Source organism: Erigeron canadensis, chromosome 8 (assembly GCF_010389155.1).
Source record: "Erigeron canadensis isolate Cc75 chromosome 8, C_canadensis_v1, whole genome shotgun sequence".
NCBI classification, from domain to species: Eukaryota; Viridiplantae; Streptophyta; class Magnoliopsida; order Asterales; family Asteraceae; genus Erigeron; species Erigeron canadensis.
This window is the reverse complement of record NC_057768.1, coordinates 25,148,006-25,220,094: the sequence shown is the minus strand read 5'-3', so window position 1 is coordinate 25,220,094 and position 72,089 is coordinate 25,148,006. Positions and strand designations below refer to the sequence as shown.

The following is a 72,089-nucleotide window of genomic DNA, read 5'->3' as shown; positions in this document are numbered from 1 at the left end:
GTATCCGTGTAATGTGACGGTGATTGTGGCGGTGACGTTGTGATGGTGGAGATGACGTCGCGTGTGTAGATAATTTATGCAAAAATAATTGATGTAAATGGTTAATGGAGATGTATTAAGATAAGGAATTGATAATGTCATTTAATCATTAATGTCAAGGGGTATTGTATGTGAAATTTTTTAAGAAGTGCTAAGTTAAAATATCACTCGTATATATTTTTTAACACTTTTAAAAATAAAATGTTATTCTTTTTTATAATGGGTTAATCGATTGGAAAGTACCTCAACTTGCCCTGAATATCTTTTTTAAGACCAAACTTTTAAAATGTTTATTCGTGGGATTCAAACCGGAAAAAACACTTATTTGGGGTCTATAATCAGGTAGCAAGTAATTTTTAACTTTTAATTTTATTTTGATTTTTTTTTAGTAATATTAGTGATGTGGATAATCCACCTCATTTTCTTATTTTGTATAACAAACGAATCTCTAAGCCATCATCTAAATCAAAACAAATCTCTAAAACCAAGAAATCATCTAAATCAAAAAACAGCCACAGCCCGAACTCACATACCAAAAGAGTTGCAAGAAATGGAAGTGAAGTTTGAAAATATAACACTCACAGAAACAACAAGTATAAGAGATGTTGAAATTGAAGGAACAAAAGTTCGAGTCTTGTAATGAAGAACAAAAAAAGGTTAAATTGGAGCTTGAAAAGTTGAAGAAATTGAAAGAATTCAAACCTAGTGTGACACTGCCCTTCTGCAATTTGTGAAAGACAAAGATCAAGTGACCAAGATACTAAAAATCCAGCAACTCCTTACATTATGTGGTGCAAGGAGCATTGGACTGAGGTGAAGAACGAATACCCAGATGCAAAATTCAGTGAAATAGGAAGCATTTAACGGTACAACCACCATCACCACCAAGAATCGACGATGCAACCACCATCTCCAACACCATGACTACAACCCACCAACCACAATCGCCACTTCCAACAACCACCTGTGGCCACTTCCAACAACCACCTGCGGCCTGCCTTCATCACCACCACCGTGACCACAATCCAACAACCACAGTCACCATCGTGTCCACAATCAAACTCAGAGACGGTGACTTCTAATCAAACTCAAATAATGGTTTTCAATACCATTTTCGATCACCATAGCCGGAAAAAGTTTAGACCAGTAGATCCAAACATCTAAAAAGTTATACCACCGGATCTGAAGAGGTGGCGTTTGGTGGTGTTGGGGTTCGGCGACGGGGGTGGCCTGAAGTAGAATAGGGATAAAAAGAGGAAGATGGTCGTTGGATCGATTTCTGCAACTGATTTTTTTATGCTTAACGTATACTAGTATAAATATTACTCGTATATAGATAATATAATATGTAATATAATATGATATATTATGTAATTAAATTAAATAAATAGAGAAAGTGGGTCCCAGATGGATATGTGGATGACAAGTTAGAAATGACCGGCTCCATATTATACTTTGGCCGGTAAAGACCCCAAGTGTAAGTTTTTACCGGTTTGAATCTCCCGAATAAACATTTTAAAGTTTGGTCCTAAAACAGAATTTTGTAACAAGTTGAGGTACTTTCCAATCAATTAGCCCTTTTATAATATAGTAAAGAAGTATAGATGTGTAGGTAAAATATCTTTACCATTAAGTGTCACACCCCACCTTAAGCGAAATCGTAGGATATAACGAAAAGATATAGCATAGCACATGGACTTTATAATAGAGTCATACTAAATGAAATCTAAATAAAAGTAATTCCCACAAGCGGGATAAGTCTAGGCAACACGCCTCAAATAGCAAAAGAAGTAGCAAATAGCAAATAGTGTTCAAGGTTCAAATGCAATCTAGGAGTCCATGAAGGATCCTTTTATTAGTCTTTCTAAAGTCCTTATGCTCAGTTTCCTTAAGCATTGTTATTACCTGAAAATGAATGCTCGAAAATGTCAACATAACGTTGGTGAGTTCGTAGGTTTAAAGTAATACAAATGAATTTGTTGTGCATGATTTAAGTAGTTTGGACAATAGTGTACATATAAACATGTAGTAGCATGTATGCATACCAAATACTGATCAATGCCATCATAGTTTTCCAACAACACAAACTCATCACTGCTTGTCAACAACTCAATCACATCACTACTTGCTAACAACTCAATCACACATTGTAATACCAACAAACTACTAGCTGGAGTATAAAGTTGGCTAATTGTTATCACTGTTATCCATTGCCGTAAATTGTCTTCAATAAATATCAACAGACATCTATTGCATCATTGTAATCAACACAAACAAAGCTAACATACACATTTCATGATTACATGTATTTGTCCAATAAAACAAACAAGTTTTGACACAGCTAGTAAAAGAAATGAAAAATGTTTTGAGCATCATTTCCTCCCAAAGAAATAATATAAAAAGGGGCCACGAAACTCACTTCAACAAGCAAGTAGTTGTGCAAAGTCCAACAAGATCACTAGAATCTACACAACATATATATGAACAAGTTATAATTATGGACATGGTTAATAACCGTTCATTGTAACCCGTATTTGATGAAATACACATATGGCTACTTTCAAAATATTCACAATTGATTTGTCATATATCATTAAGTTACAAGTCACATAACTTAATATGGAATATTTGTTTTAATGATTTATGATTAAATTTTACAAGCTCATATTCACTGAAATTCTTGGTAACTTTATAAATTTTTATTCTTTGTCAAACAAACTAACCAAGACCTTAAATTTTTACCACTGTAACTTTTATGTGTTAGATACTTACATGAATTTTTACATAATTTATTTTGTACTTTAACTATGTTTGTTTATAATTAAGATATATATATAATTATTATAAACCAAGAATTTAGATGGGATGGTAAATCCCCTCTAGCCGTGAATCCATTCCAACAGGTTGGGAGGATGTGATTTGGTATTTGTTATAAACTCATTTTAAAATTACTATAATTTAATATTATAATTACTATTCTACATAGATGTAATTATGAAAATTTACTTTAATGGTTTATTTATTTGTTTCATTATAATTACTATTCTACATATATATAATTATGATAATTTACTTTCATGAACATAGACTTTATTCACCACTAAGTAGTATATATAAATTTATCTATGTCTAGAAGTGAATATGACATATAACTATAGCTCTAAATATCGACGGAAATAATTATAACCGTCTAAATTTTGGAAGATAAAGTGACTAAACCCTACTAATGAAATTTAAATAATAGGAATCACTTACTGGCTTGATCACAACATGTTTATGCTTGTTATACTTTGTAAGCACATTGACTAGTCAAGAAATTAAGAATTCAAGTTAGAGACTATTATAAACTATCGATTTTGGTGACGGGTGTCACATTAAGATAATTTGTATCAAAGTATTAAAGAACATTTGTGCAACTTCGATTATTGACAAACAGAAGTGTTACGAATGTGAGGATGTCAAAGGAGTTATATGATGTGAGCAATGTTAGAGATACTAACAATTTACAAACAAAAGTTGTACTAACTCATGTGTTACCGTTAGAATAGGGAGAGAGAAACATGAAAGAGAAAAAGATTTTATTTTGATTAGTCCAACCCACTTGAAAAGTCAGATTGTAAACTTTTGTTTGTAATCTGTTTGTAGCTTTAGCATTTCTTTTAGTTTTTCAATTTTCTTGTTGAGAAATGATAAATGTTACAAACAAAAATTTACTAAACCATATTTACAAACGCAAGTGGATCAATAGAAAATTAAAGTTCCTAAGTCACGAACCACACATCGGTTAATCAAATTTTGAATTGCCACTTTAAGAAGTCATGGTGGCGATCGATGGATCATGACTATATTAGGGACACAGTTTAGAAATTACGCTATGTGGTGGGGTGCATGTGTCGATGATAGATGGCTACTATATATATAAGTGGTCAATAACTTTGGTGGTTGATTTTTTTTTTTTTTTTTTAAGGAAAAGTTAGGTAAAATATGCAGCACCTATCTTAGGTAAAGCAGAGAGAGATTATGTAAAATTCCTAGAAGGGGGGGGGGGGTTATGTAAAATTCAGGGGGTTATGTATGTTTATCAAATTCAAAGGTTTAATAGGTAACTTTTTTTTAATGCTGTAGTACCTAAGCGTAAGTAAAGTCTGCAGTATAAATCATTTTCTTTATATATATATATATATGGGTTTTGATCATTTGAAAACTAAAATTTTCGTGAAAACTAGAAAACTGTCAAACACACTGTGATCTGAATTTAACACACTGTGTTTTTAATATGTTTTTCGAAAACACATTCTGTTAAGTTCATATCACAGTGTGTTTGAACAATTTTTCGATTTACAACGCTATCAAAAATACACCGTGATTTAAAACTTAACACAATGTATTTTAGGTTACACAATAAAAACACATTGTGTTAAATTCAGATCACAGTGTGTTTTGGTCAGTTTTTTAGTTTTCACAAAAAATTTAGTTTTCAAATTAATATTATATATATATATATATGGGAAAAGGGAATATAAGGCTGTCCGACACCTAAGCTTAGGTGTGGAAATCCTCACTTACTAATATTTTATTATTTCTTGTTTAATGAATAAATGCATGGACCCCATGATTTTTATGGATTAAAAAAACAATATGTGAGTATTTCACACCTAAGCTTAAATACCCGACAACCTTATATTCCTATCCCCTATATATATATGTATATATTGAAATTTCAAACCACAATTATTTGTGGCGTGGAGTCCGTACGTGGACCAAAGATGAACCATGAATCCATGATGGCTTGGCTTGGGTTCCTTCAAAGAGCCCTCACGTCATTTAGTTAGTGTATGACCAAAATTTTTGGTATTAAGATAATCTTCCTATCCTAATTTTTATATCACGTGATACACATCAAAGTTACGATCGAGTATTATTTCAAATTTTACAATACACATTTATTTCTTTGGTTTTTTATATTATACTAATTAAAGTTTCATTCATTGTAGTGATCAAAAGACATTGACAGTTTAAAGAAGAATTATTTGATCGTAATGAAACAATATCTATAACTTTGATGTGTATTATTTAGAAAAAAGTATATATAACAAACTTTATAATTTAGATGACAAAAACGTGATATTAATTTTCTTTTTTGATTTTGCCTCATGTCTTCATGTAATAAGTATAAGAAATTTTAAGCCATTTTATTAAGAAGATCGATTATTTCCGTAAAATAAATAGTCCACGAAATAGACGAAATGGAAGACAAGACAACAAACATGATGTCAAGTTTTCAACTTTAAAGTCAACAAATTTGTACTACCCTTTAGTGTATATATAATCATATTATCATGACTTGCAGCTAGGCAAACAACTTGTAATATATTGATAAAAGTAAATCAAGCAAGCATATATGGATTCATCCTCCTCAAAAGATATAAAGACAGAGACTTTGGATCCACCTTTACATGCAATAGGCTTTCAAATCGAAGACTTGTCGCCACACAAAGTCACTGGGCGTCTTCACGTCACAGAAAAGGCTTGCCAGGTGAAATTCTTTACTAAATCTTTTAAATTGATCAAGTCGAAAACTCATCCAAACTTTGGAAATATAGCCATTCAAGGTGTTACATGGAGGAGTGTCTGCATTGATATCAGAGGCACTAGCGAGTATGGGAGCACATATGGCATCCGGATGGAAGAGAGTAGCTGGTATACAACTAAGTATTAATCACATCAAGAGTGCTAATCTTGGCGATCTTGTTTTCGCCGAGGCAACACCTCTCCAAACTGGCAGGACCATTCAGGTTTTGGTTTCTTACTATTTTTGGCTACTATATTGTATAGGTGAAAAGTGAATATAAGGCTATCCGGCACCTAACTTAGGTGCCAGATGAATGTTTGGGCCACCATAAGTTTTATGAATTAAAAAAACAGTATGTGAGTGTTTTACGCCTAAACTTAGGTACTGGACAACGTTATATATCATCCCATTGTATATATGTGAAATGAGTCAACGACCTTAATACATTTTTATTGGACAGGTATGGGAGGTGAAACTGTGGAAAAGTGATCCTTCTAACTCCGAAAAAAGATTACTTATATCATCATCAAGGGTAACTCTTATCACAAACTTGCCTGTGCCCAAGGACGCTGAGGATGCAGCTCAAAATCTAAAAAAGTACTTCATCTCAAAGTTATGAACCACATGGTGTAATGCCTCAAATTATTTCTATATGGGTTAATGGTCTAAAATAACATCTACCTTTTATTTGTCTTTTATTTAGTCATTCTACCTTTTTATGTTTTAATTAACCAACTAACTTTCAAAGTTTGTCTTCCTTTAACCTTCAATACCTAAAACCTTGTTAAGCTAAGTATATATGTCATGCTTATGTATAGTTTAAACTTGTGATGACAAGGTGAGAATCATTTAAAGAATCCAAATGAAAATCATATTGAGAACGTCCCAGTGTATTAATCATCCTATCCTACTAAAGTACTATATTATGTTACGTCGTATCTAAATTTTACCATGAATTTAGAGACACTATCGGATTATACACGGGTATCAGATGTATAGTTTGGATTAAATATTAACTATATTTTCATCTCTATGCTTGAAAATATGGTTACTAACTTACTCATTATAACGGCAATACTTTTCCTATGAATGTCTTTTTCAAGGCGGCCGGAGAGTTGTGAGTTGTGACAATGGATATATAATTTTTTAGTTGTCTTTACTTCTTATCTAGGTTTGATTACAGCATTGTTGTTAAAACTCAGTCCTTGTAACTCTAGGTCAATAAACGAGTACTTAAATATGCATGAGGGCGTGGGATCATTCACAAGTGATAGGATGTTAGTGAGAAAAATGTATGTTTTGTCGAAATTCAATGTGATTTGGAGCATCAAGAGCATCAAAGTGTTCATGGTTAATTAAGGTTCTGTTCCGGATTTAGTTTGGAAAGTACAAGTGCGGACCTATGGTCTATGGTTCATGGCTAGAGGGAAAAATTGTAGGGAAATCAGAATGGTTAATTTTTTGCTGTCAATCTAAAGAGATTGTTATGCTTTTGTTCACTGCTTGCTTGCTGGAAGTAATAATGCATACATGTCAATATCATGGTTGAAAGTTTCTCATTATTTTGATATACTGCAATTCCTGCAAAAGGTCTTCCGGTAATTATCAGATTAAATGGTAGAAGTCGTGGCCTTGGTTCACTCTTCATACATAATACACCTATCTCCAATTCCAAATGTTTCTGATAAAGCCTCTGTCTCGAACCAGGAAAGCATTTTGTGAACACCCGGTTTTGAAACCAAGAGCTTAAAGTCTCTAAATCTCCTTAAATATCAGTCCATCTATTGATGTTTGTTCTTCTTGTATGGAGGGTCCGGTCTTTATTGGCTCGTGAGATCTCCTAAAGTTGAAGTTAATTTTTACTAAAAGATTTGAATATATTGATGATTGAATTAAAATCAATGGTCAAGATTCAAAAATAAATTTTATAACTTGACTGTCGATTTTAATCAAAGGGTCAAAATGTCTCAAACTTTACTAGTCTAGTTGAAAACAACTTTAAAAATCTTTATCCCCTCTTATATGCCATTATCAAAACGTGAAGAATGAAAAGCATGATCATGTTAGCCTGGCTTTTTGCTCTGTTTAGTCACAACTAACAAGTATCGAGGTCCCACATGCATCATATGGTGCTTAATACTGTTTTGTACATTTTAGTTCATTTTCATGTTTATGAATTTTGTGTTTTGCTTAACACATTATCTGTTTATACCTTATAAAGTGATCGGTCTGGTACTTTATATTTTTGATAAAGTATGTCTTTTACCAAAAGATAATAGAGTAGTCTTCTTACTTTTTGAAAGTTCTATGAGTAATTAATATAAAAAGACTATTGACAATATTATTGACGGTTTAAAAAAACTATTTGATAATTAAAAAAGGCGTCTGGTATCCCGACCATTATTTGAATACAGCGATTACTTGAATACCAAAATGCTTGGTAAAATATTCTTTTAACATTTGTCGTTTAAAGAAAAAAAAAATATTAACTTCCATGAGTTATAATTAATATAAAAAACTATCTTCTTTTCGACAACTTAAGTTCTAATGACCCTCATGACGTGGAACAATCTTATCTTAATCTTAATCTTATTTTAATATATATTATAAGACAATTGAATTAATGATTTATTAATCAATTAAATCGTTCAATTTTATCAGACTCTCACTTATGTAATCATTTATATAAACTATAAATTAAAAATCCTAATAATAATTATCCAAATATATTATTATAATATTATTTATAATAATTTGTAGAAAAAGTCTCATTAATTAAATTTTTTTGTTTTCCATTAACAATTTACACTTTTTATCCCTCAATACTTAAATTAATTTATTTTTAACCAACAACTTGAGAGGATTTTTTTAAAATTTTCTAAGAAAAGTTAGAAAAATTATTTATATTTAATTTTTTAAAGTTACGATTGTCACTTAAATCAAGAGTCCTAATTGTTATCAAAGAAAATGAAAACAATCATAATTGTTAATCAAATTATTATAAGACGAGTGATTGAAAAAGAGGCCGCATCATGACTACATACATATACTTGAATGTCAAGTACATGATCACAAGTATATTTATATCTTAATAATAATATTAAATTATGAGTATAACTGGTTTCAAAAACTTTTATAATAAGGAAATTATTGTAGCATGTGCCTTGTGGAATGACTACGTCAAACAATTCCATCAATATGTCTCAACTAATAATTACAGGAGCATGCGATTATTGTACTACAACTTGCACATTATAACACTTAGAACCTTATATCTTCAAAATTATAAGATTTTATAAATTAAATGTTTGAATATCTAATATTAATAATATCGTAAATCCCGTGTCCAGTGTTGGATACGGTCTAAAATCTAGTATAAAACTAAACATTCGTCGTTGCCCCGGTTCTTGCTGAAGAACATCTATCTACTCGAGCCAACTTGGTTTCAAAGGACATCGGTTAACATTCGTCTCAATGTCTTTGGAAAAGTAAGAAACTACAAAACACCTCTTCATCCATTGCAAAACAAAAATCATATTTGGACTCATGGTGGATGCTACATGTCATCCCAATTCCCAACAACGACATCAAGTCAATAACCATGGTTGTTGATAAAATTGAAGCCTTTCAAATCAATGTGATTATTCAAACTGCATATTGGATGATTTGGGAAACAAATGCTTTTAAAATATAAGTGGAAACTCTTTGTAATGAAATTGTAATATTTTCTCTTAATTGAATTTTTAATAGGAGTAAATGTAATTGGTTAGAGTGGATAAAATCCATGCCTTAAACCATTAATTGTATCTTGCATTCTACCTCTAACATCTTGTTGAAGCTTTAACCAAGATATTTTGTCATTCAATATAAAAAAATATACTCATCTTAAATTCTTAACTAGTGAAGTGATTTGATTCTGACGGATCTAAAAATTAATAAGATTGGTATCAAATAACTATTATGAGAATACATAAAAACTCGAGTGCTTAATGGACCGATTAAAGTTAATTGCTTGGTGGCCCCACCACTAATTTGACTTGAACATTAATGTGATAGGGTAAGTAGGGGCGTCAATTAAATTCTGAATATTAAGCACGGTGCCCGCACGATGCGGCGGCCATGATGGTAACGGTGTGATGGTTGGGCGACTTTTGGTGGTGGAGCAATGCTGAGTTGTGTATATAATTGATATAAAAGGTTAATGGACATATTTTAAGTGATAAAAGGATTGATAGTGTAATTTAATCATTAATGTTAAAGGGATTGTGTATGTGAAAGTATTTTAAGGGGTGCTAAGTGAAAATATTACATATTTTCAACATTACCAAAAATAAAGAGACTATTCTTTTTATAATATAGTATAGATTAATTTATGGGAAATGCTAAATACAGCCCTAAGGGCTATATTTAACGTGCATAAAAAGACTTGTACCTTTCATATTAAAAGTCCGTCCCCTGATTTTCATGGTAAATGTATTAACAATTTATGCACCTTAGGGCTGTATTTAACAAACCCCTTAATTTATGTAAACTTTTTCAGGTATAAATTTATTGAATTAATTAAATTTATTTGAACATTTTTAAAAGTATAAATCTTGTTTATTTAAAGAGCAAACTAGTGAGTTGATACTTATGTATATCATTGATTTATTATTTTATTTTTTTTTACAGCAAATTATCTTACTTCAATTTGTAAACTAGACATATATCATTGAGTTAGACATATATATCATTTTTTTATAAAGCCACATTACTTTTAACCATTCTTTTTTTAAATGAAAATTGTTTGACTCCATGTTTAGACATAGACAATCTTTTGAATAGCATCAGCTTATACATAAATATTAACTAACCCGAGTTAATCCATCTTTTGACTAAACAAACTCCATAACGACAAAATTCCTATTCCGTTTATTATCAACCCGAACTCTTGAACCAAGATCACTGATATCAAAAATAACAACGGAACCTACAACCACATCTCCAACAACAATATTTTCCATAACAATTTTCTCAACAAAAATTCTTCTACCACAATAAGGTTCCAACCAACCACAATCTACACCACAATTTTGTAATCAACCAAGACCACCACGATTTTTTCAATCCAAAAGAAAAAGTCAAAGAAAAAACTCGTCTTTGAAGCATATAAAAAACCAATTTTATTTTAATGAGAAGAAAATAATTATCATCAACACACAATTAACACATAATTGGTTGGCTATTTTGGAGGATAAAAAGTTTTTCACTAATGAAAACAAAAGTTCCTTATGTATCTTATTTATATCTCCACGACACCAACTTAACGTACTACAACCCGTCACGATAGAAAGCCATGTCAACTATGGAGGCCGAGAAAGTACGTATAAACTATAAAGGACCAAAGCCCCAATTTTAAATTACACCGTTTGTAAAAAAGGAAAAAAAAAACAAAGGAAGTATGATATGATGTTACAGCATGACACGTATCCAGGGCCGACTCCAATGATATATGAGGTCAAGCAGTTACTTTGGGCCTCCAAAAGTAAAAAAAAAAAAAAAGAGAGAAAAAAAAACAAAGGAAGTATGATATGATGTGACAGGATGACAGGCATCGAGGGCCGACTCAAATGATATATGACGTTAAGCAGTTGTTTTGGGTCTCTAAAAGTACAAGACTCCTGAAATTTATATAATGGGCTTAAGGTTTATAATTTTTGGGCTAATATTATATGGAATGAAAAAGACGAACGACTACTGGAAAAAAAAAAGGGAGAAGTACTTTTGTTCCTTCTCTCTTTGTTTAATTTACTTTCTATGCTAGTAAATTTGTACCAAAATTAATCTCGTTTAAGACCACCAAATAAAATTAAGCCGACATTGCACACACCAAACCAATAGAAAGTTATCTCGTAGTCGTGCATAAAGCCATTCAATACACAAGTCCAACACTACCACGACATTTATTTATATTTTTAGAAAATATATACTTTTCGAATAGCGAGTTAATAGTTAGTATTCGAGACACCACAATAACATCCAATTAGACAGTATGTGAAATTCAAATCATGTCTAGTATGAAACACAAGACTCTCGAAAACCCCAACCCCCAATAATCTACTCATACAAATGCTGAAAATGAGATTCAAAACATGGTGAATTTCCTTAAACTTTAAGACCTTATCAGTAAGTCACCAACCCATTAAGAAAATATGTGTGTGTGTGTGTTTTTATGTTTAAGGTCTATTTATTTTACGAATTGTTAATCTAAATTATTAGTTTTTTTTAATGATACGTGTTTTCTTATAATTTGATATTTATATGTAACGTTCTTAAATGGATCGGAGGTAAATAAAATAAAAATGACTTATATCATGGGGAGTGATATATCTATATTAATTTTTAGGCATCTACAACAATTGTATATATTTTACATCACAGTGTATAACTGTTCAATGCATATATTGTTGTACCTGACAAAAAGTGATTGTAGATATATCACTTCCCTTATATCACCATTAAACAAAGAATCTAGTGTGAGTAACTTGGTTTTTAAAACCCTTGAAACAACAAAAAAAAAAGTGAGAAAATTAAAAGAAAAAAAAAAGTAAATGGAAACTGGGGACCGAGACTTGAGCGCTAAAGAACTGGATGCCCTTGAAAGAGACGCTCTTAAATACATCGCTCAACGGAAAACCGCCGCCGCCTATCCCACTACCAGCTCCGGAATCGGCACTCTTTCTCCTTCAAACTTTTATAATAATAAATTAATAATTTTAATAATAATTCCACTTAATCAAAATCACAATTTACTCCTTCTTCTTCTATATCATCCCCTGGTTTTCGGTTGTGATCGCAAGGTATCTATTTCACAATTTATAATTTTATATATAAACATACTTTAGAAAACAAAAAGAAGAAGCTGGTGTTTACGTATGCAAGGACTAGCATACCCTCATGTGGTATGTACGTGAGGGGGTTAACGGCGAGTTGCAAACGGACATTTGAGAGAGGGCACAAGCTGTTCTCTTTGAGGACCCGTGGGTCCCAGGGCCGTTTTTTCGTTTAGCAGTACTAATATATCCGTATTTCATCCAAAATAATTTAATCTATTAAGTCGGCCCCAAAGGATTATTTTTTTAAAACCTTTTGATACGTTTAAAAAATTTAATAATCCAATAAAATTTACCTTTTTAGCTTTTATAACCCACAATTAATTTAGTTCATTCATAATTCTATGTTTAGCCTACAATCCAGTTAAGTAGGTTCCTCCCTTTTATGAGTTTTAGGCTCTAGTAAAAAAATAAAGTTTACCTTTTTAGTTTTTATAACCCATAATTCACTTAGTTCATTCATACTTATGTGTTTTAGCTAACAATCCACAATCCATGTAACAAGGTATTTCGTACACAATTCACAATCCAACGCCTTTTCTCTTGGTATATTCATAAGTCTTTGTAGTTTTTTGTTGGTAATTTGAATGGAAAACTTAGATTATTAATTTTCTCTTGGTATATTCATAAGTCTTTGTATTCATAGAATTTGATTACTCGTTATTAAAAATTGGATGATACTTATAATATTAATAAAATTTTTATAGACAACCCTTGTTGATACACAGAGAATAAATCTGGTTATAAAATTAAACATAAACTTATGTAATATAATTAAATAAAATATATATTTCTTAATTCATAATAAGTCACGTATTAAACAATTATAAAAGAGAGCTAAGAATATAATCACTTATTCATTATGAAATAAATATTAACAAATTAGTATGTACGAGATTGTATACCTAAATTTAGGTACATAACATCCACACATTCATCTTTCTCATAAATTTATACTCGTAATTATTATTGTGGTGAATTGTTATTAGTAAATATAAAACTAATGAAACAATAATATGTTAAAGTTGACTGTAATAGCATAACCCTTGTTTATTTTTTAAATGTTTCAAGTAATCTAAAAATCATATTTTTGCAATATATTTATATTAAAAAATATAAGTTAAATGTAAATAAAAAAAATTATATCTCAAAAGATATTATATTAAAAAATTAAGAATCATGATTAAGAATTAAATAAAATCTTTAAAATATGAAAACTTTTATAAATTTGGAACATGTCATCAATATGTATTTATGATGAATTCTTACTAATCGACTTATGTCATAATATATATTAATATCAAATATTTTTGGTAAGAAACTATTACCATATATCTCTTTTATATATATGTTAAGTGTCATCTAACTCTATAAATAATATTTTTAATAAATTTCGTGGGATTTTAGACCGAATATCTATCATGTTTTGAAAAATATAAACAAAAATCTCATAAGATCAAATGGTTTATATTTCACATTAAAAAGATTGAGGTTGTGGATCTAATCATGCTTATGACTTTTTATTATGATATATATTTATAATAAATAAAAGCTATGTGGTTGTTGACTGGATGATGATTTGTCAAGTATACATAGGTGTCAGCTTACGTGTCAACCTACGATGGACGAAGACCGTGAGAATGCCACGTAGGAAAAAGATGATGTGACGAACTCTGAGTTATGTCACATCATCAAATTGAGATAGAGAATTATATATATATATAGAAAAAGATGTATCATGGATCTATAAATCCTTTCAATGATGCATATATTTAGAAAAAAATTTCAACTCGAAATAATATTACCGGTGTATATATATAAACAACTTAATACCTATAGATGGAAACTCACACAAGGTCTAATGTTTGCTCATGTTTGAGTTTGACTCTAAACATATTTGAAATGATCACATATATTTAATTTTCATATAAAGTGAGCATGTGAGAGTTTTTTCTTCAATTATAAGGGTTTTTCACGTAATATGTAAATTTATAATTTTTTTTATAGAAAATTTAAAAACTTCTTTTATCTTATAATTGGTCACCAGCGATCGGTTGAGCCGAACATCGTCCTCCTTAGTTTGTCTTTTCCAATACCATCTTATGGAAAAACAATTCTAATTTTGAAATTATTTAATTACTAAATTAAATATAACAAAAAATATATAATAGAAGACATATATATTTATTAATATATATGTATGTAGTATTACTATATCTAGTTTTGGGATGGAATTTTGACACCAACTAAGTTTTAGACAAGTTGGCAACTTGGCATGTATATTTTTGTTGATAGTCGAAGGTACGATGTTCGACTCATGGCTCCACATTGTTTCAATATATTTTTACGTATTTCTTCAAAACGAATGCACAAGTGGCAGCTTACGTGTGAACGTTTAAGAGACTAACAACGTGAGATCGTCACGTAAGAAAAAGATGATGTGGCTAGCAAAAAACCATATCACGTATGCATTTTGAGATAGAGAGTTATATATAGAGAGAGATTACGAAAGGGGAAATTTGGGTATATATATATATATACAAGGATTTTTACCCCGCACGATGCGCGGCTCTTGGATTATATTTTCAAAACTTTTATTATTGAATCAATAAAATCTCTAATTAGCAACGTTTCGATAAAAATTTATATAAAATAATTGAAAATATTTAAAAATCAAATATTCAAAATTTTCTTAATAAATCTACTGCATAAATGAGTGGACAAACAAAATATTAGAATACATACAAACAATTAGCAACAACAATTTTGTGGAATAAACTTGTTGTATTGATTTAGTATAAAACACATATTGATATAGACGCTTCTATATGATAGTAATTAACAAACTTATATATTAAAAAAAAGGTGCTAGCAATTATTTATTTAGAAACAAATTAAAAGTTGATTATTTTATTCATAATATATTGTGATTTTATTTTATTGATATTGTAACAAAAAAGGAATGTAGTATATATTAAATGGGAAAATTTCATAAAGATGACACATTGGAAATATCTTATGTGGCAAAATCTAAAGATAGTTTTAAGTTGAGTTGATGACTTTAAAAAGTTAGGATAACTATTGTTTTATTAGATATCTAGCAATAGCAATTATTTATTTAGAAATAAATTAAAAGTTGATTATTTTATTCATAATATGTTGTGATTTTATTTTATTGATATTATAACAAAAAAGGAATGTTGTATATATTAAATGGGAAAATTTCATAAAGATGACATATAGGAAATATCTTATGTAACAAAATTTAAAGATAGTTTTAAGTTGAATTGGATGACTTTAAAAAGCTAGGATAACTATTATTTTATTAGATATATAGATATAGATATATGTCTTTATGTGCTATTTTGAATGCATCATACTCAAAAGCAGGGTCATTTTTAAGGATTTATTAACACAATAAAACATACATAGTTATTTTCTTTAAAATAACCAAAAATATTATATTGATTAACATAACAAAAGGTATTGTCCAAATTTATTTTTTTAAAATATTCTACTATTAGTTTATTTTTAATTAAGGATATAAAGATGTTGCGGATCTAATATAAAATTATATCTCATGTAAAAGAATATTGTTTCTTATTACTTTGAGTTAAACGACAAACTAAATATTCAATATACAAGACTATCATAATGATAACTATTCGCTTTTTCACATGTAATTTATTTAACTATAAATATACATTACTATAAAAATTATCAGGACCAACAAGGAATTAGCCTAATGGTAAGACAAATACCTGATGAACTTAAGGTCTCAGGTTCGATCCCTGCTTGAGGCAAAAAATAATTCCTTTAAGGTACCCGTTACCAATGAAGCCTAGACTCATATGTGAAGTTTAAGTACGCGGGTTCGATCCTTCGGGGTGCCTAAATCATGTGGGGATTATGATGGAGGTATTTTAACGCCATCATATATATCTCATACGGGGTGGGTCGATGGGTATCTAATTGTGATATCGGGGCTAAAGTTCCCCCATAACCCTAAAAATTATCAGCGTAATGAACTAAGCTCGCGTATTACGCGGGATCATGATCTAGTTCATAATAAAAAGAAAGAAAAGAAAAACATTGTTAAATTAAAAAAAATAATTTTGTAATATGACATCATCTATTTTAAAATCTAAGATATATAGAATATTTTTAGTTTGACACATAACTTTTTTTTAAAATACCTTTTAAATTTAATCCTCTTTATTTATCTCTCCTTAATAAAACAAAAAGAACTTCTTTTAAAAAGTTTGACATGTGACAACCTCTCCCTATATTTATAAAAAAATCTGTCAAAATGTTAAATTAAACAAGAAATAAACAAGAAAAGCAATTAATCAAAAAACTAACTTTTCAACTTCAGCCAAAACACATTCTACATCAAATCCTCCATTTTCTGATTTCCCATGATTAAATTATAATTTTTCTCATTTACATCTTTTTCATCACCAAAAACATCATTGATTTTGTTGTTTCAAAGATTAGGGTTTGATTTAGATAATGGCAAGAACGAAGATCGGATAGCGATTCTAGTTTATCAAATCTGCGCATGTATATATTATTACTATTAGATTCATTCCAAATATGTTCTTCTGATATTCGCGATTGAGATTATCATGGATCCATGATTGAACTGCAATACAGTAATTTCTTATATGATGAAATAATCGAGATGCAAAACATTACAATGTCTTGGCTATCATCAATTTCACTTTAGGGAGGCTTGGTTAATTTCTTATATGATGAAAAACTTACCTTAATCCAAAAAATTTCCCACAAATTCGAGCCCCTCTATGGCTTGGTTATATCGACTTGGCAGAAATCTTCTCCAATAGGCATAATATGTCACTTAGTTCCCACTTCTCCACCACCATCTATGGCCGGAAACTTCCAATTCGATTTGACCTGGTTAACCAGTCAACTTATAGAAAATTTTATGTCTCATGTTCTGATATCCATCTATCCAACAAAGTCAGTTACACATATCTTTTAGAGAGGCAAACTCTGTTGGTGCTCCCATTGGTGATTACGTTGGCGATGCTTTAATTGTTGCTTGAACACTAGCTTTGGTTGTGGATTGCCTTATACCTGATCCCTGTTGGGGAAATTCGTGAATAACGAACAGATAACCGGATATAAACAAACTCTGAAAGGCGTGTAATCACTTTCAGATTGAATTAATTTGGCGGTTCACCCAAACTATTCAATCAGATACAATTCAGAGAATTAAGAATTTTCTGTGTGTTGATATTTGAGAGAAGAACCAAGAAAAAGAAAGAAGAGAATGATCAGAATTGATTACGGGATGTATTTATCCAAATATTAACTGTCTAAACGACAGTTATTTGGGGTTTCACGAATTGCCAACTTTGGTCCCTTAAGTTCCGAAAATTAAAATTTCGGAGGGATTTTTACCATAGCGATTTTTACCAGCTCGACCCCAGCCAGGGGCTCTGCCCCTTGGACTCCGCTCCTAGGGGTGCTGCCCCCAGACCCCCGTACCTTAGGGGCTTCGCCCCTAAGGTCATAATAAATTCAAATAGGCGTGCACTCCGCACCACCAATCCTATATGATGTATTATTATGACGTTATTGATCAAACAAGTTAACCCAATTACACTAAAATATCCAACAATCCCAACGTTGATATCAATTATAACTTATATATACGTATGTGTGTGTGTGTTCATTACGTATATTGTGAAAATTCGTTCCATTTTGGTGCAAAAATGCAATAACTAAAGAAACGTTGATCGCGGGATGAATAAAATATGGCATTACTTGATAATTCTGTTAATGTGAGTAGAATTGAAGCAACAATTGACAATTCGCAGGTTCTTAATGGAGCAATGTTGTATTGGACAGCCTAATGTAATGTATGTAAAAGGTTATGCTCTTGATAGATTTGCTGAAGGTCTATGGGCGCTATATCAGATTCATCATAACAAGGTTTTGGATAAAACTTAAAAGCTATAGACTTATTCCTAAGTGTGTCATGATATATTGTTACATTGTAATGATATTTTCTTGATTTAAGCATTTAATGATCTTTTCTTGATTTGGGCATGTTTAGCTTATTCGACACTTTTTATGTGATGTAAACAAGTGGGATGGTTCTTGATGCATTAATAGAGGAAGATCTAAGAATTCACCAACTACAAGTTGTTAATGCTACACAAGCTTCTTCTAGTTTGTCGGTTCTCGAGTATGTTGTCATCGACAGCCTCTAGACGTAATGATGTTTCTCAACATATGGAGTATTATCATGAAGTATAGTTTAGACATAGAGAAAAGTGTGAATAAATCTAAATGTGAAAAGTTCCAACTTATGTAGAGAGGAGTCAAGAGTCTATTCACATCTTATGTTTGAAACCGTGCTGGTGGAAAAATTTCTCGATCCAAAGAGCAAGCAAGCAATAGGGAGGATAAAGCATCCACATCCTCTGTTAAGAGCTGTACCATCTTTGTCTGATTGGTCTATGGTAAATGTTGTTGCTGTCGTGGCCCGTTTTCCAAATGATGATATCGATTATTTAGATGACTATAGGCAAGATTTGGATGTGCTTAAACTGATTATGTGATATAATAGTTTGAACCAAGTTATCAGCTGTAGCGAAAGGGAAAATAGGATGTGTTTCTGCTTTTTGAGCCAAGTCATATTAAGATAATAGGATGTTTGAGTGTTTGGCGTTTCTTATAATTTTTGATCATGGAAAATATAGACACTTTGTTGAACAAGAGTTTGAAGTGCAATGTTAAGGTAATAGATAAATTTATGTTGAATAGTTGGTCTACAATATCAAGCTACAAAGAAACTTCAGGACTACAACTTCATGGGACAAAAACAAAGATATGTTAAAAATATCAAAGCAATTCTATGGCAATGGCAACTCTTAAACAAATATATGTAGTTTCCTCTTAGTTAATTTATTCAGTGAATCAATGTCCATGCCATGCATATGAAATAACTTTTTTCTCTTTTGTGTCTTTTCTGCTGCAATGTTTCCTTTCTACATTATGCACGTGTATTTGAAATTATGGATTACTCTTTTCTTGATCCAAAATTCCAAATAAATCTTCTGCTTGATTTAGTTTTAAAGGGGCGAACATGTTCAACATCTAATACCTTTTATCAACATCCATTTTAGAAGCAATGATAACCCTACTGAAATAACTTCGTTGGACATCTTATGATATCTAGTCGTGCAAGCTGCATCACTTTGGTCGACTTAAAGCTACTTTTGGTGAGTGAGTACCCAAGCTAAAGATACGTTGGATGACTTTATCTATATAATTTCTAACTTATAAATTTGGGTTATTAAATGTTTCATGATGATACCTGGGTTGATTAGCTTGTAGTAGAATATAGTAGAGATTTGTATTCGTTAGTCATCCAAGATAGACCAAAAGGGAAGACAAGGAGATGATGTCAACTTTTCAACTTTTAAGTCAACAAAGCAGTACCCTTTTGTGTATATATACATCATGAACATGAATGAACTTGGAAGCTAGGAGCTAGGAAAAGAACTTGTGATATACTAATAAAAGTGACTCAAGCATATATGGATTTACCTCTACATGCAATAGGCTTTCAAGTCGACGACTTGTCACCGCGCAAAGTCACTGGGCATCTTCACCTCACTGAAAAGGCTTGTCAGGTGAAGTTTTTCTTCTATATTATCATATAATATCTTTTATAACGATCAAGTCAAAAATTGACAGAAACTTGGAATTGTATCCATAACAGCCATTGAGTGGAGGATCTTGGCAAGTGCTATATAGGTTAGCGCATCAGGTCCCGACCTTAAGACGACGCCCCCCCCCCCCCCCCCCCCACCCACCCACCCCCACAATTTTTACAATTCTTAGTTATATATTAGTATTAACATTCCTTTTTTGTTTAACAAACTCTTATAAGCAATTATTACACCATATTTTTGAACACTTTTAGCTATTATCGTTATATATATATATACACATCGTTATACGGGCCCCTTTTTTATATTTTTTTATCTTGCACACGTACCGTGAAATTCACTTTTCTGCCCTGCAGCCATTTAAGGTGTTACATGGAGGAGTGTCTGCATTGATATCAGAGGCACTAGCGAGTATGGGAGCACATATGGCATCTGGATGGAGTAGAGTAGCAGGTTTACAACTAAGTATCAATCACATCAAGAGTGCTAACCTGGGTGATCTTGTTTTCGCTGAGGCAACACCTCTCCAAACTGGGAGGACCATTCAGGTTTTGGTTTCTTACTACTTTTGGGTTTTTGGCTACTATATTGTATATGGGGATGAGAATATAAGGCTGTTAGGTACCTAAGTTTAGGTGTAAAACACTCACATATTCTTTTTTTAATCCATAAAATTCATGGGGCCATGTGATTTATTTAAAATTCAACAAATTTTAAAAAATTAATGTGAGGAGTTTCATACCTAAGTTTAGGTGTCAGACAACCTTATATTTACTTTTTCCATTGTATATATGTGAAATGAGTCAAAAAGATTATTTATACATTTTATTTGGACAGGTATGGGAGGTGATACTGTGGAAGATGGATCCTTCTAATTCAGAAAAGAGATTACTTATATCATCATCAAGGGTAACTCTTATCACAAACTTGCATGTGCCCAAGGACGCCGAGGATGCAGCTCAAAATCTAAAGAAGTACTATTCAAAATTTTCAAAATTATGAACCACATGGTGTTACCTCAAATACTTATTTTTATAATAACAACCTACCATTTATTTGTCTTTTCTAAACCATTTTACATTTTTATGTTTTAATTAACCAACTAGCTTTCAAAGTTTGTCTTCTTTTAACATCTTGTATGTCGTCAACTCGAATACCAGATCTGAACAAAAATTTATATGTCTGAATTAACTTCAATTAATTCAATAATCAACCAGAATTTAATCAATCTAAATTGATTAAACAACACAAACAAACCACTTCTTCTAAACAGGCGTGAATCACTCAACTATATAGTTGAAATTATTATTACAATCTCAATTGTAATCTTTCGAATCTAATCAAACTTATGAGAGAAAGAGATACACAATTATACAGACAAATATGAGAGTTTTGTGTTATGAACCTTAATCGGGTCATAACGATCTATTTATACATGGGAACTTCCAACCAATGTCATAAACCACCCCTGTACTTCTCTTCTTTCCTTCTTGTACATCTTTAGTCCTCCAGAAATCAATATGTTGTACTCTTAGTCCAGCAGATGTAGTCTTGAAGTTCAAACCATAATCCATGCTTAATTGATCTTCTTATAACCTGAAAATAGGCTAATCATACAATAAGTAACAATCTTATTTGAGAATAGAATTATATTTCTCAACAAGTTAAGCTAAGCTCTCGTTTGTGTAGATCTTAATGGACTAAATAAAAAACTATTTAACCCATTAAATCAGTCAAAAAGAATTTTTCTTTACTTACTTAAATTAAAAACTGTATTGACTTAATACGTATAAATATTATTTAACCATTTAGTCACTTAATGGTTAAAAAGCAAGTATGATATGTCATGTTTTAGTTTGTAAAGGTGATATGTGAGAATAATTTAAAGAATCCAGATGCAAATCATATTGAAAACCCAGATTGTATTGATCATCCTAGTAATTAACTAGAATTATGTCATGTCATTTCTAACTTAACCATAAAATTAGAGTAAATTTCATTAGGGAATTGAATTGCAGGAAAGTCAGCAGATGAGGTAGTCCTTAGGTCGTTGAGTGAAACTCTTGGCATCCTTCTCTTATGAGGGGATAGGAGTGAAATAATTATTATAAAATTACGAGGTTGCCCCCATTTTATAAAGCTCTCTTGCTACCTTATAATGGGTTCCTTAGACTATAGGCAAAAAGGCCGAGGCAGAGCCACCAATTCTCTAAAAGTAAGGACGATTATACCGAGACATTAACTTCAATATATGAACCACTACCCCAAGTTTCTAGACACTATTAGATAACATAGGTATGGGATGTATAGTTTGGAGTAAATGTAAATATAGTTCATCTCTAGCTTGAAAATAACCATTCATTAGCAGTAAAAAACGGGAATGCTTTTTTTATAAGCATCTTTTTCGAGGGGGGAATTTTGTTAAGTAAAGGGTTTTGGAATTGAACGATTTGGTTTATTGATACTGATCGATTACAATTGTAGAGGATATATCCTCTATTTATACAAAAGCAATTATCTAAATATGGTAATAATGTCTTGGTTAAGAAACCGACCCTAATTCTAATTCCTTAATCGACTCACGCTCTGTGTCTTGATCTAATTTAGGGAAGTGATGATCTTTTCTTCTGATCCCATTGTCTAACAAATTTATGGTGTAACAATGGATATTTACTCGTAGTCCTCTGACTCCTTATCTGGGATCAATCAAAGCATTATGTATATAGTATTAAAAGCGGTCATTGTAACTCTAGGTCTGATGATACGTCGATCAACATATACAGTTTGTGAGTATGCAATCCAATATCATTAAATAATACTAAAAGGTTATGGGGGTCCCATGCCACCTAGCACGGGGGAGTGTGAGAAAGTTTAGGATATTTGGGTGGCGAATCCCTGCTGGTAACCGTATTATATATACGGTTTTACGCCGTCCAATCCTGTGAGGGTAAGTTGTTTTGTAATGTTGGAATAAGAGGAATTCTTGCGAAGTCTTAGAGTGTATTCCTAAGAAAATCCTCTGTCCTTCCTTCGTTCTTCAAATCAATTTATAGGGATTAAATAGATTCCATGTCATTATTAATATTCTTTTGGATAGATTTTATTCTGGATATTATCCGATATAATCGATATTATTCGATTATTATTATTCTTTTGGATAGATATTATTCTTGGATAGATTTTATTCTGGATATTATCTGATATAATCGATATTATTGGATAGATATTATTATAGATATTATTCCTGAATAGATTTTATTCTGGATATTATCGAATAATAATCGATCTTATTCGATTATTATTCTTTTGGATACATATATTTTTCCAGATATTATTCATGAATAGATTTTATTCTATATATTATCCGATATAATATGGTATTATTCTTTTTAAATAAGTTTTGTTTCTTTGGTGTCGTATGTATACTATATTATCATATGTATACTATAAAGTCCCCCAATTCATGTGTGTAATGAATCCATATATTTTTTTGACATATGAATTCTAAGTTGATCAAGAGTGATATTCAATAAATACTATTAATAGGTTACCCAATAGAAATTGTGGATAATTCAAGAGTAACTTTACTCGTAGAATAGAATTGGATTATTTGCTTTATTGAATAAAGCAAATTCTTGAATTGAACTATAGAACGAGTAATGTCAGTACTTTTTTGGCATTCATATTGCTAGGTATTTTCTCGTAAAAAATTTCTCATCTTCTTTAATGAGTGGTAGTTAATACATCATTCGTGTATAACTTACTTTTATGCGTATAACGACTTTTTCACAACATTTTTCGTTTGTACACTATCTGTGTACAATTTGCTTTTTCGCGTAGATACATCTTTCATGTATTCCACAATATTTTCTGTTTATACACTATCCATGTATAAATTTCATGTATTCCGTGTATTTTCACGATACTTCATGTTTGTACACTATCCGTGTGTAATTTCCTTTTTTCGCGTTAATACATCTTTCGTGTATTTTCACGATATTTCAGGTTTATACACTATCCGTGTATAATATACTTTTCTCGCGTTAATACATCTTTCGTGTATTTTCACGATTTTTTATGTTTATACACTATCCATGTATAATTTAAGTTTTCACGTTTGTACATCTTTCGTGTATTTCCACGATATTTCATGTTTATATGCTATCCGTGTATAATTTCCTTTTTTCGCATTAATACATCTTTCGTGTATTTTCACGATATTTTATTTTTTACACTATCCGTGTATAATTAACTATTTTTGCATTAATACATCCTTCGTGTATTTTCGCGATATTTCTTGTTTATACACTATTCGTGTATAATTTCCTTTTTTTCGCGTTAATATATCCTTCGTGTACTTTCACGATATTTCAGGTTTATACACTATCCGTGTATAATATAATTTTCTCGCGTTAATACATCTATTGTGTATTTTCACGATATTTTATGTTTATACACTATCCGTGTATAATTAACTATTTTCGCATTAAGGTATCCTTCGTGTATTTTCACGATATTTCATCCCTCTAATGGCGGGATATTTGCATGCATTGTCGACGTATAATAATATATTCCTAAGGATATATTATAAAAGCAATAAATTATATTGCAGAAGCGTTTCCTTTAGTATGTAATTTCACTCTCTTATTTATTTGGGCAAGTACAGTAATGCCCTAAGAGCAGTTATCAATGATGATTGTCTCTTAGATATGTTATTACCTCGTGTCTTGAAATTCAAGGATCACGAAGTCGTTTTTCGTTATTGGCATCTTCAGCTTGTATGAAGTTGTGGGTTTGAGTAAACAAATCTTCTAAGGATGTTGGTGGTCGTGAAATGAGGTCTTTGAATAGTCTTTTAGGGTGTAAACCACTAATAAAAGCTCCACATACCACAACATCCGGTGGATCCACCATGTGTAATGTTCATGTGCTTAACCAATCTACGCAGTCTTTTAGCGACCCATCTGGTTGTTGTCTTATACCAAGGATTTCTGCTTGAGTTTTATGAAATCTTCGTTGTTGTAGAAAGTTTGCCTTAAGTTTGTCTCTTAATTGGTGGAAACCATCGATGCCCTGGTGCGAGGTTATCCTACCAGAATCTCGTTGTCCCGCATAGTGTGATGTGAAAGAACCTACACCATGTTGGCTTTGGTAGCATGTGCACGTCCATTGTTCCTATGAAAACCATGAGATGATCATCGGGATCTGTTGTCCCATCATATGCTCGTAGATTGGTTGGAACCTGTAGCCCCTCGTGCATGTTATAGTCACGAATTCGGTTAGTGAAAGGTGAAGCTACCAAGTCTTGCACATCCCTATCCCGTTCCCTAAACGTGAAGGCTTGTGATAAAAGTCGGTATTTAATGCTAGTTTTTCTCTTGTGGGTATTGCGACTCTAGTTGTGGTACGAGCTCTGACTTATTCGATACTGTCACTTTCAATAACCAAGCTATCTTTTTTTTCCTAGAACCATGTCATTTATGCCAGAGTTCCATGGTTCTATGACTATTGGATCGACATCTACCGGCAAGGGTTGAGGTGAAATGTTTTTATCCTTATAGAACAAAAGCATTGTACATAGCGTCCATCAGATTGTTAATCCGATCAAGATTTCGAACTATCAATTGCATCAGAGGTTCATTCGGGTCTAGTTATTCGATTATTATTCTTTTGGATATATATATTATTCCAGATATTATTCATGGATAGATTTTATTCTATATATTATCCGATATAATATGGTATTATTCTATATATTCCAGAGGTCATGGGTTCGATCCTCATCTCATGCAAAGGTTGGAGGGCCTTTTCTACCATTTAGGTACAAACTGAAAGCAGCCTCTCTACTTAGGTAGAGGTAAGGTCTGCCTACATCTTAACCTCCCCATACACCGTCGAGGTATTGGGGCTCAAAACCCGCGGAAGGCGGCACTGAGCAGTTACTTACTTTTTATAATATGGTATTATTCTTTTTAAATAAGTTTTGTTTCTTTGGCGTCGTATGTATACTATGTTATCATATGTATACTATCAAGGTCAATGATGAGTTAATTATGCAAGAGGGTGCCGGATCATTCACAAAATGATAATATGTTGGTGTAGACTGTGGAGAGTGTGTATTTGGTCTACATTTTAGGTGTTTTGGAGCAACTAAATGATACGTAAAAAGATTAACGAAGGTTATGTTCCAGATTTAATTTTAAAAGTACAAGTGCAGACCTATATTTGGATGCTTGCTTGCTGGAAGGAATAATGGATTTTATCATTTTATGTATATGTCAGTATCATGGTTGAAGGTTTCTCATTGTTCTGATACACTGTAAAAGGTCTAGTGATCATTGTCGGAAGAAATAGTTGAAGTCCTCACCTTGGTTTATGGGTAACTGATGCTTCTGGTCTTGATTTTTTTTTAATGGTCAAGGTTCAACGGCATTGACTCTTTATACATCATTTTATATATCTGTTTGTATACCAAACCGAGATTAGATTAAGAAAGGAAGATAATGGGTGTTTTTGGTTGTTTGTTGGTGATTCCTCGGAGGTAGAGTAAATCTCTTTACGCCAAATGAGCTTACTCGTTGTTTGTGTATTATCTTGCATGCCTTTAGTGGGTTCCGTAACCCTCTTTATATAGAGGAAGATATTCTTGGAGAAGAAGTAGGTGACTTAGGGTTTCTTAAGTCTTAGGCCAGGAATATTAATTCCTTAATTATTGGCTGCAAGTGATAAGATCAAATCCCGAAATTATAGGGGAATAATTCTTATCTTTTTTACCTTACTGCGGAAGTCTTCGTTACGGACAGCCTTCGTGTTGTAACACGTTACTGTTCCTTCGTGTGGCAAGACCTGCGTACTGCTGAGAGGGTACATTATCAATATCATACCCCGGTTTTGAAAAGTCTTTAGTCCCCTCGAATACCAATCAATCTATTGATGGCTGATCTTCTTGTACGTAGGGACGGTCTTTATTGGCTCCTGCTATATGCCATCATCAAAATGTAATTAAGGAATGGAAAGCATGATCATGTTAGACTCTGTCTTTTTGCTTTATTTGGTCGCAATCAGATGGTGGTTAATATTGTTTTGTACAAAGACTCATTTAGGCTAGTTCATTTTTATGTTTATACCTTATAACTCAGAATACTAAAATGCTTGGTAAAATATTTTTTAACTTCCATGAATAACTAATACAAAAACGTAAAGAACTGTTTCCTTTTCGACAACTTATATTCTGATGACCCTCCTGACTAACTCCGGTGAAACAATACAAAACTAAACATTCATTGTTGGTGACTTGCTTGATCAAGAAAAACTTCCTACTCTGGCCAATTTGGTTTCATGAGACATTGATTTATATTCGTCTCAATGTCCCTGGCAAAGTCGAAACAACAGAACACCTCTTCATACGTTGTTAAACAAAAGATCAGATATCGGAATTTATCAAGTGTTGGGGATATATAGTCAATAACGAACAAAAATAGGATATAAAATTCAATCTCCGAAGGCATGTAACACTATCAGATTAATCAGATCAGTGGTTTACCCCAAATTACTCAATCGGATACAATAAGAGATTCGAGAACGTTTTGTATGTTTGTGTTTGAGAGAGTGTGTATGAAACCGGAGAGAATTCAGAAAGAATTTGTTATCATAATAAAGAATAAGAGTCCAATAACTTTATTTGTAGACAGTTTTCCAAGGGTTTCAAAACTGCCACTTTTGGTCTCCCAAGTTCTGAAAATTAAATTTTTGGAGGGATTTTCACTACAGCAATATGATGGAAATAAAAAATTTCCAAGCTGACCTGGCAGCTCTACCTCAACCAGGGGCTTTGCCCCTTGAACCCCGCCAGCGGCTGCCGCCCCTTGGACCCCGCTCCCCGGGGTGCTGCCCCTGGACCCCCGTCCTTTAGGGGCTTAAGATCATAATAAATTCATATAAGCGTGCACTCCACACCACCATACTTATATGATGTATTATTATGACTTAAATAAACAATTAACCCAATTACACTAAAATATCCAACATCAAGTCATGGTGGACGCTACAGGTCATCTCCAACACTAACATCAAGTCAATAACCATGGCTTTTGATAAAATTAAAGCCTTTCTACTCAATGTGATTATCCAAATTGCAATTTGGACGATTTGGAAAACAAGTGCTTTCAAATGTGGAAACTCTTTTTGATGAAATTGTAGTACTTTCTTTTAATTGAATTTCGAATAGGAGTAAATGTAGTTGGTTAGAGGGGATAAAATTCATGCCTTAAATCATTAATCTTTTCTAACACCTTGTTACGTTACCATTCAATAATGGTAAAAGACTTGAAAAGAATCTCCTGATTCAGGTCTTGGGTGAAGGATGCCACAGGATGGCTCTGACGGTAAAACAGGTTCAAAAGCAAGTTAAGTAAAAAACTATACTCATCATAACCAATGAAGTGATTTGATCCGAATCCAAAAATTTATAAAGTTGGTAAAAAAAACAAATTATAAAAACACATGATAACTAACGGACTTAATAAACCGGTTAAACTCAAGTTATATAAAAGAAATTCTGAGTGGAAAAAAGTAAGTTAAAATGAGGGTGGTCACCTAATTGCATGGTGGCTCCGTCACTGAATTGACTTGTATTTTAATGTGATAAAGTAGTTAGGGGCGTTAATTAGTCTCTGAAAATATGAATTTATTGACATTAGTAATATTTATTTGAGCATTTTTAAACATAAAACTTGTTTAGCAAACTAGTGAGTTAATAATAAATTATTTCTATAACTGCTTTATTTATAAGACAATTTATCATACTTCTATTTTTAAACTATATATTTGTCAATTAGTTGATTATATATATTATTTCTCTATAGAATCACATTACTTTATCCATACTTTATTAAAAGAAAATTGTGTGACTCTATATTTACACATTGAAAGTTTTTGAACAACACCCGTTTACATATACATATTAACATATAAACTGAGTTAATCTATTTGTTGAGCAAATTAAACTCCACAACGACAAAATTAATTCCTTTCCTGATTATTATCTACCCGAACACTTGAACGAAGATCACTAATATCAACAACAATAGAACCAACAATCATATCTCTAACAACAATATTTTTCATTGCAATTTTCTCAACAACAATTATCTTACCACAGTAAGGTTCCAACCTAACCACAATCTGCACCACAACTTTGTAATCAACCAACACCACAACGAATTTTTTCAACCCAAAGCTTCATATATGGGAAAAAAAGGGTCAAAGAAAAAAAATCGTTGTCACAGTACACAATTGTTTTGGAGGATAAAAAATCTTCACTAAGCAAGACAAAAGTACTTTTCGGTATCGTATTTGCTTTTCCACAAAACCAACTTTGCGTACCACTTCTTATCCAATAATTCAACTTGAGGAAAATGAGATTACTTGTCAAGTAAAATGAAACAATTTAATGGATAATATTTTTAATATATCGGGCGGCGGCTAAACATCTAATGTGAGCGGCACCAACCTTGTATCCGCCACATTAAATGAGTACAAGAGTACTTACGACTAGAACTTCTAAGTTTAAAATAGTATGATGTGGAGCTTTTTGAAAATCAAAGAAAAGTTTTTTACTGGTTGAAAGAATGACGATTCAATAAGTGAAACCTTTTGAATCTAAACGTGAATGAGTACCATTAGGATTAGGGTAATGATACATTTCACTCAAATCAAGATAGAAAGCCATATACACCAAGGAGGTCAAGAAAAAGCTAACAGACGAAGTCATTAAAAGTTATTGGTTCATAAAACATATCATTCTGAAATGGAAAAATTACCTAGATGGTCAAATTTTATACATTATATCCTAATTTAGACACCTATAAAATAAATTACCTAAATGGTCATAAAATTCTTACCACCTAACACCTTTGGTAAGAAATAAAATCAACCAATGAAATTGGATTTAGATTTTAATTCACAAAAGCATATGTCATATATATTGTCCATAAATCTTGCTTTTTTGTTTCCGATAAATAAAAATGGTGATTTCTTGTCCATAAATCTTACATTTCCTTTGTTTACATATACGGATTGGTAACGGATATTTTATGATTGAATTTATTCAACTTCTCACAGATTAACTTGAAAAACAATATAAGAATGATTGAACCCAAGTTTCAACTTTGAACTGGGAAAACATTAATCCAAATGTCTCGTTTGGTTAATATTGCTGATGCCTAATAGTATTAAAAAATCATGTTATTGAAATATTCATAGGAACTTTAAAGTCTAGATATCATAAAAAAAAAAAACTACTCTTCAGATTATGAATAATGATCGCGTCATATTAATGTATATCGATAGCTAACTCTTCGATTTATTAAGGTTCAACTAGAGCTCGAAAGTCTCATTTTGTTAAATATTTTGAAAGGATGAGAAATCTAGTATAAGTTTATGGAACCCTCATGGACATATGTCATCATTTGATTGATTAGTTTTATTTCTTACCAAAAGTGTTAAATGGTAAGGATTATATGACCATCTAGGTAAAAACTTTTATAGGCGACTAAATTAGGATATAGACCATAGAATTTGACAAAATAGGTAATTTTCCCTTCTCAAATTCGTATGAAAGTATAAAAGTCAAACCTTTAATTTTGAATTACATCGTTTGTCAAAAGAAAAAGAAAGAAAAAAACTACGATATGATATGACATCATGACATACACCAAAACAAAAGGTATCTCGTATTCGTGCATAAGTCCCTCCAATAGAAAAAGTCTAAAGATCACTAGTATGACATTTATTTATTTTCTAAGAAAATATATGTATGTGTTTTTTATGTTTAAGGTTTATTTTTTTTACGAATTGTTAATTTTATTTATAAGATTTTTTATTATATATATGAGTATCAATTTTCTATCCTGATAATTGATTATAGATGTCACTAGGGGTGTAAACGAGCCGAACCCGATCTTCACAGTGCTCGAGCTCGAGCTCGTGCACTCTTTAATGTAAAAACTCGAGCTCGACTCGTGATGTATTAAAAAATCTCGAGCTCGACTCGTTTGTCAAAAAAATTAAATGAATTTGAGCTTGGCTCGAGCTCGGTAAGTGATCGAAATTAAGCTCGATTATTTGAAACTCGTGAAAATAGCTTGTTTAAGCTCAACTCAATTAGTATTTGAAAGTTCGACTAGTATAATGTGTATGTACGTATATATAAATAATTATATAATTATATTATATATGAAAGCTCGTTTAGGATCGCAAGCTAAATCGAGTTATGTATTCGAAGCTGGAATTCGGGCTCGATTACTAGCTAAGCTCGAACTCGACTCGAGCTCGTTTATGCTCGACTCAAAACGAGCTTTTTACGAATGGAATTCGAATAGTTATCAAGTAGGCTTGACTCATTTACATCGCTGAATGTCACGTTTTTAAACTCAATGGATCGGAGGTAAATGACTCATATCTAGGGCTGTAAACGAACTGAACACTTCATGTCGTTCGACGGGAAGTTCGTTCGTGTTCGTTCGTTTAGTTAAATGAACGAACATGAACAAAGATCTCGTTTGTTGATTTATGTTCATGAACGTTCGATAATCAGTTCATGAACTTTCGTTCGTTTATGTTCATGAATAGTCGTTCGTGAACAATAGTTCGATTATGTTCGTGAACATTTGTTCGTTTACGTTCAATCACATATACTACTGCCTAATCATTTATACTTTATAAAATAGTTTAAAAATAAATATTTTTTATATAATATAAATATATAATATATATGTTATTAATAGATAGTTATCTGTATTTTAAAAAAATTTTAAATAAAAATACTTATTTTATAAATATTTTGCTCCTTTGTGTTCGTGAACATTCGTTCATGAACACATACGAACGAACATGAACAAGTCATTATGTTCGTTTATCTGTTCGTGAACCATTTGTTAAGTTAACGAAAATGAACAGGGTCTCGTTCGTTCATGTTCGTTCGGTTCGGTTCGTTTATAGCCCCACTCATATCACCATTAAACAAATACTCTGGAGAGCGATACCTGGTTTTCAAAACCCTTGAAACAAAGAAAAAAAAGAGAGTAAGCAAGCAAAATTAAAAGAAAAAAAAAAAGTAAATGGAAACTGAGGACTGGGACTTGAGCGCTGAAGAACTGGACGCCCTTGAAAGAGACGCTCTTAATCTCATCGCTCAACGGAAAACCGCCGCTGCCGGTACCACTACCAGCTCCGGCACCGGTAGCACTCTCCCTCCTTCAAACTTTTATAATAATAATAATTTTAATAATAATTCCACTCAATCAAAATCACAATTCACTCCTTCTTCTTCGGTATCGTCATCCGCCGCCCCGGTTTTCGGTTGTGATCGCAAGGTATTTATTATTCACTCACAATTTATGTATCTATTATTATTATATATGTATATGTATATGTATATATATAGAGAGATAGATTGATAGACTATCATACTAAATAAAGGCCTTGGAGAACACTGCTGACTGAGCCGACGATATTTGTCGAAACTACGTGTTATTTTATGACAATGTGGTTCGATTTGATAAACGATTTACGTATTTGAGTGGTCGTTGAACACGTTATAAAGCTTAATCATTTGTGGATGTGATTATTTCTAAACGTTCTAAATGTGGTAACGACAAGTTCACTACTCGGAATGTTTTCCAGATGCCCCTATTTTCAGATTCAGCTAGGTTATCCAATATCCATCATGATGTGTCTTTCATGTGTTATTTTTTCGATTTAAAGTTTATTTTTAGGAAATCTTTTGAATGAAATCATTGTGTGACCTTCAAAGTGGAATTCTTGTTTGAGTTTCACTACTGCGTATTCTATTTTTGTAGGTTAAAAATGCAACAATGAACTAGTATATCTTTCATAATTACTTAGTATTTAATAAGTTGAGAAAATATTCATAAGCTCTTCCATCTCTTGTTATTGAAAATTTGCCCTAATCATTAATACGGTAGCTTACGGGAACACACTTGTGTGATGAAAAAAATGTAGGCCTTGATCTTGTGTATCTATTATTCATAACATGATATCTAGATTCTAGACTCTTGGTGACTTGAGTGAGATACTGACATCAACAAATAAATTTTGGCATTTTGCCCATCAAACCAACTTTGCATGTAACATCACATGTTCTGCTGTTATGTGGCTTCTCGAAGTCTCATCATTGCTTTGAGTTAGTGCAAACAAAATGGGCTTCATCACATTTGTTGGACCGATTATTTCATACCTCAATAGGATTTGCAGATGCTATCTTACATATGCATCCTGCTCATAAATTTAGTATCATACTATTTTCTGAAATACTCTATGAAATTTTGTCTTCTATTTGAATTACTTTCATGCTATGCAAAATACGAATTTGCCCATTATAGGCCGATCAATTTCACACATCATGTACTTATTTAAGTCCTCTTTTAGTTAATATGCTTCAACATTAAATCTTTAGCATAAGGCCATATCAATAATCGCCTCTTCATATGCCAAATTCATTTTTGTTATCTTTGAGGCTCATGATGCTTTCAAGAGTTCATGTTGTCTTCAATCTTATTCTTTGTACAACTTGTTGGCTGCTTAACCACTCTTTCTCAATAAATTGATGAAGTTTCAAGTTTGGGCAACAAGGGCACCTTTTGACTGTCATAACCCTATTATTATTCAATGACCTTCAGAAGAATCTTCTTATGTGCATCTCTACTTCATTTAAAACGGAAGCTTGAGTGGCTTCTTTTTCATGGAGATAGATCATATTTGCATTTGATGGCCAGTTTGGCTAAGTGTGTACAAAAACATGAACTAACTGGAAGACTGTAAATGCTGGATGGCAAACAAGAACTGATAACAACAATAGTAAAAGACTAAAAACATAAGAAACATAGTCCCCTTTGCATAGCAATAAGCAAGAAAATTTTTTAACAACTAATTAATTGGCTTGTCATGTGCTTTATAAAGTAATTTAATATCAAGATACGTAAACTTTTGTACGAATTATTTACAACCCGGATGAGTATCGGACTATGTTGGTAGTAGTTTTTTTAAGTATCAGGCCCACATTATTTGGGCACTGTTTATCTAGTTGGACCTGATATATATTAGTTGATGCCTCTTATATGGCTAGCTTAGCTGGTCATTTACATGTATTTCTAACTGCTTCCATTTGGATTATAGTTTAATTCATTGCCAACTGCGTCAGGGAATCCGCCAGTAGACACAACTCGCAGTTTATCTGGTGAGCTGTGTGTACAATATTACTTCTTAATTGACTGTTCATGCGTTGGACACAGACACAACATGAAATCTAACTCTAATGGTTTTCGTTTTTCTAGGGGATGATTGTTCCAAGTCTCGACCAAAATTGTCCATCAAATTTTTTTTACATGCTAGCGGAAACATTGCTGCAAAATTTGTGTATAATGAGGTACTTTTTCTGCATTATATTTTGATATAAGTCTTTATGCTTGTTCTTTCTGTTTGTTAAAGTTATCTCAATCTTTCCCCAGGTACTTGTGGGAGCATTACGTAAGGTTCCAAAAGCAACTTGGAATGCGAAAGAAAGGTTTCTTTGCTTCTTTCAAGTGCCTGCTTTGTATACCATTTTATAGATTTTGTTTCTCTAAATGCTCAGTGGTTGTATTGCTGATGCAGATTGTGGCTATTCCCTTTGTCGTCTTTATGTTCAGCAGAGAAAATTGTTGGTGAATTAACTGGTTTTAACATTGAGGTGATAAAGCTAGCCTTTTTTTGTCTGATTTTTTGTAGATGGTATTTCCGAATGATATGATATAACCTGGAATAGCTGGATCTGTGTGTTATACTTGTATATGAAGGAATGTGTGTCTATGTCCTTACAAAAAAGACGATACTTTGATTGAGTTATTCTCTTACTTTCCTTGGTCCGGTTGCTACCATCCTCTTTCAATTCAATGAGTTGCCCCAAGTCAAAAGGAAATGTTGTTGGAAATTCTTGCTCTAGGGACATTTATATTCTAATGTGTCAGATCGTTACACACAACTCTTGTATGTTTTATTGCGATTTTGCAGATTGAAACTTTAGATGCGTTGCTGAAACGTGCTATTGCTGCTGCTTCTGCTGTTCCAGATCTTCGAGGTAAAAAACTATAAATATATTGCTGTGCTCCTTTATTATATCATATGATTCCTAGTCAAATATGGTTTGTTGAGGAAAAGGTCAGGGATTGGAAGATAAAAACTATCTGTTAACGTCTGTATTGACAATGTACAAAGAAAGGCGTTTATTGGGTCTCTTGAGTTTTGACTGAAATACTTGTAGTTTAGTAGTTGCCTGATTTGTTTCTTTTGTGTTCTTTCTTTTCCTTGAGAAAGGTTGTTACTGAGTTCTTGATAGTATTCGTGCATTACACATTAATTGCACCAAGTGTTGCCATCAACCATTCCTACTAACTTGAAATATTTTGTAATATGGATGCTACCATCTATTTCCCAAAAAAGAAAACATGGATGTTATCATTGGTAGTATATACCTGCTCATTGCACATTAGTCACACCAAGTGTTTCCATTACTTGTTTGATGCTTTGAGAGGATGTTTAGATTCAAAAGGATGCTAGTGGCGGGGTTCATTAAATGGTGAGAATGTTGGCATTTACTTGCTATGAAACTAGATCGAAGATGGAAGATAAGTTATGATGATGAGTAGACCTGCTATTATTTATGGAGGAGATTTGTTGGCTACCATAAGAAAGCAGATAAGATGAATGTGTTGAGGTAGATGCGTGGCTGCACAATATTAGTGCCATCATTAGAAAGGAAGGTATGTACCTGGATGGGGTTTCATGTTGGGTTAAAGTTCACTTAGGTAATTTTCTTTTTTGTTGGTCTCAAAAGGAGTCACCCTTTGATAGGAAGGTGTAGAAGACCAGTTATGTTATAGGAGAGGCTTATTCACTTCTTTATCTCGCTGTGTATCTGATATGAGAGCAATCAAGGGACTCCAGGTGGTATATTCAATTATTGAGTGCCAGAACTAAGTGTCGTTTCAACTATAGTTTAGTACGGGGGTTAAATATATTAACTTGTTGACGTAGAAGTTAAGCTATTTGGATCATCGATTTATTGTTTTGAGTCACAGCTATTTCGCATTTCTCTACTTGAAGTGCGTGAACTATCATATTTTTAAGAACTTTTGAATGCCATCAGCCCGTGTCCATCAGTGTATGCTATCCAGGCCGGTACCATTGGGCGAATAGCCTCTTCTTATGTATTAATGTATTAGAATGGTACTCGCACCATGTGGCAGCGGCTAATAAGTGTAGTCACAAATTATTATTTTTTTAGAATTTTAAATTAAAGTATCAAATTCAAAAGATCTGGCAGCTGAGTTGGCGGCGGCCGGGATTTCGGCTGGTGGTGAGAGGTTAGGGCGGGGAAGGGGGGTTGCATTACTCTTCTGTTGGTTGGAAAAAGAGGTGATGTGGGTTTTCTTGTTGGTCTTACTTAATCTTATAGTGGGGGGTTAGGGTTCTGCTTCATATAGTAGTATTCTATAAGTAGGTCTTAAGAGCTGCTCACATGAGAGGGAATGTTGAGATTGTGTCATATCAAGAAAAAAAGTCTCATATTGATAGGTGCTCTACGTATTCTCATATGTAAATGTGACATTCTTATTTATCTCAAGGCAAGACTGTGTCTGCGTGACATGTATGCCAAGTAAGGGGGAACACATAAAAGGCTAGATTCTACCTTCTGGACACTCCTCAGTATGTGTTAATTGTGCTGCATTTTGTTTTCTTATTCTTCAGACCGTTATGAGGAGATGCCTGTTGGCCTTGAATCAAAGCTGTTGCCATTCCAGCGAGACGGTGTTAGGTATGTGATATGAAGGACAAATATGTGCCATGTATAATCAGATTCATGCCGATAAATATTTCATCATTTTGAGTTTCAGTACAAGTTTGTTGTTATTGCCACTCTCAAGGATATCATATTTTTTGTTGCAGGTTTGTATTGCAGCATGGTGGGCGTGTTCTCTTGGCTGATGAAATGGGTCTTGGAAAGACTCTTCAGGTACTAATATAGAGTAGCTATTTTTTCTTTTACTTAGAATTATATGCGAATATAACTTTTACAACTTTTAGGGGAAAAAAAGGGGGAGGGGGTACCCTTTTAACTTATAGCACGACTACGTCTACCTAACTTGTGTGAAAGGCCAATGGAAATTATACCGACAAAAACAAGTTCTGGACGAAAAGCAATTAAATCTATCTCTAAAATTCGAGAGTCAAGTTACTCCTGCATACATACTTCACCGAAACATGATCAAAGTGATCCAAACTTGTCTACCATTTTTAGGTTAATGGAATACATTTTGAAGATACTTGTGATTTCAATAAATACAAAAAATCCTGATTCGACTACCTCCTATTAGTCCTCGTCTCTTTCCAAGATTCCTGGCTGATCCGACTCCGAGTAGCGATTATTGTAGTTAATATAATACTGGATCACATGTAAAAAAATAAATAATTTTCAACTTGCATCGTGTTTGTATATAGAATTATATTTAGAGAACAAACAGATAATCTAATCTTTGTTGATAGCTCAGTTGGTCCAACTACCTTGTAGGGTCTGGTGAACTGAGGTTGTTATTACAGTTAAAAACGTTAGAACAAATGAACAATCATGGAACTGTATATAACAAACAACTGAAAGAATGAGAATACATTTTATATCTACTATTCTACTTTCTGCATCCAGCTATCATTGTTCTCCATTTTTTGCAGGCTATCGCTGTAGCCGCTTGTGTCCGTGATGCGTGGCCTGTTCTTGTTCTTACCCCATCTTCATTGCGGCTTCAATGGGCTTCTGTCAGTTTTCTTATTAAGTCTTGATTTTGGGAATGTGAGTGTTTGCTCATCATGCACTTACAAGTTATACTTCACACTTTTACACAGATGATTAAGCAGTGGCTAGACATACCTTCGTCAGATATACTTGTATGATAATTTCTTCTTTTACCACCTTTTATTGCTACTTTCATGATTATGCATCCACGCCAATATGATCGTTTTTCCAATGTCTTCTACTAATGTCCCATTGTTATCATTTTACGTTTGTATTATATCATAAATTGTGCTCCATCTGTTTTGGGACCTATTTGATATTTTCTTGGGAAGGAAGAGTATTTTATAAATTGTAAATCAGTAGCAGTCAGCCAATATATGGTTTTAGTTTTGGTAGAACTTTTAGAGAGCCAGACAATATGCAGATAATAAGACTATGAAAGCCACGATGGGATAGTAATATAGGCAGATAGACATGTTAACCCGAAATGGCTAATGAGGCATATGTAGAAAGGGGTTTGGCCCGCGATTGTTTTTTGTGCAATAGCTAGCACCATATAGGGCCTCTCCTGTATCTTGAAACTATGCTTTGAAGCAAGAACATATTTGGCGGGAAGGAATGTGTAAACACCTAGGAGAAAACCAATAATATAGCACATTGGATGCATCCGTGAACTGGCATATGAAACATAAAGAACTCAGATGCTTGTATATATAAGAATGAAATTTTCTTTGCAGGTGGTTTTGTCTGGTTATGGTGGGTCAAACAAGTGTGGATTCACAATAGTTCGATCAAACGCCAAGGGAAATTTACGTCTAGATGGGGTATTCAACATTGTATCATATGATGCCGTGCAGAAGCTTCAAGGAACGCTAATGAGTTCAGATTTTAAGGTAAGCTGAGCTGATAAGTTGTGTCTTCTACTTGTAATCAGTGTATCTTACCTCTTTCTTTGGAATTCCAACACTTCCAATGGCAATATAATTCTTAATCATGATTTCAATGAGTGGTCATTGACCATAATATCTACTTTTGCATACATAAGGGGTTGTGTACCGACATGGCAGTAGTGGTTACTGGGTTCATGGATGCAGTCATTTCCATCTTTATTGACTGTGAACATATCATGAGTCTGTTTCTTTTTCAGTTTGTGATTGCTGATGAGTCACACTTTCTAAAGAATGGCCTAGCAAAGCGAACTATTTCGTCTCTTCCCATATTACAGGTCTCTCTCACCTTTCTTTATAGCCAACACATGTACACAGTGGCATGAAAATTGAAAAACAATGGACTAGGCTACTATCTTATATTAAAAAATTAGTATGTGAGGGGTTCCACACCTAAGCTTAGGTGCCGGACAGCCTTATATTCACTTTTCCCATATAAAGATGTTACTATACTGTTTTTATCAAATAGGGTGTTAGGGGCACTCGGTCATTCAAATTTGTGTTTTGTGAATATTTCCAGAATTTTTTTTTTTTTTTTTGAAGGATGATTCATCATTTATTGGTAAGCTTTACTTCCTATAATGATAGGATAACCTAGTTCTTATAATAGTAGTAGATACTAGATACATTTGAAAGCTGATACAATTTGAAGCAGAATTTATATTAATACTACAGAAAACAGAAAAGACACACGAAGTTAGTTCCTTTGACTCGAGGAGTAAGGAACTATGGATATACCAATCATTCAAGATTATATTCATTTCAACGATGCTTAACCCTAACCCCTAACATTCTATAAATAGTTAGACTCTAACTTATATATCAAGAAGTTTGATTAACAATTCATCGTATTATAAGGAAGTTTATTAAAAGGAAACTGATTTATAATAATAATGAAAGACAACAAATAAACTAACAAATAACTAACTGAATGGTATTCTCCAACACCAGATATCTAAGCACGAACAATTGGTATCAAGTTATGACGTGAGTGTTGCAATGACTTGCACAAGTTACACTTTAGTTAATGTGTCACACATAGACACGTGCACTTCTTTTAACTCTCAGGCATCACACTCTTGCTGATGTGTTTTTTTTTTCATGAAATGTAGAAAGCTCAATACACATTGTTGCTTAGTGGAACTCCAGCTTTATCTCGACCGATCGAGCTTTTTAAACAGGTCTTAATTTTTTTATAGCTCATATTTCGACCGTCTTTTAGCGAGCTGTTATTATTCTCTTGATTAAACCTTTGTATGTTCTAACAGCTTGAAGCATTGTATCCTAATGTATATAAGAGTGTTAAGGAATATGGAAGCCGGTATTGCCAGGGTGTAAGATGGACTTTTTTGCTAGCAATTTCTATTTTGGATCACAATTCTTTGAGAAAGTTAATTGATCTTTACTCTGATACATGTAATATTTACAGGGTATATTTGGAATGTATCAAGGTGCAAGTAATCATGAGGAATTGCACAATTTGATGAAAGCAACTGTGATGATTCGTAGATTAAAAAAGGAAGTTCTGACTGAGTTGCCTGTGAAGCGGAGGCAACAGGTATCAATTTACTTTACCTATGTTCATACTGGTCATATTTGTTCTGTTAAAGTAATCATACTGGTCATAAATGAGGTATCGATTTACTTTAACTAGTCTTTATATGCTTTTCCTCTTGTTTTTTAGAACCAAATGTATCGTAAATGGGTTTGGGACTTTGGGCTAAGAAGCTGCAGTTACTTTCTAAACCAGACTGTTGATCAATGTAGTATTTTTTTATTATAATCTAGTGGAGCAGTGGTAATGTTTTTCTACTCTTATTTATTTTTCCAGGTTTTCTTGGACTTGGCAGACAAGGACATGAAACGAGTTAATACTTTATTCTGTGAGGTATTATAAATTTTGGGTGTCTTCTTTTGTTGAGATATGTAGAGAAATTGGTGGGTTGGTTTTAGACATGCTGCTGGGCGATTTACCAATTTTCCAGTGACATTTTTATAGGCTGCCAGTGCCCTTTCGGCATCTGGATCCTGCGCTTCTTCATAAAATGAGTCAACTTCGGGGATGTTCATTTATTTCAAAATTGGAAATCATTTCTTTCTCAATTTGGAGTTATTATATTTGATCTATAATCTTTTTCATATACAGTTGGAGGTGATTAAAAGCAAAATCAAGGCCTGTAAATCCGAAGAGGAAGGTCAGTCGCTTAAGTTTGAAGAGAAGCGTATAATAAATGAGGTACACTTGCAATCTTTAAGCTAATATATATTCTTTCTTTCTCAATCTAAATATGTAATAGAAGTTTGAAGCTGTTTGGTGCTTTAGACATCCAAGGTTAAAACCGGTCTAGGTTTCAAACAGTAGTATTATAATGATAGGATATGCTAATTTTGGGGATTCCCAAATCTTAGAGAACATATGGTGCACATATGTAAATGAGGTTGCATGCATATGTCAAAACTCAAAAACTGTAGTTCATTTCAGGCCTAAGGTCAACAATGACTATTATATTCGTATTTGCTATGTGCATAAGATTATTTGCTATTGCTAAATACCTAAATGGCTAAATGTATGGTACGAAACAGCATTTTCATTTGTTTTAATGTGAATCTAAAGTACATTGAGTAGCTATAGATACAAAAAAAATGATGTGAAGGTGATGAAAAGCCCTGAACGCAACCACTCATGTTATTAATAACTGCAGGAGTACATTGAGAGCATCGACTGCTATCACTTCCTGTTTGAATCTATTATCATGAATTTTACTTGATGGATTGAATGTCTGAACAAAAATTGAAGTAAGATACTTGTGGGCTTGTGGCCACAAATCAAATCACAAGATTACATCTGTAGCAAACTCATTTTGACTCAAGTATGAGTAACCAGATTGTCAGTCTCACTAACGTGTCGATTTTTCGAATAAAGGAAATAAAGCCAATCGTATCACCATTTAGAGATTTAAAAAGTATAAATATGAGCTTTATTGGTCTAGGGCCATTAACATCCACAGAATTCACCAAAGCTCAGATTTCGAGAACAAAAACTACATAATCTGTTTCCAAACTGCCTCCAAGTGAACAAATTACTGTATAACATTTTTAATACATGAAGACGTGTTCTTCGTTCTTATACATTTCATTATTTCTACCTGTTTAGTTTTTTATTGCTTATTTTTATTGGTGTATGGGGCCAGCTCTATAGAGAGTCTGCACAAGCTAAAATCCCTGCTGTTCTGGATTACCTCGGAACTGTCATTGAGGTAAGTAATCGAATCTATAAGCATGCAGTGTGAACCTTTGGATATAATTTTCTCAAGTCGTCTTATTATTGTCTACTGTCTGTTTAAGTTATATATAATGCGTCATGATCTTTCCAATTTGTTTTCTGTTCACTGTAGCACTTACTGTGCAGGCAGGGTGCAAGTTCATTGTATTTGCTCATCACCAGCCAATGATCGATGAAATGCATCAGTTTCTTCTGGTAAGACTATTTTGTTTTGAACAACCTCACACATACCCTATGGTCTATGGAACTAGTTATTAGATTATTGGTTTTAAGTGGAGTCTCAAAAGTTGAGTTCTAAATTCCAGTGATCGGAGTGTAGGCCCATTTACTTTTGAGGTCGATTTAGGTTGTGTTCTATCTCAGACGAGTCAAATGGAAATTATTGGTGTCTACTCAAACGTCACCAATAATTCTAATGCATACTACCTTTTAAATTGTTTCGAAGAAATTATTGGTGCAATATTGCTTTTGTAATCATGACTGTTGCATTAATTATTTTTAAAAATTGGGAATGGACACAAAGCATTTGCAGATCAACCGAACCTGGCCTATTTAACCCGTACTAAATAGACCTGTTCCAGCCTTGACTTGTCTTGACATGTTATCCAACTATCTGACCCTTGTCACTTCTATCTATAAACTTTGTGACCCTTGTCACTTCTATCTATAAACTTTGGGCTACTTTCCAGAAAAAGAAGGTTGGTTGTATTCGGATAGATGGTGGTACTCCAGCAGGATCAAGACAATCCTTGGTTACAGATTTTCAGGAAAAAGACACTATAAAAGCAGCAGTGGTATTGCAACTTTGCTCATATTTTCTGTCCTTAACTTTATTATAGAAAGCTGGTCATAACCCAAATTGTGGGAAAATTTATATTATTTGTTTGCTTGTATAGCTTTCTATCAAAGCTGGTGGCGTTGGGTTAACATTAACTGCTGCAAGCACAGTGATATTTGCAGAGCTTTCATGGACTCCAGGAGATATTATTCAAGCTGAAGACCGTGCTCATAGGATTGGCCAGGTAAAAAGGAGTCCTTTTAAGAAAAATAGCTTTTAGTCTTGCAAGATGTGATGTTTGTTTAGCATGTGGGTCTATGGTGGTATAGTAGCAGCATCGATTGTTCGATAGGGATAGAGTTTTTGGTGGCACCGTCTCTTCATTATTGATTTGTTATTTTTTTCAGGTGTCATCAGTGAATGTACACTTTCTTCTAGCAAATGACACGGTTGATGATATCATTTGGTATTTCCAAAATTAAATCTGTAAATAATATATCTGTTCTCTACATGAATATGAGAGCATTTTGACACTGATATGTATCGCCTATTTAAAATAACAATGTTTTTGTTCTTTCAGGGATGTTGTGCAAAGCAAGTTAGAGAATCTGGGACAGGTTTTCTCCTCCCTCTAATATTTTTATATTTTTTTTCAAAAGTTTGTCCCTTGGTTAATGGTACCCCGGGATGGCGAGCCATTTTTGGCTCATTGTAGAGATCTAATCAGGGTTTGCCTGTGGCTGGCTTCAGTCTTTTCCTTGGCCACCCTCAAGATAATTCTGGGGCCGGATTAGAATTTAAGACCTTTTGTGAAGAAACAAGACTCCTTGCCACTTGGCTAACTTGATGATGGTTCTCCTTTTAATATCATGATACTCTTTACTATGAAAAATTTAGTAGTATTCCACTATTCCCTAAACTTTTCTGTGAGCATACTTATGTTTATATAATTAATTGTATAGATGCTGGATGGGCATGAGAATTTATTGGAAGTTTCGTATAACCCGTCAAAGTTTAGCCCAGCTAAGCAGAAAACGTTGGAGCCAAAATGTAGCCCCGGTAAGCAGAAAACATTGGACTCATATATGAAGCGTTGCAATTCATTCAACTCCGAACAGTCTTACCCCAAACATCCAAGGCACTGATCGCTTGTGTAGATGACATTGCTATAAAGTATACTACAGATATTGTAGGTGATAATATGTATGTTAATAGGGGCTAACATATTTAGTAGGTTTATGGCATATATAACATGCAGTGTCAGGTGTAAATGATTGTTCCGTTATTTTCCCGTTTTCTTTAAGTTGTGCCTCAAAGAAAAGCCTTGGATATTTAAAAAGCTCTAGACCTATTAAAGTCGGATGATCTTAGATCCACAGAGATATAAATGGGCTTTATATGGTGTGTCTGTGATATATGTAACAAATATCAGGGTCGTTTGTGTAAAAGTCGTAAGTCTAGGGGGTCTTATGAAACTATTTGAACTGGTCGTTGTGAGCGGTTATTTTTAGTCAACAGAGTCAAAATTGTATAAATACCAATTATCAATCAATAATAAGGATAATTTCAGATCAAATCAATCTTTTCTTTCTTAAATCTCCGATTTCTCTCTATCAGTCTGTGATGGGGAAGCCCTGCTATGATTGAATTGAAATAAAAAGGAGAAAAGAGAAACAAGTTTAAAAATCATATGAACAGAACTAAAAATATCGAAATAGATATAAAAAAGATATTTTTCGCTTGAGGAATGATATTTGTAAAATGTGTCAACAACAGTAGTCTAATTTTTTTCTAATAAAATACGTACGTACGCACTTTTTCTTGCCTTACATGAACGGGTCTTTTGCAGTTTTTGCCTACTCAGAGATTATGTTTTTATAAAGCTTCACAAGGTTAAGAGGAAATTTGCCAACCCATACGACAAAAATGTGTAAATTACTCTTTATTAAAAAATTACGGTAGTTTCAATATAGCTCAATGATTTAAAACAATTGTATACTTCTAAGCTAGTAGGGATATCAGATATGTAGTTTATAAACCAACTAGGTTCAGTGGTTGGAGTTCATGCCTCTGGAAATAGAGGTCATGGGTTTGATCCTCATGCCCAGCAAGGCTGGAGGTCCTTTTCTACCTAAGGTAGAACCTGGAAGCAGCCTCTCTACTTTTGGTAGGGGTAAGGCTGTCTACATATCAACCTCCCCATATACCTTGTGACTCAAAACCCGTGGAAGACGGCAGTGGGAGTTATTTTAGTTTATACAAATTGTGTGAACTTTGGTCAAAAGAAAATGGTACAAAATTATTTCTGTGAGGTTGTACAAATTATATTTGGCCCTTAAAATGTGTAGGTGATTTATATCCATCAAAGTTGCATGATCAGTGGTATACTTAGGAGAATACCACCACCATCGCTTTCATCGAACCCTATAATAAAATCATTACTAAACCATCACCACACACTGAAGAGAAATATATTACTGTATCTGCTTATCAAAACTAAGCCATAACCTACAAGACAAAGCTAAGGCCAAACACTTAACTCACTTTGTTTTTTTATTTTTTTTTTCCAGCATAATATCAACTTTTTTTCAAAACTTTAAGCTACTATGAAATACTTTTTTTTTGGTTACTTATTATTATTATTATTATTATTATTATTATTATTATTATCATTATTATTATTATTATTATTATTATATGGAGTACTCTTATATATGTGGATACCTTTGGTCGTTGGGTATTTTGATGTCTTCAAAAGAAATTCATTCTCACGGAAGATGAAACCATCTGATATAAGCTAGACATTTTTACTTAGGGACCTCACTAGATAATTACTTTCGGAAAAAAATGTTAAAATCTAGTCAACAGATACACTAGTTAAAAAAAATATTATATATTTACCCGTTTACACGGATGTTTTTGAGGATTTATGTTATGCCATCAACAGTTAGGCTATGTTTAGTTATGAAAAACTCTTATTGTTTGTGAGAAAAACCTTTCCAAAGAATATGAAGAACAGACAACATAATCAAATTAGGTTTTCTAGATATTTCATCCCGACCCACTATCAACTGATCGATCGTCTATAAATCCAGCATCATTATGTCACCCACCATTGTTTTATCAAATTCTAGAGTTATACTTCATTCAAACTTTTTTTTTTCTCATCAATTATATATATATTTTTCTATAAATGAGAAATCTACAATAATTTTTACATATCTACAACAAATATACATATATTAATGTATAACGTACGACTGTTTAAACGAGTGATAATGTACAACATGTGTTTATACTATGTTGATATGGATTTGATTTTTTTCTTATACTTTATTAATCAAATTTTATTAATAATATTTGCATATGTAAGCTAAACTTAAATACAGATTAAAATTTACAATATATATATATATATATATATATATATTGTAGTAAAAAAATTACAAAAAGTACAACCTTCTTTCTTCTTCTCCGGCAACCTTCTTCTCCGGCGACTGTCACACCTCCTCCTTCTTCCTTCTTTTCCGGCGAACAACCACCGCCACGACCTCTGGCGACATCTCCGGCGAGAATCAAGTTCGTTTTAATATCAATAAAGCATACCATTTTAGCACCTATACAATTAGCATGAAACCATTAATATCAATATATGAAAAACTTTTTTTAATCAAACCCATTCATGTCAAAATTCTATAAAATCAAACTTTCCATTTGAACACTAATCATAATCTAAGCTACTTAATTTATTTCAATTTTAACCTTTAATCTAACCTTAATACATACAATAGAACCCATTTAGTTGAATAAAACCCTGGGTAGTTTCTTTTATGGAAATTCTCAATTTTTCATAACATAATTTACAAGAAATAATATTTTTTTTTCTATCATATTTATATACAAACTTCATATAAATGATTTTTATATGTTTAATAACATTAAAAGAAGAATTTACACATGCTTGGATTCAATGAAATCCTCCCCTAACCATCTTAACCCCCAAAGTGGTAATTTTTAGATTAGAAAAACTCAAGAACTAGAGATTTCACCTTAGATTGCAAGTGGAATTACAATATCATCTCTCTTAATGGCTTAGAAATGAAATTGAATTAACCTCCTACTCTTCATCTTCACAATTTTCTCTCCTTTTCTTTATGTCTCTCACGTCACTCTCTTCTACTCTTTGGATCTTTCTATTTCTTCCCTTTTTTAAGTTATAATGAATATATATATATATATATATATATATATATATTCATATTAAATTTAGGATTAATAATTAGATTATATTTTAGGTGGCTATTTACATCTTTAGTCGCCAAACACTTTTAATGAATGTATTTTTCTTAGAACGGCATTCTAATCTACTCATACTTCTAAACTACACGCATACCTAGGATGAAACGCATAGCTTTCGAAAAATCCTTATTAATCCACCCACACAAATGTGAGAAGTGGGACTTGAACCCAGGTGGATCCCCAAAGGCCAAAGACATTACCAATGGACCCCAACCTCATTGGCTTTAATGAATGTATTTCAATTTGATCTTTTTGATTTATTTTTACTCATATGACAACTTTCAGACAAGTTAATAACGTATGTATGTATAAATAACAACTTCTTTGAAATAAAGTATTTATAAACATTACAATAGTATATTTAATAATATAATAATACCTTAAAAGTTAGGGTGTTACATGTAACAATGGATACACTAAGTTAAGAAAAAGGTGAAAAGAGGGAACGTACTTCATGGTTACAGGATCACTGGTTGCTCAAGTTGTTTTCAGAAACAAGCTAGTTAATTTTGAGGAAAAACACAATCGTGAAATGGAATGTAACAAGAAATAGGTACCTTTCAAAGAAAAAAAAAACAAGAAATGGTACCTTTGAAAGTTTGAACTTCAAACATTAGATCAACAAAAGCACATCACATCCACAACAACATTTGAGGATATTACAAGAATACACATGGAATATTAGATCATTTCAAGGAACACAAAATGGTTATTAATCGTTTCATATGATCGACTGACTCCCGGGTGTTAATAAATAAGATGGAAAACAGCAATGTAAAAAGTGTTCCTGGATTTTTAAATGCATCTGGCAACCAACCACGGATCGTTGTAACAAATCTAGGATGTATCGATGAAGAAAGCCATTGAAGTTTTTTTTTTACCTGATCAAGGCATAGACTCTGCATGTGGGACAACACTAAAAAACTTTCGTCAAAAACTTGATTTTGTACATGTATAAGTAGAATAATGTACATACTTAACCATTTATTAATTTGCATATATAAGTTCCTAACCTACGTATGAAAATTTGCAAATGTTAAAGTATGTACATCATTCTACTTGCACATGTACAAAATGAAGTTGTAAATAACGAATATTTCATTTACCTTGATATAAGTTTTTGAGTGGTATGTCACATAGAGAGTTTGTGCTTGATCGTGTGAAAACAACTTCAACGACTTTCTTCATCGATACATCTTGATCTACTACAACTATTTGTGATTGGTTCCCAAAAGCATTTAAAAAGGCTCTTAGCAACCACTCACATAGTCGACATTTCATTCATTATCATAAAAACTCCAATTAGGATAGTCTTATTATGATTGTCTATCACTGTAAAAGGTTCAAAAATCATATTGTACCAAAAATCATATATTACACTAGTTATTTTACATATGTGATAGTATTAACCAATATTATAGGGAAGTTTTATAAGTCATACAAATTCTATAGAAAACAAATTTACTTGTTTGTTTAGTAGATAGCATCAAAGGATATAATTTCTCCAACTTCTTTAAAATTTTCTTATTTAGTTTTGTTAGCCCAAAACAAACTTGCCTTGTTTTCCACCTCGGATTTAAAAGAAAATCCCGGAACACATTCTTTTCTGTTATTCATCTTATTTATTAACATCTAGGAAAGTAGGAGTCATTTGATCCTAAAAAAACACTTTATAGTAGGGATGGTTTTCGGTACGGAACCGTACCAAAACCGACTAGTAACGAAACCGAAAACAACCCAAAGTGAGAACGAATATAATACCGATTATATGGGTACGGTACTCGTACGATACCGGTACCGGTTTTTCGGTATCAAAACCGAATAGTACCAAAGATAAAAAAAATAGTTTGGCAAAAATGAGGCAAGGTGCCTTGTCGTGTCGCTCGGGGCATATCTCATTAGACAACCTCACAATATGAACAACTAGCTGGGGCGCATCATGTGAGATTTACACGGGCGCATCCCATTAGACAATTTATCATTTATGTATCATAATGCCCGGGGAGCTTCCCGTTAAGGCATACACATAAGTATTTAGCCCTAATAAAATAATGTACCATGAAAACTATCGGCACTCGTTTAGCAATACCGAGTATACTTTCTATCCCAAAATCACATGGACAGGAGCTGCGAAACTCACCTGAGATAATCACACAATTATACGCTTCCAAAGGTGAGAAATAAGTTCTCAAGCTCAACAATGATCCAAACCTAGTTTGCACGTATCTAGTCAACACATGGTAACCCAAACAATAAGGACTACCTAGGTGTGTCTACCAAAGTCCCCAAAGATCGTTCATGAAAAGCAAAGTGTAAGAAAGACTCACGTATGATTTTGACTTAAAAGTATGTTAACTAGATTGATTTAGGTTGGTAACAATGATTACAATCGATACGGAAATGAAACAATGAAGTTTGAATTGAGGTGAAGTGTAACAACACATGGATGCGTCGCATCCCCTTGGATGCCTCGCATTCAAATGCTCGGCATTGCTTATTGCGTCACACTACCCCAATGCGTCGCACTTACTGAAGACCAGACTAGGGATGCACCGCACTCATCCATGATGTGCCGCATCCGAAAGCCCGATATGCAATGATACACCGCATCCTAGAGAATTTGTCGCATCACCACACCAGACCTGATGGACAATGTGATGCACTCTAAGTGATGTGTGGCAGCCAACCCAATTTCTGCACAAAATTTGACTTTTAACCACAAATCAACCAATCTGAGACCCAACTAAAGTTTTCAAAATTTACCACAACTTAAGTAAAACCATACATGAACAATAACTTTTTACAACAACCCACTTCCAAAATAGTTAGATCCATTTTCCAAAGCTTTAAACGAAACAACCAAGCTCAAACTCAAAGATTTAACAAAAATGACTCAAGATCTAGTTATGAGATACTTTTAACAACATAAAGCAAACATCAAGCATCAAGGGATGAGTTACTTACCAGATCTTACTTGAAGTGCCAAATTCGGTTTTGAAGCAATAAAAAGGTTGTACACTTGAAACACCAAAGAAATCTTTATTTTTGAAGCTAAAGATTATTATCACAATAAAAGCTAGTAGATTTACCCATTACAAAACCACAAGTCCAAATTTAGAACGAGAAATAGTGTTTGGTTTTAATGCACTTAGAGAGACAAAGAAGTGAAAAGAGAGAAGATATAGAGATAAGGGAAAGAGCGAAATGAGTGGGAGGTTGAGGGAGTTCGGCACACAAGGCACACACACCATACCACTACACTAGCTTGTCACAACCTTACGGATATCAAAACTATAGACGTAAACGTCTAACAGCACAAAATACATTAAGGAATACATCAAGTTAACTCGACATTTTATTACTAAACACGGAATTTTATTACATTAAATATAAAAGTCGACGGGATCAAAACCACAAGTGTTACAACGAGTGACTTGTAACGATGCAATACGTTCTTCACTATTTTCTGAACTTAGTGTATCCATTTTTAAATTATGGGGAATTCCAGCTTTATTATACTAAGAGGCAGCCTTATGCCGTTCATCTCCCATTTGTCCTCCTCCCACAGAAGAGTGAACACCGCGGAGGTGGACTCGTCCCGTCCCTATTCGTTCCCTCACGTACGAGTCTTTTTCTTTTCTTTTTTTATCTATATTTTTTTTAATGTAACGAAAACTTTTTTAAAGTTTCGGAGTTGACACATTTGGCCCCTTAACGGCTAGAAACTTCAAATTTGAAGTTTCAGCTTTGGTAGTTTTGGTTCCTAAACGGTTACTTTCCTTTCCAAAGCTTTATATACTACCATTTCACTATTATTCACACATATCTCTCCCATATTCACTTTACACTTACACATAAACATTTTATTCACTAAAATCATTATGTCATTCCAAAATCCTTCATGTTTGAACACTTACATAAATCCCGAGTTGTTTAAAGAAGACTTCAATGATGAGGAGTTTATGGAGATCATGTCGGATTGTGTTGAGTTGCTTGAGGAAGGTGAAACATCCGAGCGACCACGTATACCACACACCGTCAAAAGAAGAGATCGTGAAAGCGCCAATGAGCAACTAATGGCGGATGATTTTGTTGAAGATGCAAAGTACCTGCTTTGGTATTTTAGGCGCCGGTTTCGAATGACGAGACCGTTGTTCATGCGCATAGTTAGTGATATAATGTTGTATCCGTATCGACATCCAAGTCATGTGCTCGAGCATTTTAGAAGAATGCAAGACAAGCTTGTTGATGGGGGACAACGGGTGGGTTTTAGTACAATACAAAAGTGTGTGTCCGACATACATCAATTGGCGCATGGATACAACCCTGACGCACTTGACGACTATCTATAGATTGGAGAGGAAATGAGTAGAGTATTCCAAGACCACCATTGCAAATGTGTGTTTCAGCTATACAAAGAGGATTACTTCCGCAGACTAACACCAGAGGATATAGATCCATTGTATGATAAACATGGAGAGCTTCATGGTTTCTCGGGGATGCTTGGGAGCATCGATTGTATGCATTGGCCTTGGTGATCATGGCCATCCAACAATCATGCTTGAAGCAGATGCCTCATACTATTTATGGATTTGGCATGCGTATTTTGGCACAACGGGATCCAACAATGACATAAATGTGTTAAATAATCTCCCTTTGTTTAGGTACTTTTAATTTCATTTTCATTCTTTGTTTTTAAAAACACTGTGTGTGTGTGTGTGTGTTTATATTTGTTATATTTAGGGAAATCATTGAGGATCATGCTCCAGATTCTTCGTTTACGGTTAACGGAACACACTACAGAAAAGGGTACTACCTCGCAGACGGTATCTACCCGGAGTGGTCAGTGTTTGTTAAGTCGTACTCATGCCCGCAAGATGACAAGAAGAAAAAGTTCAAACAATATCAAGAAAGTGTGAGAAAGGATGTCGAGCGTGCATTTGGATCTCTTCAAAATCAATGGCATATTCTAACCTAACCGTCCAGATCTAGAAGCATTAACCGCATTTGTCGAATCATGTACGCATGTGTTATATTGCACAATATGATAGTTGAAGACTCAGGGCACGCCATAAGCATAATCGATGAAGACGGTTTAATCCAACCACCTATTTTTGGTCAACGTACGTTCGAGGAGAGAATGGCAGTTCACGAGTGTACCAACAGGGAGCTTCGTGACCGACATGTGTCTCACGCCCTTCGTCATGATCTTACGGAGCATATATGACGTCTTTCTTCGTCATGAATTATGTTTTATATTGTTTAAGTATTTCGGATTGTTGTTTTTTGTTTTTTAAGTATTTTAGAATGTTTTTTTTTTTTTTAATTTTATTGTCTTTTCGATTTTATTTAGAAATGTTGTCATTTATGTTTTAATTTTAATGAATGGTGTGTTTGATTTAGTTGTTAAATTATGAGGGATTGATAGTGTAAAGTTAGATAAAGTATAGTGTTAAATAAAGGTGGGTCCAAGACTAGTCTTGATATTAGGTTGGATTTAGGGGGATTAATCTTTAGATGATTTTTTGCTGATGTGGCGCTGATTAGGACTAGTTCTCCTGGGGATGAGTCCTGGTATAAGGCTGCCCCTAAATGTTTGAGTTTCCCAACATCATTATTCTTTTTTGTCTATTTTCATACCTTGTTTCATATGCTTATTTTCATACATCTAACATTATTAAAAAGAAAAAGTTAAATGGGTGGAACCTTTTGGTCCCATGTACCATTTTGGTACCCATAGCGCACACCGCATAAAACTCATGCCCGGTAATCATTATCGAAACACAATATTTAGTAAATCATCCCAACTAATCTACAAGCATTTGATCTACACGAATACCACAGGAAACCAACCGTTCTAATGTCTTCGGTATTCCTTCTTGAGCTTCTATTTCTTCCGTTAAAGGAAAAAACCTTCTCCGCACAAGTCTTTACCTTCTCTAATCTTTTCTCGTTCCATTTTACTAAAAAGGTGTTTGGGATTGCGTTATAAAGTGATTATCTGATTATTACATCTGTAAAACGCAAATAATCAAAAAAAGTGGTTGTATAAAAAAGTGATTATTGGCTATGAAAACACAGTTTGGAGAAGTATGTACCTACATGCTTTTCCAAAACACAGTTTTGAAAACGCATAATCTATTTTGAAAATGCAGATTTTGTTATGAAATCGCAATACCAAACACCCCTAAATCAAGTAAAATTGTTCTAATAATTCTAACGTAAACTATTTGCATAGTTGCAAGTTGTATTAACATATACATTTCCATAGGTTACAACTTAGAAGTCATGACAATTTGTTAATTGCGTTAGAAATTATAACATCCCATCCAAGTATGGAATAGGAGATTACAACAAATGCTAATAGAACAATAAGATTACTAAAAGGTCTTGAATTCCGATAAATAAATAAGTTTCCAAGCAGCTAAAAGTTCAAATCCTCCAACAGGAATTATTTCCAAAAATAAAGAAAGTCTAGAGTCGATGATACTAATGAAATAAAGACATGGTGTCTAAGAGTCTCCAAAGCCTTATGTCACTCTCACTCGTCCCATATCACCCCTAATTACCTGCTGCATGGAAAAGAAAAATGTGGCTGGGCCAATTGCTCAATGCGCAGATGTTGATAATAATAAACAATATTAAACAGTATAATGAATTAAGATGAAGTAAAATCAAATCATTTTAATATCAAAAGTCTCCTTCAAGTACCACCCTTACCACCAGAGTAAAAATTATTTTAAGGTTGAAACAAAGAAAGGTTTAGGATGTTTATACCGAGTATCCTACATAACAATATCCAAGAGCACACTCCCGATGCCCAAATAATAATATCACAAATCAAAGTTAATACACCAGATGTGCACCTCTGCGTGTATTCAACCCGGAAGGTATGTATGGCACTACATCACACATCCGTACAATAATCATATCATATCACAATATAGCCTGGGATGCATCCATAAGCCTGCACAAATAATCATAAAGCTCTCCTACGAGCATAATCACATATCACCTATCATATAACAAAGGTGAAGACGCTGTGGACTAATCACACCGCCACGGATAGTGTCATGCCATTGGTCGCCACAATGACATGTCTGTGGTACCTCCACATGTAGTTAACTCGGTATTTCTAACTCCTGTCTACTCTAAAGGGTTTCACAGTTCACAAGTTTCACAAAAGCCAACCTTACTCCATAAGTATTTTCAAAATCCACATGTCCAAATTTCTCAAAATACTTTTCAACAAGTTCTTTCTCAAATCAAGGTTTCTCAATTTATCAAATTCAAATAATATTTTGGCTCAAGTAAAAGAGAATCAAAGAATGAAGTCACGAAGTATTTGAAGAATAACAAATATGTATCCAAATAATCATTTAAGAGTAAGAGTAATGCTCAACGAAGAAGTACGGACATCCGTACCTTGACAAGTGTTTCCAACTAGCAATGCTCAAACTCCACGACGGTCCTCAAAACGATCTACATCGAACAATTTAACTAAACTTAGAATCTAGCTCTAAATGTCCTACTTATTATTCATTAATATCCCATATCTCGTTAATTATGATTAATAGTATACAACTATTTCTTTTAGTCATTGAGCCAAATCTAGGACCAAGGTTATTATTATAGTTATAAAAACCATTTGTACAGGACCTTGAAAGGTTTAAATAGCACGTAAAAGTATATAGCAAAACTGTACAAAAATGAGTAAGTCACTTGTATATATCATGTCAAGTTGTCAATTATTTACAAAGCCTGCATTATACATAATTCAATGTTTCATAAGCTCATTATATAACAGTTGATTTAAAGTTCCAGTTAAGAATTTATTATTAATGAAATTAAAGATCATATGTAGTCCAAAATAACAAGTGATCAATTATTGACCAGTTCAAATACTGATCATTGACTTTTATAAAACTTGTATGATTTTTCCAAGACTCGGCTCAACGATTACAACATTTAGCAATTCTAACTTTATTAAGTGTAATAGCAGTTTTAAAAGCCGTTAACATTAATAAACTAGTTGTCACATAACATCCTAATCTTCGCTGGACAACTATTATGTTGATGACAAAGATACAGATTTTAAACCTTAGTTGTGTATACGTCTCATCATCACCAGAACCAAAATATGATTAGTATTCGAGTTATACGGATTTTACCTCAAGCGTAGAAAGGTTTCGAAAGACAACTGCTTGCTAAATCTCCCTCTTCTCCCAAGACCTAGTACCTGATCGCCCCTTCCCGCTTTAACTTTGGAGGAGTTATTTTGTTTTGGCGAAAGAATGAAATAATAAATGCGGTTGTTTATAATAAGTAGTTAGGCCCGAATAATCTGTAATCTAGCCCATAATTCCAGATTTACAAGTCATGTTATTTGAAAAGGTGTTGGACTCTTGGGTTATCAACGGACTATAAGTCACATACATAAACTTGACCCTTGTCCTTTTATTGGACTTAATTAATTAAAAATAAAATTAACGGTTTGGTTATATAAATCTAATACTTACTTTATAATATTTTCATGGAAATGGTCAGTTAAATATAAATTAAATTGTTTAATGAAAGAAAATAAAAAATAATTAATATTCTTGAACATTAACCTAAAAAATTTAACTAATTACCCAAGAAATTAAATATGCAAGTCATAAAATAGGAAGCTTGACTTTTGACAGGTCAAAACCAACATTCTATCGATAATAATTTATGAATTAGGATAATAAAAAAATTAAGCAAAAGATCACCACAAAAATATTCGTAACTTGTTATACATTTCATACGTAATAATTACTACAAACTGTATCTACACATTCAAGCCTTCAACATTTTTTTACAACCAAAATGCAACCCAACCAACATATTTACAATTCGAGTTAGTTGTTTGAAGGAATACGGAGTCGAAGATTCTACAGAGCCGGTACCATATCCGAACACGATCTCTGACTCGCACCGAAGAAGTTGGTCACAATCGAATCAACATCCTCAAGTCCAACTCCGATGCATAAAGGATTAGCGCCAGCATCCTCATTATTGTTTCGTACTCTTACATTCGGACCATCTCTACACTTGCCCATACATTTACAACCCACAACCGCGGCTTCACCGCCAACTGCCTTCTGAAAATTCTCCAACAACATCGCGGCTCCCGATTTCTTGCACTTTCCACCCATACAAACCTCTATTTTATTAGAATCTATATTAACATTACTAACATCCTTGTATACTGTCTGCAATGCGCCTTGGTGTTCGACTTCATTAACTTGAACAGGAGATACTGCTAATGTCGATGCTGTTTCTTGATGCGATATCGAGGTCGGTATAGTTTTGAGTTGTTTCATATTGACGACGTTTTCGCAATCAGACTCTGAAGAAGATGAGCTCGATGAGGACGAATCCTTGCATTCTGTCATCCGGGCCGCTTTCTTTTTAGCTTTCTCTTCTTTCTTTAACCTTTTGGATTCCATTTTCTCTGCTTTTAGTTTTTGTAATTGGCTAAGTAACACATCTGTTGCTTCCTACACAATCAACGTTTATTCTCCGTAAATTAACTTGCATTATATTCTTTATAAAACTACTATAATTAAGAAACAAAGGACTAATTAACCAGTAATTATTATAGCAAGTTATTGAACATTTTGTCAATGAAAGTGACCCATAACAAGTGGTCACGAATCTACTTTATTGAAAAATTGCACACCAACTGTGTCTTATTTGTCAATTTGCCAAAAATGTGCCTGGTCAACAATCAGCCATCTTAGCTAATTAAACAATAACATTTCTTTAGGGGCACAAAATAACTTTATCAAACGGTCCTGACCTCAATGTCACAAACAGGGGAGGCCCTGCGGAGGGGCAAACCCGGCCCAATTTCTTTAGGGGCACAAAAACTCAAAAAATTGTAACATTAGTCTTCATTTATATAAGATTTTGTTTATATATTTGAAATTCCTACGGACCGTGTGCTTTTTTTTTTTTTTTATCCCGACTCATTCTGGGCACTTAAATCAGGTCACAAATTACAATCGATACAGCTAGGCTACAATATACCTAAACTATAATCAAAAGTCAAGAACTATTATATATACTACAGTTGCTAATTATCAACATAAATAGTCACTAAAATAAAACAAAAAACAAAAATGGAAATTAAAAACAGAATCATACCGAAATCATCTGGCCTTTAACTTGTTGATCCAATAATCCACTATCAACATTCAAACAAAAACCCAACTCCGAAAAAGTCGACAAATTCTTAGATAACCCTTTCAACACTTTCAATTTCTTCTTCATCTCTTTTTTCACATCTTTTTCTTTAACCGCCATTTTTGGCCCATTATTATAATACTCCAAGTGACTCTTATCCACAAACCCATCACAAACAGCGACCGAAAACCTTCTGTTCGGTCGCTGTTTTAAACAAACCAAACCCGGTTTTCCAGTCGCCATACTTTGCGACTGATGTAGTACATCTTTCGTCGCAAAACATGGCGACTGACGGAATCCAACTCCACTCGCCACATCCATTATTACCAAAAAAAAAAATTTTTATGAATTTGGTTTGATTTGAATGAATAGAATTTGTTGAATAACAAAAAATATTTATTTTATTTGATTTGGAAGGGGTGGGGGTATCGTATAATACAAGGGAAGTATGAATATGGCGTGTAAGTATTATATTTGGATTAGGATTTGAATTGAATGTGAGCGGTGAATTGAATTTGGATCGTTGGATTAATTTATGAAAGTTTTCTGATCGTTAGATGTGACGTGGCAAGTGATGCATGCATGGCACTCGTTCGCGCGCGATTAAAATTAGTTTGCCACTTTTGGCGTGTGCTTTTATGTAATCTTTGCCGTTGGATTTACTAATAATTTTGTGATTACTTACGTGGTGTGCCACGTAGACTGCTTACGTGGATTTTTTCCCCTGGTTTTTATGTTGCAATTATTTTTGTTGAGTGTATCCTAGTCATTAGCTATTTGTTAGTCATGTTTACTTGAACATTTTATTTTTTTCGGCTATTTAGATTGAGAGAATCTATATATACTTGATTTTATAAAATGTAATTTTATTGATAACAGTCCAAACCTTATTAGAATTATAATTGGTTTAGTGGAACTATTAACAATTTCTTTTGGAAACAACATGCATAATGAGACAATGAGTAGAATTGTATGACAAAACTTTATAGGTGAAGTTTAGTCGTGACGTTTGTATTGAAATCAAAGTTTAAAATTTAAGATTTAAATTTGAATCTTGACCTTTAATTTAATTCAAATGTTTAAATCATTTCAACTTTACTCCAACTTTATTTATGAAGTTGATATAATTTTAGAGAATCATTATTAATTAAAATTAGTAGTATCTCCGTCCCATATTGTCACATTTTGCCTTTTTAAGTCTTTTTTTATAACTTTGACCGTAAATATTTTTGTCTGTGTTATATAGCACTTCATATAACATACATGAATTGATTGAGTTTTAAAAGTATTTTTCATTGATATAATTTTCATCAACTAAGATATTTATGGTCAAAATTGAAAGAAAAAAAACTTGACCAATCAATATAGGACAATTAAAATAGGAGAGAGTACCACATTATCTTTTCATCACGTTATTTTCGTTAGTTTTAGTGTTCATTTGTGATTGGATAGACTAATTAATAAGTAAAAAACTAGTGGTGGGTCCCACATAAAATAATAAAATGAAAAAGAAAGTGATATTCGTATATTTATACAGTATACTATAAACATGTACGGTGTGATAAATGCATTCAAATTTGTGATACGATTATCACTTCCCAAATGAAAATGGGGAAGGCTGAAGAGGCGTCGAAGCTTCCATTAAATGGGTTTGATATTCTTACACACTCGTATTCAAGGTCATCGGTGATCGGTCTCGTCTTTGTTGGTTTACTTAGAAGTTAAAAGTTTATTATGGTGTTTGTTATAAAAAAAAACGTGAGTATATGTATTCTTGTGTAGAGGACTATCAAAATAGACTCGACGGATTTGAGTTCAAAGAATACGTGCTATTTATTGTTGTCACGTGGACAAGGTGTTGACCATACATAATGGCACACTATACATGCATCATAAGTTTCAAGACTTTTTCTTACAAAATAACAAAAAAATAACGTTTTCACATGTCGACGCTAGCATAGTCCCTTCATCTCTTGTATATGAAAGGACATGAATATTTTTGTATCTATTTAAAAAATCACAATTGCTTTAACTTAAAAGGATGTTAACAAAACTTCATCATTGATCTATTATAGAGGTTAACTTAAAAGGGTTATACCCCGACAACTATGAAAGAGTCGAGCTCAATCTCATTCGCGCGAACATATTAAATATATACTCATCAGTCTCAACTTAAATGTCTTATTTTAACTATCTGTTTTTTTTTCGGCCAATTTAATCCTCAATATTTTTGTTTGCATTATTTAATAATTTATAAAACTTTTAAGAATGTAAAATACATTTAAAAACCAATCTATGCATATATATATATATATAAGTATCATATAACACAAATAAAAAAACAAATGATCAAAGTTAAACCAAAACAAAACTAAAACGTCCCACTAAAACATTTTAATTGGGATAAAGGTGGTAATTTATAAATACAAATGTGCATTATCTTGAAATTATTAAAAATTGAAATCTGATTGAGTCAAATCGATGATACAGTTTTAGATAATCCTTTATCCATTTTTAATAGTGTGAATTTAAATAAAGATAATATTATGTAGATTTGTAGATGCTTGATATGAAAATTTTTAAAATTTAAATATTTATATTCTACTTTCAATTTAAGTTCAATTAATTCATATATATATATATATATATATATATATATATTAGAGTGGTGTCCGCGCGTTGCAACGGCGACGGTTTATAACGATTTAGACACCGTAACGGTTTATAGCGTTGAGTTTACTTTCATGAGATGCGTCAATGCAGGATCTAATCATATATATCATTCTAAAAATAAGTCGCGTATTAGGTGCAAAAAATAATGAAGTGCAAACACTAACCATGAAAAATAAGCACTTACAATTGTATGGGAAGAGACCAAGACAATTAGAAAATAAATAGTCAAAGATTAAAATTTATACAAAATGACATAATTGGTTCGTAATTTCGTGAGTTATTAAAAGGCAATTATTGTTAAACATTTTGTAATATAATTTATGACAGTTAAGATATTTTTTCTTATCCGTAGCAATAATAATTTTAGAGCTAATGGGGATTTTATAATAATAGGGGTTTTAGGTAATTGTTGGCTTTTTTTATTAACGGTAATTTCAGAATTTAAGGGATAAGGTGTGTGGAGGTAGTTTAAATTTAGAGGGTATACTAGGTAATTCAAAGGTAGAGAGTTAAATGGGGGAGGGGGTAGTTTGTTTATATAATTAGTATATATATATATATATATATATATATACATACTAAGTCTTTTACCCGCACGATGTGCGGCTATTTAAAAATATAATTGAATTCGATATTGGTAAAGCTTACAATGTAGACGTCAATCATGATTAATTATTTGTTTTTTGTTTTTTTGATTTAGTAGTATAATGCTAATGTATTGGTTATCTTGTTTTTCTTTAATTTAGTTGTATAACGCTAATGTATTGTTTATTTGTTAATATATGAATAAAAATTATATATCTAAGGTATGTTTGGCAAAAATAGTTGTAGCTTGTATTTGTAATTTTTATTTTAGTTTTAAGTTGTAGTTTTTAAGCAAAGTTGTTAGCTATAATTTTTATTTTTTAGAGGTCTTTGGTATGATAGTTTTAGCTGCAACTTTAAGAGGTATATATGTGGTTTTAATAATTAAACACTTCATCTAAACTAAAAACTTCGTAACCGTTAGTTGGCGGAAATTAGTCTTTCATATATGTTCTACTTTTAAACTTGATTTTTTGTAACAAAGCTCATATTGCGTCTAACGTAATTTTTTTTTCTCTAAGATTTGGGAAGCTATTAAATATGATATGATTTTTATATTTAATAAGAAATAATTGACTATATATATATATATATATAGGGGTGAGTTATTTTGAGAACCACTAAAAAAAAAGAATGCGAGAACCAATCTCAGCTCTTCATTCATCAAGATCAGGAAGGGTATGTTTGTCATTATTAAAAAAGTTGTCCAACACTCTTTTTCTCTCTCCTCTTATTAAATCAAAAAATATATAAATCATTAAAAAACTTTTATCTCACAAACCGTAAATCGTTAGATGAAAAAAAAACATGTGCAGTCTTGAAATTTCGTCCTTTTTCATTAGAGATGCGATTCGATATACTTTTGACGACCTTTTAAATTTCGTTTTTTTTCCATCACGTTCATCTTACACATGTGTAAGTATAACCTACACATGTGTAGGAAAGACCTGGAACTGGTGAGTTGTATAACCTGCCCATGGGTAAGTACAACCTACACATGGGTAAGTTACTTATAAAGTTCAAAAATGATGAGGACGCATTGTAAAACCCCAAACACTAAAACCTAAAGCTTAATTTCTAATCCGAGGGGGAGGCTACTTTCTAAAAATCCAGGAAAATCTAAACCCTAAAAACCTCAAACAGATGAGGGTTCCCACTATAGGGTTTAGGGGTTGAAGCCCGAGTGTTAGCCTATCGGCTAACCCTCGACCTTCAAACCCTAAACCCTAAAGCTTAATTGCTAATATGAGGGGGAAGCTACATTCTAAAAGCCCTGGAAAATCTAAACCCTAAATGTTAAACCCTAAAAACCTAAAAAGGATGAGGGTTCCCACTACAGGGTTTAGGGTTTGAAGCCCGAGGGTTAGCCGGCTAACCCTCGACCTTCAAACCCTAAACCCTAGAGCGGGATGTATTAGGGGTAAGTACAACTTGCCCATGGGTAAGTACAACTTACACATGTGTAAGATGAACGTGATTAAAAAAAACTAAATTTAAAAAGTCGTCAAAAGTATATCGAATTGCATCTCTAATGAAAGAGGACGAAATTCTAAGACTACCCACGCTTTTCTTTTCGTCTAACGATTTACGGTTTGTGAGATAAAAGTTTTTTAGTGAATTAGATAGAATTCTAATAAAGTAAGAGAGAGAAAAAAAGAAACTGACGAAAATACCCCCTAGTGTTGAGAAGGTTTTTTATTTTTAATCTTGTTCATCCATTTTCTTTGATCCAATGGTGTAGAGGAGTTATTGGGTTCTTTTTTTAGGAGTTCTCAAATAACCCCTCTTCTCTCTCTCTCTCTCTCTCTCTATATATATATATATATATATATAGTAGATTTTTTTTACCCGCACGATGTGCGGATGTTAATCAATAAATGTTTACTTGTAATGATGGATGAGACGTTTTAAAAAAAAGTTAATGATGACTAAAAATTTACTAAAAATTAGCTAGAGAACAATCCTATTAATGACATTGGGTATTATGCGCGGCAGTTTCATAGTTTTTTAAAAATTGTCATGACGTTTTTAATTTTATATAATGACTACATATAGAATGATATGATCTCTCTACATAAAAATAGTTAATAATTGTACAAAATATTAATTGATTTATTAATGATGATTTTCTCGTACAAAATATTAATTGATTTATTAATTGATTTAACAATGATGACTTTCTTGTGATTTAGTTTATCAAAACTAAGCGATATTGTAGCTTAGTTGTTAAACGAGAACCAAAATTCTAGATGACCAAATAAACTGTATTAATTTGTCATATATCTTTACCAAATTTAGATCTAGTGCATCTAATTTTAATACAGGGGGTGTTTTTTTTGTAAATACGTACCTACATTTTAATATACTTTTCTTATTTAGAACTTAGTAATTTATTTAATTTAAGATAAATATAGCAAAAAAAATATGAAGATGCGACGTAAAACAAAATCCTATGTGGCAATGTTTAAAGCTAGCTTTAAATTGGAAGAAGGCTTCAGAATGCTAGGATTCTTATTGTTTTAATAATTATATAGATTATTATATAGGTAATATAATAACTATCTATATCTGTATAATAAAATATAGGATATATATATATATCTTTCAAATTTTTATTTATTATGTACCACTATATTTAATATTTTTTATTTCATAAATAAATTAATATTATGAAAAACAATATGGAGATGTCACATAAGATTTATTCTATGTGGCAATGTTATCAGCTAATTTTAAATTGAAGATGCTTTAGAATCGTTTGATTTCCTACTGTTTTAATAATTATATAGATAGATATAGATATATAAGTGTTTATTAAGATAAAAAAAGAAATTAGATGAAACTCCTTGAATCACCAACAAATTCTTTTATTAATCTAGCAGATAGCTACATGATAGGAAACAAATTTATTTTACAGGGCATAAACACCAATAACAAATATCAAAAGTAATTACAATGAGGTAACGTCAAAAGAATATAAATATTTATTAATTTAGCATGTTTTTCTTTGTTTATTTTTTTTTCATTTAATAAGTTTCAATTTTTTCATTTATTTATACTTTGAGTTGGGTAATTTCATTGTCTGTATGTTAATGTTAGTTGAATATGATCCTTCAATTTTAATTTTTCACTCTGTTATGAAGTGTAGATACATTTCACTAGTTTTTTGACAGATGCAGATCGAATATCACAATGAGAGGTCTAGATTATGTTGTCTTAACCGTGTCCACACTAGAGAGCTCTCTCACTCAATACCCAATAGAAAAAAAAAAACCCTATTTAGTTCTCCCAAAGGCGCGACAATTAATAGGGGTAAACTTTGTCTTCTCGGGATTCAAACCCGGGTGTTCCTGAATGGGAAGTGTTAATGGTACCACAAGTATATATATATATATATATGCACCACATATGTGCATTATTGGCTTGTCTAGTATATTTCAAAACTTGTACAGTGTGATACAATTATTAAAAATTGTGGTATCAATATCACTTCCCTTCCTGAATCCAAGCATTCATTGGAAGGACTTTCCTTTGACACTTACTTTTTGAAAGGTGAATTTCGCTAGAAACTTCGTGTTAATATTCGACATCGAGAGGTCTAGCATAGTTGTCTTAACCAGGTCCCCGCTAGAGAGCTCTCTCAAAGTACAATTGTCTAGATGGAGGAAAACCCTCTACTAATCCACTTGAAGACACGACGATTAATAGAGGTAAACCCTACTCTTTCAGACTTGGACCTGAGTATATCCAAGTCAAATACTCATAAAGAGAATTTCTATGTTCCCTTAGGGTTTGAACACAAGACCTACATTTATGAGTTTTTTTATAAATAGATATAAGGTTGTATGTATAAAAAAGCCCAAGCAATTAAATGATGTGGGTTGAAACATGGGCTAGCCAAGTTTCCATATCCGTAGAAATAGATTCATAGAAGCAAAGATATTATCCAATCCACACTTTCGATATAAAAGACTAAAAGAGTAAAGTCTTGGTGACTGCCCCCATAAAAAAACACACTTTAGAATATCCCGGAGCAATATCCCAATGGCGGGCATCTCATTTACATTTGCCCCCTCCTCGTATGTTGTCTCTGTACGGAACCCTGTTTCAGTTTTTGTTTCTCCTAAAAGTTTTTTTAAAACTAATGACCTGAAGAGTAAAAGACAACAAAAGCAGCATTATGTTTGTGTTTGTGAATGCACGGGTCGTGGCGGCGTTGACTCCAATTCTGCAGTCGTCGCTGGTGATGACATGTTTTGTGTCAATACATCTAATGACGAATGTGATGTTGATTATCTTGGTCAAAGCACCAAAGGCGACTTACACCTCAAATACGGTATTTACTTATTACATATATATATGAATATATCTATATCTATATGTGTGTGTATTAAGAATAGCTTGTGATTTAAATATATGTGTACAAGGCTTTGTTACTGCTAGAAAATATTTCTAACAAATTTGAAAGTTGACTTATATTCCAAATATTGTTAGTTATTTAGTTTGATTGAGTAGCCTTTTACCACGCTGATTTGTGAATTGTGATGCACTACTTTTTTAACCCCCTGGGCTTACTGGAAACCTATATTGGCCTTTTTTAAACGTGGTTTAGTTGCCCATGATGTGGAGCTTGATGTCCAGATTGCACTTTTGCAATTAGGTTCTCGATTTGTTTCAAAGTCAAGAACTTTAACTCCATGAATTATTCCAAAGTAATAGTCATGCAACTCACGATATAGGGTCAAATGATTACTTTAATAAGATGAGTAGACAATACATTGAGATATCCCGATTTAAGCCTTCACCCTCTTTACACATAAGTTCCCTAACAATTGTAAGTATATGTACATTAGATAAAGTTTGACTAGTATCGTGAAATTTGTTACAAGCTCGAACATTTGATAATGTTTCCTAGGAAGTTGATGCCCATTGACGACAACAAAAATGTTTTATATATGGTAATATGGATAAAAGGTTGATGTTGTGAAAATTGATATAAGTAGCTTCCCTCGACCTTCATGTAACCTCGCTGGTTGCATCTGTAGCTGGGGATATTTGGAAAGTAAAGTATTATAGAGTCAATCCCCAGCAGAGGAAGCAGGTATGCCAGAAAGTTCCTTGGTAAAAGCTCGATCAATTGGTCACAACACCATTTGAGCGGCTTGCTATGTGAGTTTGATTTACTGTGATGGGACTAACGTGGTCTCCCATGGGCCCATTGAAGTTGCAGAAAGTGAATGTTTTGAGATATTATAAGTATCCTATAAAAGTTATGAATATTGTGAAAATTGTTGTCGGTCTTCAAAATGAAGTTCATTAATATTGCAGGCGTTATAAGAAGTTCATTAGTATTGGTGATGTCATCAATAAGATTGAGGCCCTTTAGAAAATGTAGCCATGTGGGATCGCCTATACCACACTTACAAAAATCTTCCCCTGATCATCTGTTGTGAATTTCTGCAGTTTACCTGTGCTATATTGAATTTCTGAGTTTACTTATCTGTTCTTGTATGTTTTATGGTGTATTGAAACAGGAATAAATGGTCAGACAGATGTTGCATGGAAAGGTCCAATAGAAGAGGTTGCCAGGCTTCAAGCGATAGAAGCCGAGGGGTTGCTTAAGGACTTAGGAATACAGGTTTTTGTTGCTAATTTCATTCGTTTCTTGCTTTTTTGTAATTGAAGACAACTCCCTTGCATGTTTTGGGCTTACTGACATGATTTAGATGTCAAGGGTTGCTTGAGACAATTGATTTTCAAATGCTTTGTTATGTGAATGTTGAGAGCCTAGTTACCCTTTATTGCTCACAATTACAGAATATCAAACAGTTACAAGCAACAAACACATTTGCATTTGCTTTAACATGGGTATTGAATAAAGCTTTCTACCATGATATACAATGCTTCAAAACCCCTAATTCAATTTTTTCCTTAGTGTCTTCTGTTGGCCCTTGTACATGAACAGTATATGAGACTGAAACGGTGTTCACTGTTTCCTGAGTCCTGACTGTTATGCTATGAATCCTTTGCAGGATCCATCTTCTTCGAGACATTCTTCACGTGGCATATTTTGTACACGTACATTGAATCTTCGGTCAATCAGTGCAATCGGATATGACATGGATTATACTTTAATGCACTATAATGTCATGGTAGGTACTTCATACTCGGACCCTGTTAATATCTGTTAAATGTTCATGTTCCCCAATATGTTCTTCATTTAGTTTCATATGTGGTACTATTTTTCTACTATAAACCCTACAGGCCATTTGAGATTTGACATTACGCTGTAGCGCCTTTTGTTTTCTCAAATAACCTGGTTTTTGAATTTGAAGGCCTGGGAAGGGCGGGCTTATGACTACTGTATGGAGAATCTAAAAGCAGTCGGTTTTCCTGTTGATGGACTTGCTTTTGACCCTGACTTGGTAATTCTGGATCTCCATGCTTACTGCTTTCATGCTAAGTAATTACTTTTTTTTTTCCTTTCTAAGTTCTGTTGGAATATTGTTCGAATAGGTTATCAGAGGACTTGTCATAGATAAAGAGAAAGGCAACTTGGTTAAGGCTGACCGATTTGGGTATGTGAAGAGGGCTATGCATGGTACAACATTGCTATCTACCCAAACTGTCAGGTGTGACCCTCAACAGTATTATCATAAAATCTAGGTAGAAGTAACATATTCTACAGTTGACATAATTATCTGTCCAAGGTCCAGTATCAAGCGGAAAATGGAGTCACACATGTTTCTTTCATCTATATGTTAATAGGACTATCACAAAGTTATTGTTGATCTAGGATCTTGTTTATATCTTTCATCATATTTATTATACTCGATAGCTTCTTGTTAGCAGAAGTTGGATAAAAAATTGTTAAATTTCTCTGTATGAAAGTGAGATGTATGGGCGGGAACTGGTGGATCTGCGGAATGAAAGTAGATGGGAGTTTCTCAATACACTGTTTTCTGTTTCAGAAGCAGTGGCATATATGCAGGTATTCTGTTATGTTCATATTCACTTTTGCCTACTTTCAATATTCCCTTGTTTTTGGGTAACAAATTCTTATTGTATTGCAGATGGTTGATAGATTGGATGAAGGGATTATTCCAGCTGATCTTGGTGCACTTGATTACAAAGGACTTTACAAGGCACGAAGCACAAAAATGAGTAACCTTATTAATGTTACTGGTTAGCGTACGCGTGTGTGTTAAGATTAATCAATGTATGTGTTTTTCTTTGTTTCAGGCTGTTGGTAAGGCGCTCTTTAGGGCTCACGTAGAAGGTCGATTAAAGGTAAAATTGATTTAGGTCTTGAATATGAGGCTCAAAGACGTTAATTTCTTCATGGATTATTGTACAGAGTGAGATTATGTCCAAACCAGAACTGTTTGTAGAGCCTGACCCAGAGTTGCCTTTAGCACTTCTTGACCAAAAGGAGGTATTTTCTGAAAATCTGCATTTTCTATGGTAAAATGCTATTATATAAACCTACAAAATGAAAAATAAACCAAGTTGTTTTATGTTTTCACCTCACTAGGCGGGTAAAAAGTTACTGCTGATCACCAACTCGGATTATATTTATACAGACAAGATGATGCGACATTCTTTTAATAGATTTCTTCCAAATGATATGAACTGGCGAGATCTGTTTGAGATGGTTAGTCATTATTCTTTCGACCCATATTCTGACTTTCTCTTTTACAACCACTTTTTTTCTATATATTACCGAAGAATGTTCAGAAAGTATTTAATTTCAATCTAATTCCAAAAGTATCTACTGAAACCTGATATGAATCTGTAATTCTCAATCGAAATTCTATAATGCCATTCTGTTTTGACATAATTATTGTTTTCAGGTGAAACATATGGTTGAAGCTCTAACCTACCTTTGGAGCTTTTATTCTGTTTGGATTATGTAGTATAGACAGTTACTAAGTTATACATGCTACATATTATCACACCCTGAAAATAAAACAAAAACGTCTCCAGTGTTCTTGAATTTGAGAGACCTGTTTATTTAATGTAGGTTATTGTCTCAGCTAGGAAGCCAGAGTTCTTTCAAATGTCACACCCTTTATATGAAGTGGTGACAAGTGACGGCCTGATGCGGCCATGTTTTAAAGCTCGTCCAGGTGATTTATTTATTTTCTCTTTGGCATTGGCTTTTAAGATCTTAATATCATCGCTGTATCGTTACAAAACCTGTACCTTGAATCCAACTTATTATTAAATTTCTTCCGATCATTCTACTGAACATCTGAAGTTCTGAACCCTAATCTTACCAGTTAGTTTAATATGTTCAACGCAATTAAGCAATCATGTCAAGCACACATGATGCATAATTGCCATTTCTACATATTGTTTTTGATTACTGGTGAGTTATGACCATGTGGATTTCAAAATGGTAGATGTCTTGTTTATTAATCTTGAAGTTTTTTCATCACTTCACTTATTTGCTGTTTTCAGGAGGCTTATATTCTGGAGGAAGTGCTCAAATGGTTGAAAATTTTTTAGGTATACACGGAGATGAAATATTGTATGTCGGTGATCATATTTATACAGATGTGAGCGTATCTAAAGTACATCTTCGCTGGCGGACAGCATTGATTTGTCGAGAATTGGAAGAAGAGGTGAGCTATATAAACTTAATGGCATGAAACATGTCAATCTTCATAAATAACAAGCACTTAGTGGTTGATGGAAAAAGATTATCCGATTTGCAGTCATAAATGAAATTCACTGTTCAGGGTCAACTATGTGATAGGTTGATTAACATAGCTTCGTTTATCCAGATAAAAGATGCCCTACACTGACATATGCAATGTCTGTGCTTCTATCTAGATGCTTTGTTTTGATGTTTTCTTATTAACACAGTACTACTTATTCTGTTACGTTGGTGCAGTATAATGCTCTAATTCACAGTCGGGAGCACCGGGCTAAGCTTGTAGAACTGTTAAATCAGAAGGAAGTTGTTGGAGATCTCTTTAATCAACTCCGTCTTGCTCTACAGAGGAGAAACACGGGTCGTCCTGCTCAAGTAATTACCTTACTGACTATTCATATTTCTTATCAACATTAAGAGCATCGTCACTGCTGTAAAACTCTGATTCCAATTTCCAAGGCCGAGTACTCGCTACAAGGTCAGAGACCGAGACAAGTTGATTAATGTCCGAGTAATAGCTACATGATCCACAAATTGGTCAAAGTTCTGTCAAAAATTGCTCAACTCGATCGAAACTAAGTGTTAACTCAGTTAAGCATGGGTCAAAAATCGGTTTGAAGTACCTAAACTATTGTGTTGACGTTTCTAAACATACTTCTGGGGTTATTATTTTTATATAACAAATTCAAATCCGAGTACTCCCGATAAGTCCGGGTACTCTTTCAAGTTCCCCGGAAGATCCGACTCTGGGTAGTGGTTTTTGCAACGTTGAGTATCGTTTTTGTTTACTATATCTACAAGTGGACTTGTGAATACAATAGTTAGACTTATTTCATATCAACTTATTGTGGTTCTATTCTATATCAAATTATGGTGGTCCTTTTCTTGTGCTACATATAATTTGCTATTTGCTTTAGACCCTTGCTGCTACTCATATGGATGATAAAGAGCTCACAGAGAGTGTGCAAAACCTACTTATTGTGATGCAACGGCTGGATGAAAAAATTGCACCAATGTTGGAAGAGGACGGTGAACATTTCAGTAAAAGGTTTGCCCTTAAAATTTCATATGAACCATCAACATAATACCGTTAGGAGATACAAGTTACAGTTTTTGTGTTTTCCCCATTAAAATGTCATGATATTTTATGGTTATTCGAGCTCTAAAACTTGACTCGGGATCTTTTATTATTAGGTGGGGATATCTGTCACGTGCAGGTTTGTGGGACAAGAGTCACCTTATGCGACAAATAGAGAAGTAATATACATATATTTCTGTTTTCAGATTTATTTCCACAACTTATTGTCAATTTGTTGGATTTGTGATTGTTCATTTGTCGTGATAAACTGAAAATATCTGCTTGTTGATTCTCCAAACCACAGGTATGCTGATATTTATACCTCCAGAGTGTCAAATTTTCTTAATTATACACCTTTCATGTATTTCCGCTCACAGGAACAGGTATTTGATCGTAATAGTTTTCTCTTAGTATTTGTAGACTAAATTGTCTTATGTTGTATATGTTACCACTGATAAGAGTCTAAGACAAGGGCCACTGCATACGGATACTATCCTAACATGTTCAAATTTGTTTTATGTTGCAGACACTAGCCCACGATTCATACTCATTTTATCAATCTCAAAACAAACCATGAGTTAAAGAGTGTGGTAAATCATGCGAGTCTATTCTTACCTTGTAATGGAAGTGTTACTTCAAGCTACTGTTTTGTCCCCTTCTTTACCATGAAGATGATTTTGTAGTTAATTCTGGGATGTAGCATGTTAAAACCCTATGTAATATGATTGAACCATAAATTCTAGATACAATTTAGTCCACGATTCCAAATGTTGAGGCTGCTGTTTCATCAAACACGGAGCTAGGTCACAGGGTACTATACTTCTAGCTGCCAACAGATGCTTTATTTAGTTATCATTGGCAGAGCTAGATACGCCCAAGAGAGTGCAGTTAAACCCTCTGAACAAAAGTTCTCCATTATTCTAGTGTAATCTCTAGTAAATTTTGTGTAAATTTGTATTTGAACCTCCTGAGTTTACTCATGTCTTGCTAAATTTGATAATGAACCCACTCGTCAAGAATTCTGGCTCCGCCCCTGTTGCTAATTGGCTGTGTTCATAATGGCAGTTGGAAGGTGTTAAACTTTGTATTGCAACTTTCTGTTAGAGATGCCATTCCCTGAACTGAAGTCAAATAACGGAACAGGTAGTTGCTGCCCAACTTTTTGCAATTAGTAGTCTGCATAGAAAGCGGCATTTTTGAAGATAGTTGTGTTCATGGCCTAATGCCTAGAGGTAGTATTGTTGTACTGATGTTTTCTGGTGACAGTTTGATCCATTGTTCTTCGACTCTGCAGAACGTGGAAACAATTCTTTCTACCCATAAACTGTATTAGAACATACTGTCACTAAATTTTTCTGTCTCTACGGTCTGCTTTGATACAGTTATATGAATCTTTTTTTATGTCCAGGTTTGTGTGGGTGCTTAAATAATGCAAAATAAACATTAAAGCTGGAAAATTCATGTGAAATAGCTTATTGTTACGGCTTTCTCATCTTAGACTCTTTGAATGAATGTAATCTCGTTTTTTTTTTCAGAGA

At 33.0% G+C, this 72,089-nt stretch overlaps 6 protein-coding genes, 1 long non-coding RNA gene and 1 pseudogene across 7 annotated transcripts; 6 read left to right on the top strand and 2 right to left on the bottom strand.

Moving 5' to 3' along the window:
• The first annotated feature begins 5,398 nt into the window (after window positions 1–5,398).
• LOC122580007 (1,4-dihydroxy-2-naphthoyl-CoA thioesterase 1-like) lies at window positions 5,399–6,313 on the top strand. Its single transcript, XM_043752274.1, has 3 exons — window positions 5,399–5,575; window positions 5,643–5,834; window positions 6,072–6,313. The coding sequence occupies exons 1-3, from the start codon at window positions 5,441–5,443 to the stop codon at window positions 6,228–6,230; spliced, it is 486 nt and encodes a 161-aa protein (XP_043608209.1). The 5' UTR covers window positions 5,399–5,440; the 3' UTR covers window positions 6,231–6,313.
• An 11,953-nt stretch (window positions 6,314–18,266) lies between these two features.
• LOC122610489 lies at window positions 18,267–19,110 on the top strand (annotated as a pseudogene).
• Window positions 19,111–20,013: 903 nt separating this feature from the next.
• LOC122579758 (1,4-dihydroxy-2-naphthoyl-CoA thioesterase 1-like) lies at window positions 20,014–21,309 on the top strand. The gene is made up of 3 exons (XM_043751986.1): window positions 20,014–20,153; window positions 20,549–20,740; window positions 21,030–21,309. The coding sequence occupies exons 1-3, from the start codon at window positions 20,058–20,060 to the stop codon at window positions 21,192–21,194; spliced, it is 453 nt and encodes a 150-aa protein (XP_043607921.1). The 5' UTR covers window positions 20,014–20,057; the 3' UTR covers window positions 21,195–21,309.
• A 10,927-nt stretch (window positions 21,310–32,236) lies between these two features.
• Window positions 32,237–44,460, top strand: LOC122580148 (SWI/SNF-related matrix-associated actin-dependent regulator of chromatin subfamily A-like protein 1). The gene is made up of 24 exons (XM_043752420.1): window positions 32,237–32,566; window positions 34,389–34,449; window positions 34,547–34,638; window positions 34,721–34,776; window positions 34,866–34,941; window positions 35,262–35,328; window positions 36,999–37,065; window positions 37,197–37,263; window positions 37,977–38,060; window positions 38,148–38,189; window positions 38,775–38,930; window positions 39,185–39,262; window positions 40,097–40,165; window positions 40,253–40,318; window positions 40,414–40,542; window positions 40,816–40,872; window positions 41,131–41,220; window positions 42,176–42,241; window positions 42,394–42,462; window positions 42,957–43,061; window positions 43,164–43,289; window positions 43,453–43,511; window positions 43,626–43,662; window positions 44,008–44,460. Exons 1-24 carry the CDS (start codon window positions 32,312–32,314, stop codon window positions 44,188–44,190), a joined length of 2,157 nt encoding a protein of 718 aa, XP_043608355.1. The 5' UTR covers window positions 32,237–32,311; the 3' UTR covers window positions 44,191–44,460.
• Window positions 44,461–49,677: 5,217 nt separating this feature from the next.
• On the bottom strand, window positions 49,678–50,509 carry LOC122580149. The gene is made up of 2 exons (XR_006320753.1): window positions 50,309–50,509; window positions 49,678–50,038 (listed from the first exon to the last, which is right to left on the bottom strand). It is a non-coding gene; the product is annotated as an uncharacterized LOC122580149 (long non-coding RNA).
• A 716-nt stretch (window positions 50,510–51,225) lies between these two features.
• LOC122610488 lies at window positions 51,226–52,322 on the top strand. The gene is made up of 3 exons (XM_043783474.1): window positions 51,226–51,606; window positions 51,754–51,878; window positions 52,088–52,322. The coding sequence occupies exons 1-3, from the start codon at window positions 51,226–51,228 to the stop codon at window positions 52,320–52,322; spliced, it is 741 nt and encodes a 246-aa protein (XP_043639409.1).
• Window positions 52,323–56,105: 3,783 nt separating this feature from the next.
• Window positions 56,106–57,987, bottom strand: LOC122611267 (diacylglycerol O-acyltransferase 3). Its single transcript, XM_043784267.1, has 2 exons — window positions 57,518–57,987; window positions 56,106–56,868 (listed from the first exon to the last, which is right to left on the bottom strand). Exons 1-2 carry the CDS (start codon window positions 57,875–57,877, stop codon window positions 56,260–56,262), a joined length of 969 nt encoding a protein of 322 aa, XP_043640202.1. The 5' UTR covers window positions 57,878–57,987; the 3' UTR covers window positions 56,106–56,259.
• A 6,834-nt stretch (window positions 57,988–64,821) lies between these two features.
• Window positions 64,822–71,516, top strand: LOC122578983 (5'-nucleotidase domain-containing protein 4). The gene is made up of 17 exons (XM_043751056.1): window positions 64,822–65,150; window positions 66,349–66,452; window positions 66,847–66,966; window positions 67,150–67,239; window positions 67,331–67,446; window positions 67,706–67,805; window positions 67,888–67,959; window positions 68,057–68,104; window positions 68,172–68,249; window positions 68,349–68,468; window positions 68,838–68,943; window positions 69,278–69,441; window positions 69,714–69,848; window positions 70,391–70,521; window positions 70,668–70,730; window positions 70,856–70,934; window positions 71,078–71,516. Exons 1-17 carry the CDS (start codon window positions 64,859–64,861, stop codon window positions 71,126–71,128), a joined length of 1,869 nt encoding a protein of 622 aa, XP_043606991.1. The 5' UTR covers window positions 64,822–64,858; the 3' UTR covers window positions 71,129–71,516.
• The last annotated feature ends 573 nt before the right edge of the window (window positions 71,517–72,089 follow it).

What these genes read in the sequence shown, in the direction of transcription:
- LOC122580007 (XM_043752274.1), top strand. Translation starts at nt 5,441, where the DNA reads ATGGATTCATCCTCCTCAAAAGATATAAAGACAGAGACTTTGGATCCA. An exon ending in TCACAGAAAAGGCTTGCCAG is followed by an intron (nt 5,576 to 5,642) that starts GTGAAATTCTTT and finishes TTGGAAATATAG; the next exon opens with CCATTCAAGGTGTTACATGG. An exon ending in AAACTGGCAGGACCATTCAG is followed by an intron (nt 5,835 to 6,071) that starts GTTTTGGTTTCT and finishes TTTATTGGACAG; the next exon opens with GTATGGGAGGTGAAACTGTG.
- LOC122579758 (XM_043751986.1), top strand. Translation starts at nt 20,058, where the DNA reads ATGGATTTACCTCTACATGCAATAGGCTTTCAAGTCGACGACTTGTCA. An exon ending in TCACTGAAAAGGCTTGTCAG is followed by an intron (nt 20,154 to 20,548) that starts GTGAAGTTTTTC and finishes TCTGCCCTGCAG; the next exon opens with CCATTTAAGGTGTTACATGG. An exon ending in AAACTGGGAGGACCATTCAG is followed by an intron (nt 20,741 to 21,029) that starts GTTTTGGTTTCT and finishes TTATTTGGACAG; the next exon opens with GTATGGGAGGTGATACTGTG.
- LOC122580148 (XM_043752420.1), top strand. Translation starts at nt 32,312, where the DNA reads ATGGAAACTGAGGACTGGGACTTGAGCGCTGAAGAACTGGACGCCCTT. An exon ending in TGCGGCTTCAATGGGCTTCT is followed by an intron (nt 38,061 to 38,147) that starts GTCAGTTTTCTT and finishes ACTTTTACACAG; the next exon opens with ATGATTAAGCAGTGGCTAGA. An exon ending in GTGCTCATAGGATTGGCCAG is followed by an intron (nt 43,290 to 43,452) that starts GTAAAAAGGAGT and finishes TATTTTTTTCAG; the next exon opens with GTGTCATCAGTGAATGTACA.
- LOC122610488 (XM_043783474.1), top strand. Translation starts at nt 51,226, where the DNA reads ATGTCATTCCAAAATCCTTCATGTTTGAACACTTACATAAATCCCGAG. An exon ending in TTGTTGATGGGGGACAACGG is followed by an intron (nt 51,607 to 51,753) that starts GTGGGTTTTAGT and finishes TGTGTGTTTCAG; the next exon opens with CTATACAAAGAGGATTACTT. An exon ending in GATTGTATGCATTGGCCTTG is followed by an intron (nt 51,879 to 52,087) that starts GTGATCATGGCC and finishes TGTTATATTTAG; the next exon opens with GGAAATCATTGAGGATCATG.
- LOC122611267 (XM_043784267.1), bottom strand. Translation starts at nt 57,877, where the DNA reads ATGGATGTGGCGAGTGGAGTTGGATTCCGTCAGTCGCCATGTTTTGCG. An exon ending in TTAAAGGCCAGATGATTTCG is followed by an intron (nt 56,869 to 57,517) that starts GTATGATTCTGT and finishes TTGATTGTGTAG; the next exon opens with GAAGCAACAGATGTGTTACT.
- LOC122578983 (XM_043751056.1), top strand. Translation starts at nt 64,859, where the DNA reads ATGGCGGGCATCTCATTTACATTTGCCCCCTCCTCGTATGTTGTCTCT. An exon ending in CTATCTACCCAAACTGTCAG is followed by an intron (nt 67,447 to 67,705) that starts GTGTGACCCTCA and finishes TCTGTATGAAAG; the next exon opens with TGAGATGTATGGGCGGGAAC. An exon ending in GGTGAACATTTCAGTAAAAG is followed by an intron (nt 70,522 to 70,667) that starts GTTTGCCCTTAA and finishes TTTTATTATTAG; the next exon opens with GTGGGGATATCTGTCACGTG.